At 48.0% G+C, this 69051-nt stretch overlaps 5 protein-coding genes across 14 annotated transcripts in view; 2 read left to right on the forward strand and 3 right to left on the reverse strand.

Moving 5' to 3' along the window:
* Positions 1–4522: 4522 nt before the first annotated feature.
* On the reverse strand, positions 4523–13539 carry LOC309524689 (uncharacterized protein). The gene is made up of 5 exons (XM_082209592.1): positions 13434–13539; positions 10617–10773; positions 9060–9712; positions 8081–8210; positions 4523–7012 (listed from the first exon to the last, which is right to left on the reverse strand). Exons 2-5 carry the CDS (start codon positions 10681–10683, stop codon positions 5583–5585), a joined length of 2280 nt encoding a protein of 759 aa, XP_082065718.1. The 5' UTR covers positions 10684–10773; positions 13434–13539; the 3' UTR covers positions 4523–5582.
* A 2433-nt stretch (positions 13540–15972) lies between these two features.
* On the reverse strand, positions 15973–24572 carry LOC309524708 (uncharacterized protein). The gene is made up of 4 exons (XM_082209634.1): positions 24454–24572; positions 21651–22595; positions 18919–19663; positions 15973–17395 (listed from the first exon to the last, which is right to left on the reverse strand). Exons 2-4 carry the CDS (start codon positions 22347–22349, stop codon positions 16650–16652), a joined length of 2190 nt encoding a protein of 729 aa, XP_082065760.1. The 5' UTR covers positions 22350–22595; positions 24454–24572; the 3' UTR covers positions 15973–16649.
* Positions 24573–25529: 957 nt separating this feature from the next.
* On the forward strand, positions 25530–33100 carry LOC309525204 (uncharacterized protein). 4 transcript variants are annotated; one of them, XM_082210709.1, is made up of 5 exons: positions 25530–26206; positions 28950–29028; positions 30642–30713; positions 30843–30973; positions 32108–33100. In XM_082210709.1, exons 4-5 carry the CDS (start codon positions 30971–30973, stop codon positions 32819–32821), a joined length of 717 nt encoding a protein of 238 aa, XP_082066835.1. In that variant the 5' UTR covers positions 25530–26206; positions 28950–29028; positions 30642–30713; positions 30843–30970; the 3' UTR covers positions 32822–33100. The 4 variants fall into 4 exon arrangements, with proteins under 4 accessions (XP_082066835.1, XP_082066834.1, XP_082066836.1 ...); XM_082210708.1 differs by lacking the exon at positions 30642–30713; XM_082210710.1 differs by lacking the exons at positions 25530–26206; positions 28950–29028; positions 30642–30713 and adding an exon at positions 28604–28878.
* A 5738-nt stretch (positions 33101–38838) lies between these two features.
* Positions 38839–56986, forward strand: LOC309524844 (uncharacterized protein). Of its 5 annotated transcripts, none has more exons than XM_082209958.1 (4): positions 38839–38993; positions 46358–47218; positions 53235–53373; positions 54087–56986. In XM_082209958.1, exons 2-4 carry the CDS (start codon positions 46535–46537, stop codon positions 54959–54961), a joined length of 1698 nt encoding a protein of 565 aa, XP_082066084.1. In that variant the 5' UTR covers positions 38839–38993; positions 46358–46534; the 3' UTR covers positions 54962–56986. The 5 variants fall into 5 exon arrangements, with proteins under 5 accessions (XP_082066084.1, XP_082066088.1, XP_082066087.1 ...); XM_082209962.1 differs by having other exon boundaries at positions 53235–53364; XM_082209961.1 differs by lacking the exon at positions 38839–38993 and adding an exon at positions 39414–39434.
* Positions 56987–63911: 6925 nt separating this feature from the next.
* The window catches only part of LOC309524775 (uncharacterized protein), a 9633-nt gene continuing 4493 nt past the window's right edge, over positions 63912–69051 (reverse strand). For all 3 annotated transcript variants that reach the window (XM_082209807.1, XM_082209805.1, XM_082209806.1), the window contains exons 3-4: positions 67846–67981; positions 63912–65285 (exon numbers count right to left, since the gene is read on the reverse strand). In XM_082209807.1, coding sequence (XP_082065933.1) covers positions 64327–65285; positions 67846–67981 — 1095 coding nt within the window. In that variant the 3' untranslated portion in view covers positions 63912–64326. The remainder of the gene's footprint in view (positions 65286–67845; positions 67982–69051) is intronic.

Raw genomic sequence — 69051 nt, forward strand, 5'->3', positions numbered from 1 at the left:
CTTTTCTACAAAAATGGCAATTTTTCGATTGACTAGCCAGGACAGATCCAGGACAAAGCACCACCTTTCAGAAATTGCCCCCACCCCGGACATCAATTCCATCTTTAAAATCCCAGTAATGTCCAGGGAAATCCCTATTAAATAATAATATTTAAGAACATAGAATCATAGAGTTGGAAGAGACCACAAGGGCCATCGAGTCCAACCCCCTGCCAAGCAGGAAACACCATCAGAGCACTCCTGACATATGGTTGTCAAGCCTCTGCTTAAAGACCTCCAAAGCAGGAGACTCCACCACACTCCTTGGCAGCAAACTCCACTGTCGAACAGCTCTTACTGTCAGGAAGTTCTTCCTAATGTTTAGGTGGAATCTTCTTTCTTGTGGTTTGGATCCATTGCTCCGTGTCCGCTTCTCTGGAGCAGCAGAAAACAACCTTTCTCCCTCCTCTATGTGACATCCTTTTATATATTTGAACATGGCTATCATATCACCCCTTAACCTCCTCTTCTCCAGGCTAAACATGCCCAGCTCCCTTAGCCGTTCCTCATAAGGCATCGTTTCCAGGCCTTTGACCATTTTGGTTGCCCTCCTCTGGACACGTTCCAGTTTGTCAGTGTCCTTCTTGAACTGTGGTGCCCAGAACTGGACACAGTACTCCAGGTGAGGTCTGACCAGAGCAGAATACAGTGGCACTATTACTTCCCTTGATCTAGATGCTATACTCCTATTGATGCAGCCCAGAATTGCATTGGCTTTTTTAGCTGCCGCGTCACACTGTTGGCTCATGTCAAGTTTGGGGTCAACCAAAACTCCTAGATCCTTTTCACAGGTACTGCTCTCAAGCCAGGTGTCACCCATCTTATATTTGTGCCTCTCATTTTTTTTGCCCAGTGCAATACTTTACATTTCTCCCTGTTAAAATTCATCTTGTTTGTTTTTGCTGGATCAGGGTTCAATGGCCCAACTAGTCAGGGCAAGGGTGCTAACTTGAATAAAATATATTTTGGGGGGATGATGCAGTGCACATACAACATTCAAATGGCAATGCCCATCAATTTTATTTTATTGTGGGGCCAAAGAGGAAGAAAGGCCCCTAGGTGTTGGCTCCTATGAGTCATGGAATCAGAGAATTGCAGAGCTGAGAGGGATTCTGTTCTCCGCTGGCCAACAAGATTCCTGTGGGAAACTCGAAAGCAGGACCTGAGAACGAGAACCCTCTCTCTTCTTGTGTCTAGCCATTGATAGCCCGCTCCTCCGTGAATTTGCCCCATCCCCTTTTGAAGCCAGCCATACTGTGGGAGGCAGTTCCACAGATTAACTCTGTGCCACACAAAGGACTTTCTTTTACCACTGTTGCGGCTACATTCACAACTAATCTCGCAGCCCGACCATCTGACAAAGAGGGAACAATGGAAAATCTGTTGTTTATTACTATCACATTACTTTAATAAAGGTAAAGGCGACCCTGACCATTAGGTCCAGTCGTGACCGACTCTGGGGTTGCGGCGCTCATCTCGCTTTATTGGCCGAGGGAGCCGGCACATAGCTTCCGGGTCATGTGGCCAGCATGACTAAGCCGCTTCTGGCGAACCAGAGCAGCACACGGAAACACCATTTACCTTCCCGCCGGAGCGGTACCTACTTATCTACTTGCACTTTGACGTGCTTTCAAACTGCTAGGTTTGCAGGAGCAGGGACCAAGCAACGGGAGCTCACTCCATTGCGGGGATTCGAACCGCCGACCTTCTGATTGGCAAGTCCTAGGCTCTGTGGTTTAACCCACAGCACCACCCGCGTCCCTTACTTTACTTTACTTTACTTACTTTAATAGCCCCCACCAAAAAGTATTAATTGAAATAAAACACACACCCAAAAAACCCCAACACCATGAGGTGGGTGAAACTTTTATTTCAGCATGGAAAAGAAAATATTTTTCTTCAGGAGGTTCATGTCATTGCGGAGGTGCGAAATCTTTGGCCCACCAAATGTCGCTTGAACTACAACTCCCATCAGACCCAGCAAACATGGCTGATGGCCAGGCCTGCTTCTTGGGGTTTCAAGGGAACCTCTCACAAATTTAATAATGAAAAATTCAATTTCGTTAAAGGAGTACAAAGGGACGAGCCACACAATAAGTTCATTTGTGGGTGATGCTGCACTTAGGCTGACTCCAGTGTCCTCCGGCCTTGGGTGCCCAAATGTTGTTGGACTACAACTCCCATCATCCCCTGCCATCTTAGCCAATGATGAGGGATGATGGGAGTTGTAGTCCAACAACAAGGTTGAAGAAGATTATACAGATTTGAGCAGCACACAGCTGGAAACTCTTAATTTAGTTGCTACATGTGATTTTGGGGGCAGGAGGGGATTACATTAAAAAAAATATGAAAAGTTTTATGCATTAACATGCCCAACTGAACATATAATAATAATCTGAATTTCAACTATGCCAAAAAAAATACCAAAAGCTTTGTAATGGTTATCCCCCCCCCCCAAACTAGAAATTGCTGAAAAATGGGAGTTTAGTTCAGTAACTTCTGGAGAGTGTGAGGTTTGAGAAATCTGGCTTAAGTCTGTTCTACTCTAGATCATGATTTCAAATTCCCAGTGACTATGAGATTTAGGAACATGATTTTTGTGCCACATGGCAAAGGGGGATATTGCTGCAGGGCGAAATCAGCGGGTTCAATCTGCTCTGTTGCACATACCTTGGTGAGACTTGAGAACAGATGAGAGAGGATAGCACAGGGCCCTCCAGCATAGCTGTCAACTTACAGATTTGAAAATAAGGGACCAGCGGTCTCGAAAATAAGGGATCAGCAGCCAAAATAAGGGATTTTAGTCAACCAGCAGCCAAACGAAGCCTCAAGTGGTGGTTCCCACAGCGCAGCAACCTGGCAAAGGGGCTGCAGCAAGGAAAACCACCGTCACCTCTCTGCTGGGAAGCGCTGAGCAAAGGTGAGTCCCCAGGCAACGCGGCCGATTTGAGTGGCACAAGGCATGCAAGCTCCACCCCCCAGTCGTTCTTAGACTCCTTATTGGGTGAGCAATGCAGCCAAGCAACACAGTTGGAGCCTCCCTCCTCCCTGGCCAGCAGGGAAGGAGGGAGAGGAGCTGCTTCCTTTGAAACCTGGGGAATTTAAGGGACATCATCAATAAGGGACAGCAGCGGGACATGGTGCTGGGATAAGGGACTGTCCCGCCAAATAAGGGACGCTTGACAGCTATGCCCTCCAGGTGTTGCTGAACTACAACTCCCAGAAAGCAATGGTGGGAGTTGTGGTTCAGCAACATCGGGAGGGCACCAAAGGTCCCCCTGCCACCTTCCAACCCACGACTTCCAATCGGTATCTGCAATTTATAAATCTGAACAACTACAACTCCCATCATCCGTGACCAGTCAATGGATGATGGGAGTTGTAGTCGAACGAAAGCTGGGGGGACATGAGGTTGCCAGAACACTGAACCCCAAAGGAAGGAGGGAGGGGAAACTTTGGCCCTCCCAAAGGTTTCTGAACTGCGACTCCCATTGGGCGCAGCACAAGCACATGGGAGTTGTAGTTCAGCAACACCTGCAGGGCTAAAGGTGCCCTGCACCTGTATAAAGGAAGCAAGCTCTCGCAATAAGTGGCGACTCTTACCCAAAATGGGAGCCCTCCCCTGTGAAAGTAGCATCCTGGATTTGGAGGCCAACTTTCTGTGCGACTTGCGCCGTGAGTGAAGTTGAGCATGCAGGCGGCTGCAGAGCCCCGGCGATTTCAGAGAGGCTCTGGCAAGCACAAAAATCATTCCCTGTGTGTAGACACTGCTGCTGCTCCTCTTTCTGGGCCACTTCCCATCTGGCTAAAAAACAAAAACGCGAACTCGAAGCCCCACATCGGAGTCCCCTCTCCTGTTGTGCACGGATCCTTTCCCATGTTTGGAATTCCAACCGCCCCATTTTCTCTCTCCCAGGTCCACTCAAAAAAGCACCTCGACTCAAAACTAATTTTCTCTCTCCCTTCACAATTTAGAAAATAATAAAACAGGACCTACCCAGTTGCAGAACTTTTGACCGCTTTGATATACCGTATTTTTGATATACCGTATTTTTCGCCCAAAAATGAAGGGGAAATGTGTGTGCGTCCTATGGGGCGAATGCAGGCTTTCACTGAAGCCTGGAGAGCGAGAGGGGTCGGTGCGCACCGACCCCTCTCGCTCTCCAGGCTTCAGGAGAGCCCCAGCGCCAGCCCCACAAGGTCGGGGGACAGAGGGAGGCGGAACACCGCCATCCCGCTGTCTCCCGAAGTGGTTTGGAGGCTGACGGCGGGGAGATCCCGCCGCCAGCCCCGCAAGCTCTGGGGACAGTGGGGAGGCGCAGCGCTGATCTCAAGGCGGGCGGCGGGGAGAAGAGCGCTTCTCCCCGCTGCCGGCCCCACAAGCACCTGGGGGAGAAATAATTTTTTTCTTCTTTATTTCCCCCCAAAAAAACTTGATGCGTCCTATGGGCCGGTGCGTTCTATGGGGCGAAAAATACGGTAATTGGCAAAGCCAAGCCATAAAGTATGGACAGCATTATTTTCAGCTTATGTGTAGCAGGTCAACCAAGTTGTATCCCTTGCAGGCTACATATCTACCTGCAAGGATTTTTCTTTCTTTTTTTTCGTGGCGGGGAGGTGGTGTGCACAAAATATTCCCACATCTAAAACACCTCTGTGCTGCAGCCTAGAGTGGTTCGGTATGAGAATTGGTTCCCCCACCCCGCAAAAAAGAAAAAGAAAAAAAAGTGAGATTTCAAGTGGCAGGAGGATGGAAATCAAGGCAAAAAGCAGTGGGTTCTGGCTTCAGGGAACCCAAAATCAGGTTCGCTGGTGGCTGGTAGGGCGGAACGCTAGGAGCCTAACAGTAGGTGGCGCCACAGCCAATGACGGGCAGAGACAGCGTCAAGAGCAGGCAAAGCCAACTCGTTTTGTCCCCATCTCCCTCCTCCCTGCTGGGTTCTAAAAGAGCAACATTGAGGGGAGGAAGGCGACAGGCAGCGCTACCCCTGAGGTGGCAGTTGGGGGCTATCTGGGTGCAGATTGAGGTTGGTGGGGCAGTGCTTCGTTTGCTCCTAATGGGCTGTTTCCCCCTAATCAGGTCCCTCTTTGTAGGTTTCAAAGGCTTAGCACTCTGAGCACCCCAAGCCTAGAGGGCTCCTCCCTCCTCTATCTGGAAAAGGGGTACACATTGAGAAGAGCCAAGTGGCCGGGACAGGACAGGCGTTTTGGAGAGATTTGCTTTCTCCCCACCTGCATTTTCAGGCACCTTCGTTTTATGCACTCGGAACAAACCTTCTTCCCAGAGCAAGCGATTTGCCATGACTTTTGGCCTAGGTGGGCTTGTGACACGCCTGTTCATTTTTAAAGGGGTCTATATCGATCGGTGCCCGACTCTGGCAGCGGTGGGAAAATAATGCATCGATATTCCAGCACAGCTGCCCGAAAAATGCCCCTTCTAGAGAAGACGGGGCGCTAACGAAATGCCAAAGACCCAAGTCTTATTACGAAAAGGGGAAGAGAGGAGGATTCGATTATCTACTAAGGTTCATCCAACCAATTTTTCATGAGTTTCCTTCTGCGTGGATTCTCTGATGACTAATGAGGTTTGAGCTCTGCGTGAAGCTTTTCCCACAGTCCAAACACCGGTACGGTTTCTCCCCTGTGTGTGTCCTCTCATGTGCCACGAGGCTAGAGCTGCCACGAAAGCTCTTCCCACAGACGGAGCACTGAAAGGGCTTCTCGCCGGTGTGGATTCTCTGATGTGTAATGAGGTGTGATTTGTAGCTGAAGCTTCTCTCGCACACCACGCACTGGAAAGGCTTCTCTCCCGTGTGGATCCTTCTGTGCGCGCTGAGGCGGGAGCTGACGCTGAAGCTCTTCCCGCATTCCCCGCACTGGTATGGCTTCTCGCCCGTGTGGATCCTCTCGTGGCTGACTACTTCCGAGCTGCGCAGGAAGCTCTTCCCGCAGAATGAACACCGGTAGGGCTTCTCCCCGGTGTGGGCCCTCTCGTGCGCGAGGAGATCTGAGCTTTCGCTGAAGGTTTTCCCACAGTCCAGACATATAAACGGTCTCTCGCCCGTGTGGCTTCTCTGATGCTTCCTGAGGCGAGAGCTCACGCTGAAGGTTTTCCCGCACTCGGAGCACTCGTATGGCTTTTCCCCCGTGTGGATTCTCTGGTGGCTGTTGAGGTACGAGCTCTGGCTGAAGCTTTTCCCACACTCCAAGCACTTGTACGGCTTTTCCCCCGTGTGGATCCTGTGATGCGTGATGAGGTTCGAGATGTCGCTGAAGCTTTTCTCGCACACCGAGCACTGGTAAGGTTTGTCGCCGGTGTGGATTCTCTGATGACTAACAAGGCCCGAGTTGCGCCGGAAGCTCTTGCTGCAGTACAGGCATTTGTACGGCTTCTCTCCCGTGTGGGTTCTCTCATGAGCGATCAGTCCCGACTTCACACTGAAGCTTTTCGCGCAGTGCGAGCACTTGTAGGGCTTCTCTCCCGTGTGCGTCCTGCGGTGGGCAATGAGGCTCGAGCTCACGCTGAAGCTCCTCCCGCAGTCGGAGCACGTGTACGGCTTCTCTCCCGTGTGGGTTCTCTCGTGAACGATAAGGCGCGACCGGAGGCTGAAGCATTTGCCGCACACCGAGCACTTGTGAATTTTCTCTCCGGCTTGGTCTGAGCCCTGACTGAAGTTTTCTTCGTAGACGATGATCTTCATGGGCGGCTTGCCCTCACCCGTCTCCTTCTCTGCTGCGGCTACACCGAGATCTTCGTAACCACCCGCCAATGGGATGGATTTTTGCAGCCTCTTCCTGGGTGGCTTTTTCGACGGCTTATCTGATCGCGGCGGCCTTTCGGGTAGGTCTTCCGGTTTGTCAAAGAGAGGGAAGGTCTCCTCAAGGCCTTCACCGGATGCCTCACACAGCCCCTCGTGCTCCCTGTTCTCTGGCTGGGGGCTCCCTTTGTTGTTCTCACTAGGGCACAGGTTGCCTAAAAGGAGCAGTTTTGGGGATTAGCACTGATAATCATAATCGTCTTTTTTATCTGAATGCCACTTTCTCACAGAACGGTGTCCAAAATGGCACAAATCATATCAAGTGAGCAGTAAGTGTGCTTTTATGTAAGTCGGAAGGTGCCCAGAGTGGCTGGGGCAACCGAGTCAAATGGGCAGGATACAAATAATAAAATTACAGTGGTACCTTGGTTGTCTAACTTACTCCATTCCAGGAGTCTGTTCGACTCCCAGAACCGTTCAAAAACCAAGGCGCGGCTTCCAATTGGCTACAGGTGCTTCCTGCACTCAATCGGAAGCCGTGTCAGACGTTTGGCTTCCAAAAAAGTTCACAAACCAGAACACTTATTTCTAGGTTTTCGGCGTTTGGGAGCCAAAACGTATGCGTACCAAGGTGTTCGAGAACCAAGGTATTATTATTATTATTCAGTTCCAAACATACCAGAAACAATTACAAATCATCAGTCTCAGTCACAGACCTGATAGAAATTATCACAATATCAGCAAGAACCCCAAAACAAATTTAAGAATCAAAATCAATGGCTTGGCTCTGGGACTTCAGAAGTTCAGAAACTAATATAGAGTCAGACCATGGATCTAGTGAGCATAGTATTGAACATGCCAATTGGCAAGATTTCAGGCTGACGTCTCTCCCAGCCTTAGCTGGAGATTCCTGTCTCTCCCCAACCCCCTTCTTTCTTTTCTCTCCCAGCCTTTCCCTCTCTCTCCCCTTTCTCCTCAGTCGGTATAACAGGAGACTCCTGATCTCGGGGTTGTGGGTTCAAGCCCCACATTGGACAAAAACATTCTGGCACTGAAGGGGGTTGGACTAGATGATCGCCATGGTCCCTTCCATCTCTATAATTCTTTCCCAACCTGTCTCTCTCCCTTCCCCATCTCACCAAGCATGCCTCGCCCTTCCTGTCTCCCCCTTTGTTTCTCTTCTAGCTCTCCGCTTAATGGTTTGGGTCACAGGAAGCATGTTGTGCATGCCAACATCCAAAGGAACCAATTTTAAAATTCAAATGAGCGCAGCGGCACCTTACCTCGTGAAGAACTGTCCTCCGCAGCAGTCTCCTCCTTGACCTCCAGGCCCTGCTGTCTCTGCTCAGGGTCCAAGAGAGCTCCTTCGGCCTTCAGGGACGTCTCCCTGGCATCCTCAAACAATCCCGGCACCTGAAAGACCAGGAAAGAGGCTGAAAGATGCAGCACGTGTGGCGGTGGGCAACGCCGCAGGCGAAAATGGATCCTAAGCCCACCCTGAACAACTCTCAGACCTCCCTTACCATTCCTTGTTGCCATTGGTAAGCCAGAACAGAAAAATCAGCTTCATTCCCACGACGGGTCGTTATTTATTCATGTTTTTTTTAAAAAAAATATTTATTGCCTGCCCTTTGTAGTAAGGTCCCAAGGCGGGTTGAAACAATTAGAACACAATATTAAAAAGCAATTTAATATTGGGACCAAAAAAACCCCACACACTTTGAGTGTCAAAACCAAAGGTAAAGAGGTGGGTCTTCAGCGGTCTCCAAAAGCTGTGCAATGGGGGTCGCTTGTGCAAGGGATGCACTGAGGGGCCACCCCACAGAATGCTCTCTCCTGGGCTGCCACCCCACTAACTTCTGAGGGAGGAGGAACAATCAGGTGGGTACCCTCTGCCAACCTCAGCACCCAAGAGGGTCTGTAGGGAAGGGGATGTTCTCTCAGATATTTGGGCTATATCCAATGCAAGTGCTGTTGAGAATTCTATCCATTATATTTGGTTCCTGAACGGATTTCAGGAACCAAAAAGGCGTATTGAAAAAAGTCGGCTTTCGCGCCGTTTAGCCCCACAAATGGCCACTAGGTATTTCGTTTTGGCGACTGTAACCCTGGTTTGAGGAGCCATTTGGCGCCCCATGGCCTGGGCAGAGAGAGTGTGGCCAAGGAGGGGGCCTGACAGACAGGTCTGGAGGGCCACATTTGCTTCCTAGGATGGAGGTTGCCTATACCTGGATGAAAGATTTAAGAGACCCAATATCTCACTTGTGTTTCCGGCTTTTCGGGCTCTCGCTGCCTCTGGAGGAAATCCTCGGCCAACATCACCGCCTGGGCGCAGGTCTCCGGGCAGCCATCTTTGACCCAGCTCTGGCTCTCCGGCGGCAGGATGGCCAGGAACTGCTCCAGGATCAGCAGCTCCAGGATCTGCTCCTTGGTGTGTCTCTCTGGCTTCAGCCACCGGTGGCAAAGGAACCAGAGGCGGCTGCAGGCCTCGCGGGGCCCGTCGGCCTCCTTGTATTGGAACAGGCGAAAGTGCTGCCGCTGGACTTCGGTGCTGATGGCGTCGACCCGCAAGATGGCCGCCTTCACCTTCCCATAATCTCCCACTTCCCTCTCCTCAAATCGCGGCCCTTCCTCTTTCAGGCCCGGAACGAGCTGCGACATCCACTTTCCCGGACGGGTGTCAACAGCCTTCTCAACGGACGTCAAAAATATATCGTCCCAGCGCGGCGGGTCTGGAAGCCGGCGGTCGTCCGCTTGCGAATGAGACGTCACCACCATCTCCGTGACATCCCTCGTGCAGACTTCCTCGCATGCGGCAGCCGCTTCGTTTTTCACCAGAGCAACGTGGTTGGTCACACCGGCGTCCTCAGAAACGTCTGTCTGTCTTCTAGGGCCTCCGTCGGCCATTTTCTCACCTGTTGTATATAATTTGTATTATATTTTCTGTTTTACATTTTAAAGTACTCCTTAATATATCAATGACGTCCCTTTTTCTCTTTCGATGGTTCATTTAACATATCATAAATACCTGCATATTTTACAAAAACTATACCATTTAGTATTCCATTATTACACCTAAAGGTAAAGGGACCCCTGACCATTAGATCCAGTCACGGGCAACTCTGGGGTTGCGGTGCTCATCTCGCTTTACTGGCCGAGGGAGCTGGCGTACAGCTTCCAGGTAATGTGGTTAGCCTGACTAAGCCGCTTCTGGTGAACCAGAGCAGTGTACGGAAACACCGTTTACCTTCCCACCAGAGTGGTACCTATTTATCTACTTTCACTGTGACGTGCTTTCAAACTGCTAGGTTGGCAGGAGCAGGGACCGAGCAACGGGAGCTCACCCGTCGCGGGGATTTGAACCGCCAACCTTCTGATCTGCAAGTCCTAAGCTCTGTGGTTTAACCCACAGCGCCACCCACGTATGTTCTTCTAATTCTCTTATAGTATATGTTAAGTCTGCGAGTAGTGCATATTCTGTCATTTGGGGGCTAACAAAACAAAGGCCACAGTGTTGGCATACATAAATAACCTTTTTTGACACCTGGGAATTTCAGTCTGAATTATCCCCAACAGGAAGGACTCTGTTTTTTTGGGGAAAGTACTTTTTGACATTTTTCCCCAATACATTATGGATCATTTCCCCATACACTTTCACCCTTTAACAGGTCCACCACATATGAAAGAATGTACCCTCGACCTCATTGTATCTCCAGCACTTATCTGATTCAGTCTTAGGCATCTTAGCAAGCCTGCTCTGAGTTAAACGCCATCTGTAAATCATTTTCAAGAAGTTCTTCTGCCTGCCCATTTTCTCACCTGCCCACTCCGTTGGAAAAGGTTCCTGGAGGCCCAGCGGGATGGTCCCCACCTCCTCCGAAGCCATTTTCTCTCCCCAGATTGAGGGCAGCTTTAGCCCAGCTCGGCTATCTCCACTCCAGATTCAACCCCTTCTGTGTCTTCTTACTAAACGCAGCTGGGTTGGGTGTGAGAAACGGAACTTTTATTTGTTCGGAAAGATAAAATGCCCAACAATAACAACAACAATAATGAATAGATACGACCTGTGCTTTCCCCAAACAAGCGAAGACCTTTTTTGTTCCAACAGGATTTCTAGCTGGGCAAATGGGGTCTTTACTGCAAGTGTCCTCTTAGAATCTTAGAATGATAGAATCATTGACTTGTAGAATTGGAAGGGACCCCCGGGGTCATCTAGTCCAACCCCCTGCAATGCAGGAATCTCAGCAAAAGCATCCATGACAGATGGCCACTTGACCTCTGCTTAAAAACCTCCAAGGAAGGAGAGTCCACAATCTCCCGAGGGAGACCGTTCCACTGTCCAAACAGCTCTTGCTGTCAGAAAGCTCTTCCTAATGTTTAGTCGAAATCTCCTTTCTTGGAGCTTGAAGCCATGGGTTCAAGTCCTGCCTTCCAGAGCAGAAGACAAGCATGCTCCCTCTTCCATGGGACAGCCCTTGAGATAGTGGAAGATGGCTATCCTATCTCCTCTCAGTCTCCTCTTTTCCAGGCTAAACATTCCCAGCTCCCTTAACTGTTCCTCATAAGGCTTAATCTCCAGACCCTTGATCATCTTGTTTGCCCTCCTCTGCATACATTCCAGCGTGTCGACATCCTTCTTAAATTGTGGTGCCCAGAACTGGACACATTATTCCAAGTGTCGTCTGACCAAGGCTCTTACTTCCCTTGATCTGGACACTATACTTGATGTTGATGCAACCTGGAATAGCATTAGGGGGGTTTTTTTGCTGCTTGACTCGTGTTAGGATTCTTTTGGTCTTGTTTTTTTTTAATGTTGGTTTTGTGTCTTTTAACTGTTTTTAATTATTTTGTGTGTAAATCGTCTTGAGACAGTCGTTTAGAAGGAAGTTCATAAAACAATTGTAATAAAAAATATTAATAATTACAGTTAGATTGATTATTATTATTGGGATGTAGTCAACTAATTCATTTCATCAGCGCAAGTATTTCCACTTGTGCAATGGAGCCTCCCCCACTTATTCTTCAGATATGGGAAATGTGCAGGGTGTCAGGATTCACAGAATGCTGTGTGAGATAGTAAGTCTGCAGGCTTGAGTTTGCTGGCTGATGCAATCAGCCTGCAATTCTTTCTATGGAAGTGATGGGTCAGAAAGACTCAGCAGTAAGGTGCTGTCAGTTGATTGGCTGTCATTGGTTTAAAAGGGAAATCTGTCCATCAGTAAGTGTGGTGGTGCAGAAGAGTGTGGTCAGAGAGAGAGAGAGAGAGAGAGGTCCCCTATTTGCCTTAAGGTGCAGTCAGGTACTCTGTTTGACAGTATGAACTGCACGTGTATTATAGCCTGTAGATATTTGTATATATAGCTCGCAATAAATATACTGCACTGAAGAACCTGGAATTCTGAGCATTTCTGCTAAAGCGCTGCGGAGAATTCGCGACACAGGGTGCAGACTTGGTGTGAATGGGGGACGTTCCTCTGCCCAAGTAGAAATCCTTGTGCTGATGGAACAAGTTAGTTAGATGCAGCCCATTCGTAAGAATTCTTAGTAATGAATAAAGATTAATAATCAACAATGAGCCTTTTACATAGCTCAGCTGGTTGAGCATGAGACTCTTAACCTCAGGTTCGAACCCCGTATTGGACAAAAGATGGTTGCATTGCAGGGGGTTGGTCTAGATGACCCCAGTGTGCCTTCCAGCTGACAGTTCTACGATTCATTTAATCTCGCCTGAGGCCAGGCTAGGCGGAGAGGCAACGATCTTCAGAGCTGAGCAAGTATTTAAACCTCAAACCTTCTTGGCTCGATGGCCCACACTCTTCCCCACCACACCAGACTGGCGACAGCGCAGCAACCCTGTGCACCTTTACTCAGAAGCAAGTTCCCCTACAGACTATAATCTGGAGTGGGAGGGAAGCATTGCAGGGATACGAATGCATTATATTCCAGGATAAGATCTCGTGCATCTATTGAAGCGGCCTGCAGTATCCCCGAAGCAGACACCGTCATCAAATCGTTAGCCTTCCAGGTCACACAAGACTCTTTTGTTGTCAGGGCTCCCCTCTCTGGAAATGACCGTCCTTGCTGGAATTCTTACATCATTCAGGCATGGATGGTTGGCTGAAGTCTCCTCTTTATTATTATTATTATTTGCAATTTCTGTCCTTAATCATCATCATTCTGTCTTTAACCAGCATCTCTAATAATAATAATAATAATAATAATAATAATAATAATAATAATAATAATAATTGCACATGCATCTCCCCCAACTCTCCTCCATCAGTCACTCACCTTTTGCAAAGATTGGATGGTTGGCTGAAGTCTCCTCTTTATTATTATTATTATTTGCAATTTCTGTCCTTAATCATCATCATTCTGTCTTTAACCATCATCTATAATAATAATAATAATAATAATAATAATTGCACATGCATCTCCCCCAACTCTCCTCCATCAGTCACTCACCTTTTGCAAAGATTGGATGGTTGGCTGAAGTCTCCTCTTTATTATTATTATTATTTGCAATTTCTGTCCTTAATCATCATCATTCTGTCTTTAACCATCATCAATAATAATAATAATAATAATAATAATTGCACATGCATCTCCCCCAACTCTCCTCCATCAGTCACTCACCTTTTGCAAAGATTGCAAGGTTGCAATCCTTCCTTGCAAGGTGGGCGCAAAACACAGATCCCTGGGAGCTGGAGGCACAATTCAGAAGGCGAATCTGCCCTCCCCCCCTCTCCTCGCAACTCCCCTCTTCCTCCTCCCCCTCCCGCCACAGGAAGGAACTCGCCAGCCCCCGAAAGGTCCTCCCCCAGGACCTCGCTCTCGAGTCCCGCCCCCGCCTCTCTAGCAACGGCCCACTCTGTCGCTTTAACCCCTTGCGCGCCTCGCGGCAAAGCAAACCAACCATGCGGGGTTCGCGTAAGGCGGGCGCGGGAGGCTTTTTTCAGTCTGCTGGACCCCCTCGAGAGGTGGGGGTGGGGAGTAGGTGCGGCGATGGGCGGGGCCAGAAGCAAAAGTGGGCGGGGCGGTTGGCTGCAAAGTTCCATCTTTTTGTTGCAATGTCCAGTTTTGCACAATAGGCTGGTTGCTTTTTTTCTTTCTTTCTATTTTATTACAAAGGATCATGGAATTGCAGAGTTGAAAAGGATCCCCAAGGGTCATCGAGTGTAACCACACTGCAATATAATGATGATGATGATAATGATAATAATAATAATTTATTATTTATACCCCGCCCATCTGGCTGGGTCTCCCCAGCCACTCTGGGCGGCTCCCAACAAAATATTAAACTACAGTAGTCCGTCAAACATTAAAAGCTTCCCTAAACAGGGCTGCCTTCAGATGTCTTCTAAAAGTCTGGTAGTTGTTCTTCTCTTTGACATCTGGTGGGAGGGTGTTCCACAGGGCGGGCGCCACCACAGAGAAGGCCCTCTGCCTGGTTCCCTGTAACTTGGCTTCTCGCAGCGAGGGAACCACCAGAAGGCCCTCGGCGCTGGACCCCAGTGTCCGGGCAGAACGATGGGGGTGGAGACGCTCCTTCAGATATACTGGATGATGATATATTATTATTTAAACCCGATCTATCTGGCTGGGTTTCCCCAGCCACTCTGGGCGACTCCCAATAGATTATTAAAAACATGATAAAACACGGCTGCTTTAGCTGAGATTCCTGCATTTAAGATTCTATGATTGCAATGCCGGAATCTCAACATGCATTCCACTGTCCAATTTGAAACCATACCAAACCCCGCTTAGCTTTGTAAACATGCAAGCAAGTTTTGCTGCACATAAAACGGAGAGAACAGTTATAACAACGGAACAAAATTTAAAAGATGAAAATCAAACTCGGCGCATAGATTAGGTAGAGTGGTGACTGCTTCCTAAAGCCTGGTGCCTTGCTTATCCGGCTTTGGGAAGGCAGCACGAGGGCCGAGGGGAGCATGTGATTTCGGCTTTGCTTCCACCCCCACAGTAGGTTCCCTGTAGGAGTACTCGTGAAGCCCAGTGTGGTGTAGTGGTTAAGAACGATAGACTCGTAATCTGGGGAACCGGGTTCGCTTCCCCGCTCCTCCACATGCAGCTGCTGGGTGACCTTGGGCCAGTCACACTTCTGGGAAGTCTCTCAGCCTCACTCACCTCACAGAGTGTTTGTTGTGGGGGAGGAAGGAAAAGGAGATTGTTAGCCGCTTTGAGACTCCTGAAGGGGAGTGAAAGGCGGGATATCAAATCCAAACTCTTCTTCTTCTTCTTCACTTGGTATGAAAAGTTGGGCCGCCCCGATTTAGTCACCTAGGTTGCTTTTGAAGGTTTTGCTGGTTTCACCTGCATTTTTGATCCTTCTACGGATACTGATCTTATAATTATTTTGTGGCTTTTAGCTGTGTTTTATCCTACAAATCTTATAAGATACACTAAGGTTGCGGCCCTCCCTATGTCAGTGGGCTTCATCTCCCATTAGCCTCAGTCAGTATGGCCAATGGTCAGGGATGATGGGAGCTGTACTGAGGGGGTTGGACTAGATGACCCTTGGGTTCCCTTCCAGCTCTACAATTCTAGGATTCCTGCAGCATCTGAATGGCTACAGGCTTCCCATCCCTGGTGTGCACCGATTGAAGGGCAATTCGATTCAGCAGCTTACTAATCTTTCTAAATCAATTAATGAAAACCTGGCTGGTTTTATGTCTGTATTATTAGTAAATGTGGCTGATTTTGTGTGTGTCATTAGTAAATTTTGAAAGATTACCTTTATGATGGTGCATAAAAAGTTTTCCAAATAAGAAATAAGATGGAAGCCTGCCATCTGGGGTTAAAAAAACAAAAACAGAAGCTGAAGTTCTCTAATCATGCCAGTATCACTTTCCTATGCTGATGAAAACTTTGTGCATGAAATAATAATTATTTAAAAAAAGCAGGCAGGCTGAGAATATGCTCCTATGAGAAGCAGTGATGGTCACCAACTCGGATGCTTTTAAAAGAACGTTGGACAAATTTGTGAAGGATAAGACTATCTGTGGCTACTTGCCCTGTCAAGAGGCAATATCTCTTTGAATACCAGTCACTGGGGATCAGAAATAGGGAGCGTTGGGCTGTTGCTCTCGGATTCTGCTCTGCGGGTACTGAGACATTGACAGAAGTGAGCCAGTAGTAAATCACACCAAGCAAGTTGGAGTTAACTCTTTATTAGCAAAAACAGGATATGCACAGGAGCCTAATGAGCAGAGCAACTGATCTCCTCCATGAAGCAGTTGCTGAGACGGAAGGCCTCCCCATGGCTGCCTAACTCCCCTCCTCTCCAGGGCCTTTTCCGAGCAATCGGAAACTGTGCCTGTATAAAGCTAACTGCCCCTCCGTCCTCTTCATGCCTCTCCTGGTTCTGGGAGAACAAGGGGGAAGGGAACTTGCTGCAGCAGGAAGGTGAGACATCCGTGACTCTTCACCAGCCAGAATACTCTCTCCTCCCACCCTCCTGCTTCAGCTTCTGCCTCTGATTCTGGGCTGCTCTCTGCCACACACTCTCCCCGCTCACTAAGCCCTGTTACCCCTTCAGCTTCCGACACCTCTTCTCCCAAGTCTGCTCCCTCTTCTCCCTCATTGTTGTCCCAACACCATTCCACAGGCCCTGACCCTTCTTTCCTTGCGGGTTCCCCAGCTGGCCGACCTGTATGCTGGACTGCAGAGACCCCCTTTGGCATGATCCAGCATTGTTTGCGAGGGAAGAAAGTGAAGGTGGAACAATGACAAACTCCATAGACTGCAATCAATAAGGAGAAGGAACGGAACAGGATGGCAGTGGGAACCACCTGGTCAGACGAGAAAGTGTGGGGGACTGCAAAATGTCGCTCAGTCACAGTTTTTCCTCTTCTGGCTCTGCTTTGAAGTGGCGCTGGGGTGTGTGACGGGAGCTGGCAGCGAGGTGGCTGGCGAATCTCCGGGACTCGGGTTCGTTAAGGGAGGGAAAGGCTCGAGGCTGGTGGAGGGACACAGGGGGCGTGGCGCTGGGTCGGATCCCGGAGCCAAGTCTTGTGCCCCGGCAGGAACGTGCATCCCGGGTTCGTCAGGGGTGGGGGAAGGCAAGGGCATTGTGTTGCTCGCGGAGGCGTTGGCCCGCCTCTCCCCGGAGTTGGGAGCGGCCTGCTGGGCCGACCACGGAGGGCTGAACCCCGGAAAGAGGCTGGGAGAGGAGTATTTCGGGGTCGAAAAGGCCGTCGCAATGGCCTCCATGGCGGAGGTCTGCCTGCCCATGAGGTCAGCCAGGGTCTGGTGGGAGCGTTCGATGGCCGCGATCATGCGGTGAGTGGTGGCGCGGTCCTCCTCCCGCTCCTGCTTTTCCTGGCGCCTCTCCTGCCTGTCTTCAGCACGCTCCTCCTGTCGGGTGTTTTCGAAGGCCTGCAGGTCCTGCCGGTGCAGCTGCCGCAGTGCGTCCACAAGATCAGCGTTCGCCTTGGAGGAGGACGCCATCGCCGGGGAGGATGTGGGGTCCGCCGGCCGCCGGGCAGACTCCAATCGCTGGCGCCAGTTGCGCTCCCGCCGGAAGCGCATGCGATCCACGCTGCCGGCGGTCGGCCTTCTTGGCTCCTCCGCAGCGCCTGAGGAGAGACAAAAAGAAGGAGAAGGAGTGAAGGAAATAAAACAGCCATCAGCCCTCGTCACAGAATCACGGACATTCGAGGCCTAAAGGAAAAGACGCATGCAAACACAAAACACACATCTTATCTGATGACATTTCGGTGTAGCTATTGTGGGTGAGAATCTTTAGTCAAACTAAATACTAAAATACCCAATGCAGCCCAGGACCAGGTTCCTCCACAGCAGGGCTGGGCAATTATCAGCTTTCCAACATCTTATGTCGCCCGCTAAACTTCATGATATGGCAGTTGATAATAATAATAATAATAATAATAATAATAATAATAATAATAATAATAATAGTAATAATAATAATAATAATTTTATTATTTATACCCCCTTCCATCGGACTGGGTTTCCCCAGCCACTCTGGGCAGCTCACAAAATATTATCAGAACATACCAAAACATCAAACATTTAAAACTTCCCAATACAGGGCTGCCTTCAGGTATCTTCTATATCAGGGGTCTGCCTTCAGGTATCTTCTATATCAGGGGTCAGCAACCTTTTTCAACTGTGGGCTAGTCCACCGTCCCTCAGACTTTGTGGGGGGCCGGACTATATTTTGAATAAAAAAATGAACGAATTCCTATGCCCCACAAATAACTCAGAGATGCATTTTAAATAAAAGGACACATTCTACTCATGTAAAAACACGCTGATTCCTGGACCGTCGGTGAGCGTAGTTTACCTACCCCTGTTCTATATGTTATGTAGTTCTTTATCCCTTGACATTCGAAGAGAGAGCATTTCACAGGACAGCATTCCATGACAAATGGACTATCAACCTCTTCTTAAAAACTTCCAAGGAAGGAGAGTCCATTGCCACTTGTGGGAGCTCATACCTGTTTACATTCACTTGCTTTGATATAAGCTAATGGGTCTACTTTGACCCGAGGCTTGGAACCCAGAAATGGGAGCTACTTGTAAGAGTTGGGTATTTGCCCCCTCTGCCCTCATATTGGCAAGTGAAGCAATGGGAAGTCCTGGCCAAAGTGAGGGCTCAATAAGCAATCCGTAAATGGCTGCTCTTAACTTTTCCTTTTAACTGGTAATTTCATGGTTTTATTCTTTTCACAAACTGCTTTTTAGGTTTGGTCATTTTCTTTTTCACAATATAAATTTTGCGAAATAAATAAGCGAAACACACATTCTGCCTCCGACAGAGGAGGGAGAACGTTGACATCGCACCTCACAGCCATTATACAGTGGTACCTCAGGTTAAGAACTTAATTCGTTCTGGAGGTCTGTTCTTAACCTGAAACTGTTCTTAACCTGAGGTACCACTTTAGCTACTGAGGCCTCCCGCTGCCGCCGCCGTGCAATTTCTGTTCTCATCCTGAAGCAAAGTTATTAACCCGAGGTACTATTTCTGAGTTAGCAGAGTCTGTAACCTGAAGCGTCACTAACCTGAGGTACTACTGTATGCCACAAAAAAACTGTGCCCAAGCCACAAAGCGCCACAGATAAAAGTGCCACTCACTTGACACCGGAGGTTCAGCAGGGTTCTCTGGGGAGGGCAAGGGGACACTACTGCCCCGCGGCGGCTCCTCTTTCCCCACGATCGGCACATCGCCGTCCTTGGACGGCTTTCGGGCCTGCCTGCCCAGTTCGGCGGCCGCCCCCCGGAGCTCTTTGGGAGGGGAGGCTTGCGGCAAGGGGATGACGTACTGCCGCTCGTTCGCGGCTGCCTCTGGGGCGGCGCTGGCTGCTTCCCGGGCGATCCTGGTGGCGGCCATGGGGTTGAGGGGCAGCCTCTTGCGCCGCTTGTCCAGCCGCTCCACCACGCCGGCCCCGCACACCTTCCCGCAGACGATGCCCTTGCGGAGGCAGAGGAACTGCTCCAGCAGCTTGAAGTAGGGGGCGGTCTTCGGCGCCCTCCCCGAGTGGAGGTTCCCGCACTTGATCTCCTTGTAGCCGCGCTTGAGGTCTTTGGCCCGGCTGCGGCACTGCTCGGCGTCCCGCTCAAAGCCCCGCTCCCGGAGGCGGTCGGCGATCCAGGCAAAGAGCTTCATGTTGCGGTACTGCTGGCCCAGGGCGATCTGGACGTCCTCCGCTTTCCAGATGTCGATGAAGGCGATGGTCTCCTTGCGGGACCAGGCGTCCCGCCGTCTCCTGGGCTCCGGGGAAGGGAGGTTCACATCCGGGGGGCTTGGGAGAGAATCCGCCAGGGAGAAAGGCTCTGCAGCCAGCTGAGAGCCCTCTGGGTCGGCCGTCATTTCCGCATGCTGCAAAGAAAATAAAGAGGGAATGAAACTTTGGGCAAGTGCAGCTCAGTGGTTACCGTATTTTTCGCTCTATAACACACACCCGACCATAACATGCACATAGTTTTTAGAGGAGGAAAACAAGAAAAAAAATATTCTAAATGAAACAGTGGATGTATGATTTTTGTGGCTCATGCTGTGGCCACAGACATGTGATCTGACGGTGAGTTTGGGGCAGCCCAATGCAAAAATCCTGAGGATCCGTGTGGATCTGTGCTTTGTAACCACATTTTAAGTGGGGAGGGAAGGAAAAGCACTCAAGGGACAAGGAGCACGCGAGGAGAAGGCTCCTCTCCTCTCCCGCTTTGCTCTTTTAAAGCAAGCAGGCTCTGCTTCTCTCCCAACTCCCCAGCTTAGCGAGCTGAAAAACTTTGCTGCTATTTAGCCAGCTGAGTGGGGAGGAGAGAGGGACAGAGAGCCTGCTTGCTTTAAAGGAACCAACCGGACAGGAGCCGCTTACACTCATGTAAGCGGCTCCTCTCCTCTCCCACCTTGCTCCTTTAAAGTAAGCAGGCTCTCTGTCCCTCTCTCCTCCCCACTCAGCGGCTCTTCTCCTGCTTTGCTGTTTCAAAGCGAGCCACGGAGGAGGGAAGGAAGGGGAACCATGGATCCTCTGCTCACGACTGCAGCAGATCCCCCCCGCCATCCGTAGGCATTCACTCCATAACACGCACAGACATTTCCCCTTACTTTCTAGGAGGAAAAAAGTGAGTGTTATGGAGCAAAAAATACGGTAGTTTATTTTAAAAAAACCAAACCAAACCCTTGCATCATATCATTGGCTCCAGGTACATTTCAGAGCAGAATTCAAAGTGTTGGTGCTGACCTTTAAAGCCCTAAATAGCTTTGGCCTCGCATGCCTGAAGGAACGTCTACACTTGCTTTGGTTCTGCCTGGAAGAGCTTAGATTTGATATCCCACTTTATCACTACCCTAAGGAGTCTCAAAGCGGCTAACAATCTCCTTTCCCTTCCTCCCCCACAACAAACACTCTGCGAGGTGAGTGGGGCTGAGAGACTTCAAAGAAGTGTGACTAGCCCAAGGTCACCCAGCAGCTGCATGTGGAGGAGCGGAGACGCGAACCCGGTTCACCAGGTTATGAGTCCACCGCTCTGAACCACTAAACCAAACTGGCTCTCCAGCTGACCTCCACACTGAGGTCCAGCTCCGAGGGCCTTCTGGCGGTTCCCTCAATGCAAGAGGCGAAGGTAACACGGAACCAGGCAGAGGGCCTTCTCAGTAGTGGCGCCCGCCCTGTGGAATGCCCTCCCATCAGATGTCGAAGAAATAAACAACTACCTGACTTTTAGGAGACATCTGAAGGCACCACAGTATAGGGAAGTTTTTAATGGTTGATGTCTTACTGTGTTTTAATTTATTGTAACCCAGTCAGAGGGGCATCATATAAAATGAAATGAAATGAAATAATAAAATAAAAATAATAAGCATCAGCATCAGCACAGCTGTTTACAGCAACAGAAATAAAAAACTATACACTATTGACAGGAGCGAGCCAGCAGTAAATCACACCTAGCAGGCTGGAATTAGCTCTTTATCAGCAAAAAGGATCAACACAGGAGCGTCAGACCTAATGAGCAAAGCAACTCATCTCTGACAGGTCTCGCATCCATGAAGCAGCTCCCGAGGCTGAAATCTCTCCATTTCTCCAGGGTTTTCCCCAAGCAATCTGAGATGATGCCTATTATCCCCTCTGCTCTTTTCATGCCTCTCCTGGTTCTGGGAGACCTGATCTTAGGAAAACAGAAAGATGCTTTCTGCTAAGTCATGCAGTTTGGTTCCGTCTTCACTGACTCTAGGATTTCAGACCGGGTTCTCTCCCAGTCTGACCGGGAGATGCCTGCCTCACTGCCCTTCTCAGCCAGCCTCTCTCTCCACCTGGCTATCATCCGCCAAGCTTCTGGCGCCTTCCACGCGAGCCACCTCTCACCTTTTGCTCCTGCCTCTCAGCCTCTTGCTTCATCTGCAGGAAATCCTCCGCCAGGCCCACCGCTTGGGCACATGTTTCCGGGCTGCTCCCCGTCACCCAGCTCTGGAGTTCGGTGGGCAGGATGGTCAGGAACTGCTCCAGGATCACCTGCTCCAGGATCTGCTCCTTGGAGAAGCGCTCCGGCTTCAGCCAGTGGTGGCAAAGGTACCAGAGATGTCCGCAGGCTTCCCGGGGACCTTCGGCCTCCTGGTAGCGGAATTCCCGGAAGCGCTGGCGGAGGGTGTCCCTGCTCGGAGCATCTCTGCCCAGGACCTCCTCCTTCACTGCCCCGAAGGCCCTTCTTCCAGTGTCCGGGACGAGCCTAGGGGCTGCTTCCTCGCGAGCCCACCGGCATCCTTCCACAGCTCCCTTGAAAGATGCCAGAAGCTCCTTCGTGTCATCCCAGGGGGTGGGTTCCGGCGGCTGCACGTTGTTGCCCCGTCCGGACGGAGGGGACCGCGCCGCCTCGGGGAATTCTTCCAGCTGGGTCTCCCAGCAGTCGGAAAGGCCCTCGTCCGGCTCCTGCTTGACCTGTTGTGACAGTGTCCAGCCAAAAAAGGCCCTTGTGGTCCTGGATGGAGCCGGGTGGGAGCCCCTGACTTTCCCTTCCAGCCCCGCCAACGGTTTGAGCCCTTCCGACTCCCGGCCCTCCATTTTCATTCCTGTCCGAAGACACCGTATGCAATGGGTGATGTGAGGAGGCCACACTTGCCCAGTCGTCACTCCCAAACCTTTTTCCTCAGGAGCTCGTGTCTCCAAAAACAATTCCCAGCCATGGGTCACTCTCTTCACGTTTGCATGGGCGTCTCTTAGCAAAAGCTGAGGACATTGGGATACTTAAACCAGGAGGAATCTTACACGGCAGTGGACAATGTTCAAGGCCTGAAGGGATAGCTTTTTCTCCTCCTGAAGTAGAAAAGATAAAAATTAATCATTGTGACTACAACAGAGGACCCATCATTTTGTGATTTTTAAGTGAATGATTTCTGCTTTGTTTCTTTCGTATCTTGTATTTTTCTGTATTGCAAAGAATTCTTGATTATGTGTTTTGCATTTTTATATTGTGATTTTTACCTTGTGAACCGCCATGAGACCTGCGGGTGTAGGGGGGTATACAAACTTAATAAATGATAATAATACAGTGGTACCTCAGGTTACATACGCTTCAGGTTACAGACTCTGCTAACCCAGAAATAGTGCTTCAGGTTAAGAACTTTGCTTCAGGATGAGAACAGAAATCGTGTTCCAGCGGCGCGGCAGCAGCAGGAGGCCCCATTAGCTAAAGTGGTGCTTCAGGTTAAGAACAGTTTCAGGTTAAGAATGGACCTCCGGAACGAATTAAGTACTTAACCAGAGGTACCACCGTAATTGTTATTATTTCCAAAGATTTTAGATTGTGTTTTTCACAGAAACACCATGGACCACTTGAATGAAGCTTGAGGGGCACAGTTATCTGAATACGTTAGCTTTTTTAGTCAACAGCAGCAGCAACAACAAATAAATATATGTAAATAAATAATAATAAGAGTAATACATTGCTTATCAACAGTACTTTCTTTGTCATGGTTCTCACTAGTACAGAGCCCCATCACTTTCTGTTGCTGTTGTTGCCTATGGCACCATTTGGTGCTGTCACCCACGGCACTTTGATCAAAATATTACCACCGTCACGTCATTATTTTTCTTTTTATCAAAAAAACATTGCTGCTGCTTCTTCTCATCATCGACTCAACTTCTTACCAGCCTTTTTACCATCATAAAATCCCTGGGCTGGTTACAGCCATTTTAAAAAACCACAACATTAAAGCCAGTTTGAAGCAAATCACATTCAGCTAGGAGTGTTTTGTTGCTGCTTACTTTCACAAAGAAATGAAAAAATATTAACAACCCAGGATTGTTGGGTTGTCTTTGTTTTTATTATGTATTTTGTGGGCCATATGTATATATATATAGAGAGAGAGAGAGAGAGAGAGAGAGAGATTATTGTGGTGAACCGCCCAGAGATATATGGGCAATATACAAATTAATTAATTATTAGAGTGATCAATCAATCAATCAATCAATATTGGGGGACCCCCACCACCATTAACTAACTAATTTTGATACATAACTTTTATTAAATTTTCTAATTTACATTTCAAAATATTCATTTAAACAATCTTAAATCAATGACTTCCCTTCTTCCCTTCCCGTAGTTCATCCTGCATAGCACTAATTATTAATTAATATTGGGGGGGACACCCCCCCTTCCCACCGCAAAGGAGCAGGGGAAGAAACTTCCTAGAATTGAGGGCGCCCGCTAAGGGCACGCGTCGGCTTCACTCACCCCTCCTGAGCATGCTCCGAAAAGGGAACCCCCCCCTGCGCGCATGCCCGGAGGGGGCGAGCCAGCGCCGGGCTTCCCCCAGCCGGCAGGCGAGCGTCACGGGACGGGGACCCCACCTTCCTCGCCCCCCCCCCCCCGCCCAGCGGCGCCCGCCTGCTCTCCTCTGCGCGGGTGGAGCTCGCGGCGTCTGCGCGCGCGCGGATCTTTGCGCGGCTAGGCATGCCACGCGCGGATCTTTGCGCGGCGCCGCTTTTCTTTTGCAAACAAACAACAACAACAACAGTGTATTGGGAGGGGAAATGGTGGGGAGGGAGGAATAAAAGGAGAGGATCGGGGCGAAGAAGGGAGGAAAGGGAGGAGGGGAGGAAAATAAGCTGGTCTCACTCCCACCCCCCCAAAAAAAATATAAGATCCCCCCCCCGGCCCTGTCTCACTCACCCCTCCTGCAACCCAGCCCAGATGCCAAACTTCACTCCTGCGGCTCCTGGGAAATCCGGACTCCAGATTCCCACGCACGAGGGGAAGGAGGGAGGGAGGGAGCAAAGCAGGAAGGGGACGGATTAGCCCCTGACATCAGAAGGCTTGGCCTCGCATGCCACCCACACTGGCCTGTCTAGGAATCCGGAGTGAGGCCTCGTTTAAACGCTGGCCGATTTGGAGCAGATCTCCCCATCCATCCATCTATTGCAGTGTTTCCCAACCTTTTTTGGGCAAAGGCACACTTGTTTCATGAAAAAAAATCTCGAGGCACACCACCATGCCAGATGGGGAAAGGTCACTTTTTACTTATGTAAAAAAATAATAAAAAAATAGTAACAGCATAGAAGGTAATGGTTAGGCTAGCATCCCTCTTCCAAATATGCTAGGTTTTTATTTGCAGGGACTGTTCTACTGTACATGGGAAAGCATTCAGCACTGTCATTCTCCCATCTGCCATCTGAATTGGTACTATTCTGGGTCAACTTACTCTGCTGCATGTGTAGAACAGGTTTCAGATACAGGATATTAAGCATACACGTACTTCAGATTGAACTGGTTGCTTGCTTTGCAAGTTTTCATTTCCCAAATGACTGCCTTGGCAAGCGCAATACCTACCAGGCTCAACGCCGGTCTCGCGCTGCCGCTTCCCGCGCTCTCAAGGACCCGGGAGGAGGAAGGCGTGAAGGGAATCCCGAAGGCGCGAAAACCTCGCGCATGCGCAGGCCTTCCGCCTGCGACAGCCCAGTAGGCCGGCCGAAGCGAGCGGCGATGGGATGTGGGAGCTCGCTCGCTCGCCGCCCCGCGTGTGCCTATGTGGGGCACGTTACAGCCCCGTGACGTCAGCGCCACGCAGGCAGCCAGGAAGGCAGACGGCAAGAGCCCCACGCTGGGCGGCCTCTCCTCGCCGCCGCCGCCCCGCCTCTCGCCGCCCGACTCGCCCGCTTCCCTCCCACGGCACACCAGGCAACGTCTCGCGGCACACTAGTGTGCCGCGGAACACTGGTTGGGAAACACTGATCTATTGCAAGGGGGGCGGGGGTAGTGGAAACTTTCTCTCTCTCTCTCTCTCTCTCTCTCTCTCTCTGCCTTCCTTATATCTCAGGTCCCTTTCTGCCCATCATTACACCTCCATGCTGGGAAAGGAAGCTTGAGCTGCACCGGGTGGATTTCTGCCTGCCAGTTTAGTTCAATCAAAGGCGCATCAAGAGGCCTGCCCGCTTTTAAAAGAGCACTGCATTACATCCCGCCCAGTGGCCTCTCCAGGAATCTGGAGTAAACCTTCATTTAACTGCAGGCAGTTTTGAACCGGGGTTTTTTTCTGTTTTTTTTTGAGGGGGTGTCACACTCCCCCTTCTCTGCCCTTCTTCTGCCTTTAATAGGTAGTGGCTGTTTCTTCCCATCTTGGCACCTCCGTGCAAGGGAAGGGGCCGTGAGCTGCATCGGTTGGATTTCTGCCTGCCATTCAGTTAAATTAAGGGTCCAGCAAGATGCATGCCCGTCTTTAAAAGAGGGGAGATCTTTGCTCTGTTTTACATCCCACTGACTGGTTTCTCTAGGAAAACAGAGGAAGCCCTTTTTCTGTAGCTCATCTAAACGCAAAGAAGTCCGGATCTGGGATCTGGTTTCCGCTGCCTCGTTCTCTCTCCCTGCCAGGCGGAAAGATCCAGCAGTGGACGTTTCTCCCTATCACTTCACTTCCTTGCTGCACCTGGTGGGTTTCTGCCTGCTACAAGCTGGTAAAGTTGTAGCGGAGTTCAGCCATTTTTATTTAGGAAATGGTAATACTATTTCTTTATTATCTGAGATTGTAAATGACAGGGCTGCCGCCTCTTTAATAGGTGCGTGACAGTAGGAAACTCCACAGGTGAAGCTTTGCTCCAGATGGATTTCTGCCTGCGACATAGCCGTTAAAGGCGTGAGAAATACTTTGCCTTTATTGCTATTTATTTACAGTGGTACCTCGCAAGACGAACACCTCGCAAGACGGAAAACCCGCTAGACGAAAGGGTTTTCCGTTTTGGAGGCGCTTCGCAAGACGAAATTCCCTATGGGCTTGCTTCGCAAGACGACAGCCCATAGGGAAATATCCGGGACAGCGGGGAAGCGCAGCGCGTCTTCCCCACTGTCCTCGAACCTCCTCCGAAGCCGGGCGGCGGGGCAGGAACACCTTCTGAAGGCGGGAGGGGGGCGAAAGTCTTTGTCCCCCCTGCCTGCCTTCCCAGGGGCTTTTAAATCGCCCCGGACAGCGGAGAAGTCCTCCGCTGTCCCGGGGCGATTTTAAAATGCCGCCCGCCAGCATTTTAAGATCGCCCGGACAGCGGAGAAGTCCTCCGCTGTCCCGGGGTTTTTTAAAATGCTGGGGGTGGGAAGAAAAGCCCTTGTCCCCCCCCCCCCAGCCTTCAGAAGAGGTCCGGGGACAGACTGAAGGCGGTTTCCCTAGGAACGCATTAATTGATTTTCAATGCATTCCTATGGGAAACCGTGCATCGCAAGACGAAAAACTCGCAAGACGAAGAGACTTGCGGAACGAATTAATTTCGTCTTGCGAGGCACCACTGTATTTTCTGGCAGGGTGGCTACACTTTTAATACTACCAGTACAGGAGGAAATCCAGCAGGTGAAGCTTTACTGTTATTTCATACAGAGAAAATTTGACACAGAGAAAAAATGTTTTCTCATAATACTGTCAGAACATAAGAAGAGCCCTGATGGATTATGCTGCCCCAAATGTAGGGCACCGTCTGAGATGGGCTTTGAAAGAGGATTTGACAATATTTTGGAGCAGAGATGTCTCAGAGATGTGCTAGGGCAGGCCTAGGCAATTGGTTCTGTGAAACAAGGAAGACTCGTGCAAATTTCCTTTTTTAGTTATTTTTAATATGGTATGAGCCACTCCAAACGTTTTTTTACAATGGAAGGGTGGGATATATATGTTGTTGTTGTTTAGGCATTTAGTCGTGTCCGACTTTTCGTGACCTCTTAAATATATAAAGCAAAGTTCTTAAAACAATGTGGCTTACTGTGGTAAGAGATCACTTACAGTAGAATAATAATAATAATACTAATAATAATAATTATTTGTACTCCGCCCATCTGGCTGGGTTTCCCCAGCCACTGGGCGGCTTCCAACAAAGATTAAAAATACATCAAAATGCAGGTGTCTCTCGTTTTTATGAACTTGTACGCACTGATGAAGTGTTCTGTGAAACGCTGAAAGCTGGCATACTCCAAAACTCGTTTAAAAATCTGGGAGAGAGAGGAGATCCCAGCAAAATTTAGGCATGCCAAAATTATCAATCTCTTTTTAAAGTAAAAATTAAAATGACAGAATGGATTGTGGAAACTGTTGGGGCTTCCTTTATTAGCTGTGGGCGGCAAAATTCTTGCAAGGATCTCAGCCTGGCTTAATCAACAGACTGAGGACTTTGGGTTGGTGAAAAAGGAACCTGTCAGTTTGATGGAGGGCAACCAGGATTGCCTAAAGCTGTCTCAGAGTGAGAAATTCCACGCAAGGACAAAGTGCATCGGGGTGAAGAAGTACCACTTTGTGCAAGAGGGACTTGTGTAACGGTCTTATTGCCATACCGAGGAGATGACTGCAGTTCCAGTGTCAAGCTTGGTCTCTAGGTGTGAAATATACTCAGTCGAGAGTGGATTTCATGCTCTTTATTCAGCTCATAGTAGTGAGAAATGGAATGTAGCCATTCTGCTTTATATACATTATTTACTGTCTGCTTTATATACATTATTTACAATGGGCCCCACGTGATTGGCTAATTCCAGGATTCTCCTGTAGGCCAATCAGGTTGCGGATTCACTTTCACCTGGAGTTGGATTGGGTGGCTCCTGCGGACCAATCAGACTGCTGCATTCTGGACCCTATTGTTCTAGGACCAATCAGACTGCTGCATTCTGGACCCTATTGTTCTAGGACCAATCAGACTGCTGCATTTTGAATCCTATTGTTCTAGGACCAATCAGACAGCTGCATTCTGGACCCTATTGCTCTAGGACCAATCAGACTGCTGCATTCTGGACCCTATTGTTCTAGGACCAATCAGACTGCTGCATTCTGGACCCTATTGCTCTAGGACCAATCAGACTGCTGCATTCTGAATCCTATTGTTCTAGGACCAATCAGACTGCTGCAATTTGGATCCTATTCAACTCTGTACATAACAGGGTGGTTGAATAAAAATTGTGTATATAAGTGTATGTTGTATTGCCTGAGAAAGGGGCATGTGGGATGTATCATCACTGAAGCAGTCAAGTACAACAATTTCCTGTTGCCTAGAGTGGACCCCCCAGGGGAATGTGGCTCCAGAAAAGGGAGGACTTCCTGCCATACCTGTTCTGGAGCCCCCTCCTCTTGTGTGTGGCCAGGTAGGTGGGCGTGGCCCTAGCAGACCCTTTAAAAGGGCTGAGCACATGGCCATCTCCCCTTTCTCCTTTAGGACTTCTCTCTTGGAAGTCCTCTTCTGGCTCTTATCCAGCAGCACATGGTTTATCCTTACAGAGGATAGAAGCCACAAGGTAAGTAAGCTTTACTCTTAAAGAAGACTCCTGTGTTGTTGTTATTATTATTTTAAGAGGGAAATACTAAGGGGAAACTTACCAGGAACAAGGAAGGCTGGATTGCTTAATTTAAAGGATTGTAACGAATCACCAACTTGCAAGGGAATGTGTTCTGATGGCTTTCTCACTGGCGTGAGTGAGGAGGGATAATATTTAATCAATACATCTTCTCCTCCCTTCCTCAACATCCCCACAGATTCTGGGTTCTCTGTGCCCAGTAATTGGTCTTTCTAGAGCTATCCAATTTAGCCACTGTGGAAAACAGAATGCCCATGGTCAAGCTAACATATTATCAGGGTCAAAAATATTTTTTTTAAGGAAGCCACAAAAGTTGATGTTACTATGTTAACAATATGTGAAACTGAGCCACAATTTTTTGAAAAACGAAACAAGAAAGCTATTAAATCCAAGTGCGAGAGGGAAAAAGAGGATCTTTCTCTCTCTGCTGTTTAATTTCTCTTTTCAGATCAATCTTCCTCCCTGGCACAGTTTGTTTTTCTGTGAACTCCAATTCCTATCAGCCTTTACACTTCCCACATAAACACCTGGCCCCCTTTAGCTGAGCAAACACCCAAGTGGGACAAGGGAAGGGGCTTGAGATGAAGAAGGAAAGTCTGTGAATTCACCACTGTCTGAAGGGGTGGGCTGGAGCCTATTATTATTATTATTATTATTATTTTATTTATTAATATACATATACCGCTATTATAAGAAAAAACCTGCTCCTTTTCCCTTTGGGGGTATCCAAGAGCCCATATAGAGTCCTTTATTAAACTGTTGCAACAGGGTTTCCACTCCCCACACGCAGGAGGGAGGAGGAACCCAGAATAATGGTGCCCTTATATAGAAGTTTGAAATTGCCCACCCTGTAGCCCAAGACATCTCCCCAAAAGACATCATACATACATCAAAGAAGGAGGCAGAAATCCTGCCTGCTAAGATATTCAATGGTCACTGATTGCATTAGGTGGGCAGCCTGGCCATTCTTTTGTAATGGTAAATACTTTAATTCCTAAATCCAGGTCACAGGCTCACCCTATTCATACACAAATATGCCCTTAAGACTGGATTTGCAAGCAAAGAGACAATGGGAAGGCTTTCCCATTTCCTTTCTCCTTGCAGAGAAATATTTGTGGTCAATTTAGGTGAGTCAGAATGGTTTGGGAGAGTCAAAATGGCTTCAGGATTACTCTCCTGTACTATTTCAGACACGTGGTTTATATACTTATAGAAGTGTTTGCCCTGTACATTTATGAATGTTTATTTTATATTTGGCACCTTAGAATTCTTATAACACCACCCTATACTTGGAGGTCTCAGGGCAGTTCACAGTACAAAATCAAAATATAAAACCACAAAACATATAATCAAAATAAAAACAGCAACCCAATAACCCCCCCAAAGCACATTTTAAAAGGGCATAGGATGAAGTAGGACTTACTCATGAGTAAACAAGCAAAGGCTTCTGCTCTTCCACACTGAGAACAGTGTTTAACTCTGCTTTTAGTGTTTATTGCTGCTGTCTACAATGCAGTAAATATTTGTATATTTTATTTAACCTGTTTTATTAGTTGTTATCGGCCTTTGCCAGTCAGCCCTAAAAGATCAATTCTACCAAATGAAGACATAATTAATCCCACCAGGTAATAAAATGTGTTGAACCAACGAAACACATGACATTTGTGGATTTTCTAATATTAACAATTCAGCCCGGTATTGGCGCTGCAACTGCTTTGCACTCTTTAGACATCTCTTGTTATTTTTTCACACAGGTAGTTTCTTGCCCTTCATAGTGAAGGCGGGGCTTCCAGAGTGACAGCAGGACCTTGGCCAATCAGCCTCTTTGGAGTTTGTGACGCTGCGTCCGAAAGTTCCCTTCTCTAGGCTGGCAGATCTGGAAATGGTAACATTGGCCGGTTTCCTTTGTATTTTTTTTAGTTGGTGGTTAAGATAGAGAGGGTGAGAATCACTCAGCAAACCGTGGGCGCAGATCTGAGCTTTCCATTTGTGCACGTCCTGAGTCCATTTTAATGGTTCCGATTCTCTCCCCTGGATTTATAGCTAATCCAGAAAGCTTGCAGGCTGGAATCGGGACAGGAACGGCAGGGAAGCCCAGATTTACAAGCCGCTGCCTGATTATTGCTCTGGGCCTTTTAAGAAACAAACAAATTGGGGGGGGGGGGCGACATAGGAGCACGGCTGTTATGAGCAACCTTATCCAACGGGGGAGGGCGAAAGATTTAAAATACATGCAAACATGTATATAAGACCAGTTATCTCCTGCTTGGACTACTGCAATGCGCTCTGCGTGGGGCTACCTTTGAAAGTGACCCGGAAACTACTGTATTTTTCACTCTATAAGACACACTTTTCCCCTCCTAAAAAGTAAGGGGAAATGTGTGTGCGTCTTATGGGGCGAATGCAGGCTGCACAGCTATTGCTAAAGCCAGAAGAGCAAGAGGGATCCCTATTGCTCTCCTGGCTTCAGGGATAGCCATGCAAAGCCTCTTGAGCGCAGCCGGAGCACTCCTGCCTCTTCGCTCAAGAGGCTTTGCGTTGCTTTCTTGTTTTCTTCCTCTAAAAACGAGGTGTGTCTTATGGTCGGGTGTGCCTTATAAAGCAAAAAATACGGTACCACTAATCCAAAATGCAGCAGATGGACTGGTGACTGGGAGTGGCCGCCGAGACCTCATAACTCTTGAAAGACCTACATTGGCTCCCTGTACGTTTCCAAGCACAATTCAAAGTGTTGGTGCTTTAAAGCCCTAAGTGGCCTCGGCCCTGCATTGCAGAAGGTTGCAGGTTCAATCCAGACAGTACTAAACTAAGTGGCCAAGATTCCTATTCCCTTGTGTAGGTGAGGATCATGAAGGAAATATTATATTGTGAGCTATTTTCATAAAACAACAACGCTGGGAGTGTATGAAATGCAGGGTACGTATGTGGCACTCAAAAGTACCCTCTGAAAGAGGAGCTGCTTATCTGTATTTCCTGTTCTCAAGATTCTTCACTTCAATCAATCTACTTTCCTAAACAGGCAAAGAGAAACTGGCAGCCAGGAGATGAAGCAAAAGATGCCTGTGCCAACGCGAAAATTTGCAAGAAGACCACCTGGGCCTCAGCCAGGATGACGATGCCTGATACTTGCAAGGAGCAAGACCTGTGCATTGTCTATGGGGAACCCATCCGGCAAAAGCCCCTCATCCACAAGAGAACGGGGGGTCAGCAAAAAGCCCACCCAGTTGAGGAGGAGGATGAACCCCTTCCTCATGGAGGAAGTTGCAGATCCCCCTATGAAATCCCAGTGTGGAAAATTCCTGGTGCTGCTAAGGAGCAGGATGTGTGCATTGTGGGTGAGGAAAACATCTGGCAGTTAACCAAAACCGGCGAGAGAAAGGCATGTTTGCAGGAAATCAGCTCAGGGGAGGGTCCAGTTTACAGCAAAGAAGATTCCAGTGTCCCAAGTAAAACTCCAGCTCAGACCGTTGTTGCTGCCAGAGCCAGGATGATGATGCTTGATACTTGCAAGGAGCCAGACCTGTGCATTGTCTATGGGGAACCCATCCGGCAAAAGCCCCTCATCCACAAGAGAACGGGGGGTCAGCAAAAAGCCTACCCCGTCGAGGAGGAGGATGAACCCCTTCCTCATGGAGGAAGTTGCAGATCCCCCTGGGATATCCCAGTGCAGGCAATTCCTGGTGCTGTTAAGGAGCAGGATGTGTGCATTGTAGGTGAGGAAAACATCTGGTAGAATCCCAACATCTGCGAGAGAAAGGCGTGTTTGCAGGAAACCCACTCAGTGGAGAGTCCCATTCACAGCAAACTAGACTCCAGTGTCCCCAGTGAACCTCCAGACCAGACTGTTGTTGATGCTGCTAAGGGACAAGACATCTGCTGTGAGCCCCTCCACTGTAAGCTCAGGTTTCATGTATGTGCAAATAAACCATGTATCTTAAAAGACGCCACAGTCTGTCCCTCATTCCAAAGGAAAGTGAAGCCTAGATAAGCACCAGGAACCCCTGGAATCTTTTTTTTTAAAAAAAAATTAGTCATTTTTCTTTTTCATTCATTACACATCTCATATTCATAACATTTACTGTGCATTCCTTCCTCCCTCCCCTCCTAGGCTTCCCCCAACTTCCGCTTCTGGTTTGTTTCTCCTTTCACCAACTTTGCTGCCTCCTAAAAGAAAAAACTACTAATAACATATTTATACAATAACATCAAAGCTAAAAACATAAAAATAATGAATACTCCATATTATTTCTCTCAGTGGCGTAGCGTGGGTTGTCAGCACTCTGGGCAAGGCAAGTAATTTGTTCCCCCTAACCCGTGGATTTGCGCCCCCTAACCCCCAGATGTTGCGCCCGGTGCGGCCAGCCCCCCCTGCGCCCCCCATGCTACGCCACTGATTTCTCTATCTTCTACACATTTTCTAATGCTAACGATGTGAATGTTTATTTAAAACCTGCCATCGAGTCTATAGACTTTTGTTTGTATGTTGAACCCAGACCCATGGGTTCATAAATGGTTCCCATTCTTTTTCAAAGTCACTGTTGTATTTTTCTCTTAGTCTGTCTGTCATTTTTTGCCAGTTCTGCATCGTTCATCGACTTCTCTTGCCATTGTTCTTTAGTTGGTATTTCTCCAGTCTTCCAATTTTGTGCAATCAACATTCTCGCTGCTGTAGTGGCATATATAAATAAAGTCCTCTTTTCTTTCGGTATGTCTTGGCCTAAGGAACCCCTGGAATCTTGCACTGCTCAGAGATGGGGGGCGTGCCTGCGACAATACTGCCTTCAGAGAGGTGTTCCTCTTTCTCTCTCACACACACATTAACACCCTAGAACAGGCATGTTCTCCTCTCACACATGCACATCTTAAAAGAGGCAGTCCCCCTCTCCCTCGTATGCACTTCCAGAGAAGGGCATCCCCTCTCTTTTTCTCTCACACATGAGAGAGAGAGAGAGAGAGAGAGAGGAGGGAATGCCTCTTTCACAAAGAAGGGAATGCCTCACAACCTCACATACAACAATCTTTATTGTCATTGTCCCATACAGCACAACGAAATTGAAAAAAATCTACATCAGACATTCAAAAACCAACAAGCCTGGTTAACCCCCTAAAAACTTTGATACCCCATAATTAAATACAATATACTCCCACAGAGACTACCTTACACTGCGTTTAAAACCAAAATCGCATTTGGATAAAAACTGTTTCTCAGGCGGCTAGTCCTAGTCTTTATAACCCTGTACCTTCTTCCAGAAAGGGATGCGGGTGGTGCTGTGGGTTAAACCACAGAGCCTAGGACTTGCCGATCAGAAAGTCGGCGGTTCGAATCCCCGTGACGGGGTGAGTTCCTGTTGCTCGGTCCCTGCTCCTGCCCACCTGGCAGTTCGAAAGCATGTCAAAATGCAAGTAGATAAATAGGTACTGCTCGGGCGGGAAGGTAAACGGCGTTTCCGTGCACTGCTCTGGTTCACCAGAAGCGGCTTAGTCATGCTGTCTACATGACCCGGAAGCTGTACGCCGGCTCCCTCGGCCTATAGAGCGAGATGAGCGCCGCAACCCCAGAGTCGGCCACGACTGGACCTAATAGTCAGGGGTCACTTTACCTTCTTCCAGAAGGCAGAAGCTGAAAGAGATCATTTCCGGGGTGCGCACTATCCTGCACTATCTCTGCCGCTTTCTTATGGCACCTGGGAGCATAGATTTGATCCAAGGTGGGAAGAGTGCACCCAATTATTCTCCCCGCAGTCTTTACAACCCCGGACAGCATTGTTTTTTCCCTGACCATGCAGCTCCCAAACCAACACACACAGACCATAAGTTAATACACTCTCAACAGTACAATGGTAAAATGCCATCAACAGGTCCTCTGAGATATTATTTTTCCGGAGGATTCTCAGAAAATATAACCTCTGCATGGAAAGAAGGCAGCCCTGTTTAGGGAAGTTTTTAATGTTTGATGTTTTATTCTAATTTTAATCTGTTGGGAGCCGCCCAGAGTTGTTATTGCTACTACTATTATTATTACTTCTCGTCTTACCAATGAAACCCTGGTCCCTCCAGCATCACCCAGGCAGTGCCTTCTCACCTGCTCCTCAGCCTGGGATGCCGAGACAGGCATTCTCATTTCAGTGTCAATTAAAATAAAAAAAATCCTTCCAGTAGCACCTTAAAGACCAACTAAGTTAGTTCTTGGTATGAGCTTTCGTGTGCATGCACACTTCTTCAGATACTGAAGAATCTGAAGAAGTGTGCATGCACACGAAAGCTCATACCAAGAACTAACTTAGTTGGTCTTTAAGGTGCTACTGGAAGGATTTTTTTTATTTTGACTATGGCAGACCAACACGGCTACCTATCTGTAACTAGTGTCAATTAAGTAAGGGTTGCCATATTTCAAAAAGTCTTTTTGGGGGGGCAGAGTTGTTGAGCTTTAAAAAAGGGGGGTGTTTTTGAGTTATTTTTTAATGAAATTTGCCCAAATCTACACTGCCCACGTGGGCTGCCATAAGTCCAGATTTTCCCGGACTTTCCAGCGATTTCTGCCCAGATGCTACTTACGAGGGCTAAATACCGGCTATGTCCCGGAAATTTAGGCTTTATAACGGGGGAAACGTCCATTTTTAAAAAGCCATTTGGGACACAGAAAGCTATCTTCCTGGCACGCTAGATTCCCGTTTTGGATTTCAGTAGTTCTTCCAGGGTTTCCGACACGATCTTTCTGTGAGGAAATGAATCCAAAAGGAGGAGGACAAGGTGGGGTGGAATAAAAGGCCTCTCCTTAGACACATCTGATTTCCTGTCCCTGAGAAAACCCTCTGAAGGGTTGCTAGGCAGCAGGATTAAGTGAATTGCATTTCGGTTCAGATAAAGCCCCCTCAGGGGTTAGTGCTGCCAGCTGAGTGCAGGGCGACACGCCAGCAGTGCTAAAATGAATATTATTTTTTTGCGGGAAGAAAGGCAAAACTAGAACCGTTCAGGAGAATAGCAAACACTAGCAGCAAACTGGGCAAGGGAGATTATTCTCTGTTGAGCAGGGTCTCCATTTGGGATTAGGCTGGAGATAATCCAGCCTAACGTCACACTTCCAAATTCCATACATTTCATTTGTTATTGCATTGTTTTGCCACCTTTCCTTCCAAGGGCCCTCAGGTGGCATGCATAATTCTCATGCTTCCCATTTTATCCTCACAGCAACCCTGATAGCGAAGGTGGAACATGGCCGCTGAAGCTAGGAGCCATTGACAGCCTTTCCCTTCTCTTTTAAAGCCATCCAAGTTGGTGGTTGGGCTGCCTCCTGTGGCAGGGAGTTCCATAGTTTAAGCGCTTGGTGAAGAAGTTAAGTCCCCAAGGAACATTCACCCACCCAGCTCAGGGAGTGTCCCGTTCAGGGCTTTTTAATGAGGGCGAAAGCTCATTAAGTAGCAATGCCTGCATCAAATCTCCCTAAAAACAACTCGGGATGAGAGCCTAATGCACAAATACACATTTATTGAGAGCAATCTGATAGTGATTTAGATCCCTTGGCCATATATTATCTGCGTTTGCCTAACAATGAGATGCTTGCCTGCTCTGTTTACCTAACAATGAATATACCCGACTGGACCCTTCGAACCTGTTTGCTCACATCTGGCCTTCAACAGCACACATAACGTGTGTTTAATGCAAATCTTGCAAGCTTCTGGACCGGGATCGGAGAAAGGTTGGCAAACTAGGGAGTAATATGGTGTCCTGAAAGTTATCTTGCTCCCAGATTTTGCTTCAGCCACCAGCAATGGAGGACAGCCTTGAACTCTGATCATGTTTCTTGGTCATCTGTGCCAGAACAGGGTCTTGAAATAGATGGGCCAGCAGACCCTTCTCATGTTCATAATAATGGCTCCCCCCCCCCCGGCGTGAACCACGGTTCCCAGAAGCCCTTGCAAGACCCAAAGGAGGTTACAGACCAACTTTTTTGTTAGTGCAAAGCCAGTGCTATATAATACAACGTGCATTTAAATCACACAGTTTCTCATAAGGGATCCTGGGAACTAGTTTATTAAGAGCACTGCGAAGTGTAGCTCTGTGGGTGAGAAACTACATTTCCCATGATTATTTGGGGGAAGACATGTGCTTTAAAAGGGTGGGTTTTTTGGTGTAGTTTACTTCTGAGTAAAGGGACGCGGGTGGCACTGTGGGTAAACCTCAGTGCCTAGGACTTGCTGATCGCAAGGTCGGCAGTTCGAATCCCCACGGCGGGGTGAGCTCCCGTCGTTCGGTCCCAGCTCCTGCACACCTAGCAGTTTGAAAGCACCCCTAAGTGCAAGTAGATAAATAGGGACCGCTTTATAGTGGGAAGGTAAACGGCGTTTCCGTGTGCGTCGTTGGTGCTGGCTCGCAAGAGCAGCTTTGTCACACTGGCCACGTGACCTGGAAGTGTCTCCGGACAGCGCTGGCTCCCGGCCTCTTGAGCGAGATGAGCGCGCAACCCTAGAGTCGGACACTACTGGCCCGTACGGGCAGGGGTACCTTTACCTTTAGACATGTATTGGATTACACGTTAACCCATCCAGGTTCACAATACAGTGGTGCCTCGCAAGACGAAATCAATGCGTTCCTATGGAGACCGTCCGGGGACAGAGGGGAAGTGCCGCGTGCCTTCCCCTCTGTCCCCGGACCCGTTTTAAAGCAAGGGAAGGGGCAGCGGGGAGAATCGCTTCTCCTGGTTGCCGCCCCTTGGTTCAAAAGGGGTCTGGGGGACAGAGGGGAAGGCGCGCGCGCGCCTTCCCCTTTGTCCGCGGTGATTGCGGGGCTGGCAATGGGGAGAAGCGATCTTCTCCCCGCTGCCCCTTGCTTCAAAAGAGGTCCGGGGTGCGGGGGCAAGCTTCGTTTTGCGAAGCAAGCCCATAGGGAAATTCGTCTTGCGAAGCAACTCGAAAACGAAAAAACCTTTCGTCTTGCGAGTTTTTCGTCTCGCGAGGCGTTCGTCTCGCGGGGCACCACTGTACTCTTCTTTCTTCCACAAACTTGCACCACCTGCTTTCTCTAGGACAGGCATAGGCAAACTCGGCCCTCCAGATGTTTTGGGACTACAACTCCCATCATCCCTAGCTAACAGGACCAGCTAACAAAACATCTGGAGGGCCGAGTTTGCCTATGCCTGCTCTAGGAAAACATCAGGTTTATTGTTGTTGTTGTTGTTGTTGTGAACTACAATTCCCAGAAGCCCTTACGAGCCCCAAAGCAGATACAGTGGCACCTCGGGTTACATACGCTTCAGGTTACAGACTCCGCTAACCCAGAAATAGTGCTTCAGGTTAAGAACTTTGCTTCAGGATGAGAACAGAAATCATGCTCTGGCGGCGCGGCGGCAGCAGGGAGGCCCCATTAGCTAAAGTGGTGCTTCAGGTTAAGAACAGTTTCAGGTTAAGAACGGACCTCCAGAACGAATTAAGTACTTAACCCGAGGTACCACTGTACTAGCCACTTTCCCTTTGTGGGGAAACCAGCCAATTTTAATACAAACAAACCAAAGCCCCCAGTGCAGAAGCAGGATGGAACCCAGAATAAGGACAGGGGTTGGGAAGAAAGAAAGAAACTCCCGATGCATTGCAAAGAAAATACAGGACAGTGATAAAAAGGAAGAAAACCCATTGCAATACTAATACTAATGTGATAATAATATCCAGGCTTGCATCCACCCTTTGCTTTGCCAAAGAGGAGGGGGAGAGAGAGCGAGCAGATTCCTAGAAAGGAGCCCCAGAGAAGTTAGTCTGGCCTCTTCCTGCCGTATCTCCTCCCCCTGCAAACGGAGTCTTGTGAAGCCACTTTCCCCCCCGTCGCCTTCCTTCGCCTCCGGGAGTGGCTGCAGATCTGGGGGGGTCTCCGGAGTGGGGGGAGGGGAGCAGGTCTCTTCCCGGAGGGGAATCTGGGTAAGTTGCACCCAAAGAGGAGGCGGAGAAAGGGCACGATCCTGAGTGGGGGGGGGAGCAAGAGAGGGAGATCTGGCGGGGGATCGAGTCGCTCTCTTCGCTCCGGAGGGGGGAGAGAGAGAGAGAGAGAGTTCGCTCCCTTCCACCTCTAGCCATAAGACATAAGGAAGAGGAGCAAGATCCTGGGTTCAAATCCTCCAGAGCCAGAGGCTCTTTGCAAAAAGGGGAGGAGGAGTTGAATTGCATCTGTGCATGTCGAGCTCGTTTAGGGTGCACTCAGTTTGGGAGAGGCAACCCCTTTGAAGCCAGGAGGGCTTACTTCCGAGGAGACCCGACCAGGATAGCCGCTTCATAGCCTGCTTTGTTTTCTAAGGAGCTCAGGATCGGTGGGTGTGTGGTTATTTCACCACCATTGCCTGATCCTCACTACAACCCTTAGAGGTAGGTCGGGGTGGGAGAGGATTGAGTTGCTGAGACACAGCCAGAGGGTTTGAAATCGAATTGAAGCCTGCCCTGGTCTGACGCTTTTAGAATCATGGAGTTGGAAGGGACCACAAGGGCCATCGAGTCCAACCCCCTGCCAAGCAGGAAACACCATCAGAGCACTCCTGACATATGGTTGTCAAGCCTCTGCTTAAAGACCTCCAAAGGAGGAGACTCCACCACACTCCTTGGCAGCAAATTCCACTGTCAAACAGCTCTTACTGTCAGGAAGTTCTTCCTAATGTTTAGGTGGAATCTTCTTTCTTGTAGTTTGGATCCATTGCTCCGTGTCCGCTTCTCTGGAGCAGCAGAAAACAACCTTTCTCCCTCCTCTATGTGACATCCTTTTATATATTTGAACATGGCTATCATATCACCCCTTAACCTCCTCTTCTCCAGGCTAAACATGCCCAGCTCCCTTAGCCGTTCCTCATAAGGCATTGTTTCCAGGCCTTTGACCATTTTGGTTGCCTCCTCTGGACACGTTCCAGTTTGTCAGTGTCCTTCTTGAACTGTGGTGCCCAGAACTGGACACAGTACTCCAGGTGAGGTCTGACCAGAGCAGAATACAGTGGCACTATTACTTCCCTTGATCTAGAGGCTATACTCTTATTGATGCAGCCCAGAATTGCATTGGCTTTTTTAGCTGCCGCGTCACACTGTTGGCTCATGTCAAGTTTGTGGTCAACCAACTGGGCTTTTAACTGGGCTGCTGTTAAAAAGAACTATCTAAAAAAAGTATGTATCTATACACACATGTGCACATACACAAACACACACAGAAAAGTGGAATGGTCTTCCTCTGGAGGTGGTGGACTCTCCTATCTTGGAGGTTTTGAAGCAGAGGTTGGATGGCCACCAGTCATGGATGCTTCAGCCCAGATTCAGCATTGTGGGGGGTTGGACTAGATCACCCCGAGGGTCCCTTTCCAACTCTACCATTGTTCTATGATTGTGTGTCTCTTAACGTGCCTTTGGGCTCCCAAGAAAGACTGCAGCCTTTAACCTTCCCCGTTCCTCGTTGATTGCTTATACAGTAATAAAAAAAATAATTAACAATTCCTCCCCCCCCCTATAAAAAGTTAATTTTTAAAAAGCAAAGCCTACGTGTATAAGCTAAAAGTGGCACACAGTGTCTTGGAAGAGGCGTTTCTCTAGCTCCCCTTCGCTTTTACAAAACACGTATTTCATTTAGAGATTGTGTGCGAGTGTATGTAAATACATTTAATATATGTATGTAAATTAATGCAAGGCACTTTGCAAAAAGGCATGGTAAAGTTGTGATTTATTACTGGGGTCCCCAATGTGACGCCACGGTGCCCTCAGGCCCCTCCTCTGACTCCCCCCAATGTTTCTTGCCCCTCCCAATTTGTTACTGAGGGTTTTTGGGGAAGCTGGGTGGGTTATCTTTCTTTTTGGATCAAAATAAAAAAAATTCCTTCCAGTAGCACCTTAGAGACCAACTAAGTTTGTTATTGGTATGAGCTTTTGTGTGCATGCACACTTGTGTTACCTGCTTCTTTCGTCTCGGTTTTATTTGTTCTTTGCTTTGATGTTGCTTTGCGCGTGAGAATACTGACTACTGCAGTTTTTCCCATCTGTGAAATGGGCATTTGGCGCACTCAACGTAGTTCCTGAATTGCCTGACGCACACAAGTTTATACATGTACCCCACACATTCTCAAAACAAGGAAAACACATTTTTGTTTTATTTAAAGAAGAAAACACAGTTTCTTGAAGAGAAGGAGAACAGTGTCTCTTCTACAGATAAGATCTCTGGGTGATCAGCTGTAGATTGGCAGCGGTACTGATTGCCCAAATGTCTAAAAGGAATTGTCTTAAACCGGGGTCAGCAAACTTTTCCAGCAGGGGGCCGGTCCACTGTCCCTCAGTCCTTGTGCAGGGCCGGACTGTATTTTGAAAAAAAATATGAACGATTTCCTATGCCCCACAAATACCCCAGAGATACATTTTAAACAAAAGCACACATTCTACTCATGTAAAAACACACTGATTCCCGGACCGTCCACGGGCCAGATTTACAAGGCGATTGGGCTGGATCCGGCCCCCGGGCCTTAGTTTGCCTACCCATGGCCTTAAAGGCTGCCAAAATGAAGAAGGCTAAACCATTAGTGGACATTTCTTAAGTGTGTGTGAAAAGACTATGAGTTCAGCGCTGTTCTAGTACTGACAGGAAAGAAAAAGAAAATTTCTGGGTTCAGAATATTCTCAGGGGCACCCTGCTCTAACTGAGCGTCTTTCGCACCTGGTTCTGGTTGGTGGGGGGCCTGAGAAACTTCCAAGTCTGCCCCACCCTTGGCTTCAGCCCTATGCAAACATGTATGATTCATATCACTGAATTGTGTCGAGTGACGTCCTGACAAAAGGAGCTTTTGGGGAGGCAAAACCTGTTTGCCACAAAATGCAAACGAAAAACTGTTTGAGAAATTAATCCGGCTACCCAAGTGCGGGGTACGAGAAACGCGAACAGCAGAAGGGCAGTGAAATAATTAAATAAATTTGTGTTTAAAAATTGGGCACGGCATGGCAGTTGAATAGATCTGGGATGGATGGATGGATGGACACTTAGAATTCAAAATTCCCACTCTGGCCATAGAGCTTGCTGGTCTCTATGGGCCAGTCACTGTTTTTCTGCCTAATCTAACTTTCAGGGTTGCTGTTGAGGTCAGGGGAAAGCAAGGACTGTGAATGCTAAATTCTAAGACCACTATTCTCCTTGGCTGTTTTTAGGGTCCCCCACGCTGTGGGTTAAACCACAGAGCCTAGGACTTGCCGATCAGAAGGTCGGTGGTTCGAATCCCCGCAACAGGGTGAGCTCCCGTTGCTCGGTCCCTGCTCCTGCCAACCTAGCAGTTCAAAAGCACGTCAAAGTGCAAGTAGATAAATAGGTACCGCTCTGGCGGGAAGGTAAACGGCGTTTCCATGTGCTGCTCTGGTTCGCCAGAAGCAGCTTTTGTCATGCTGGCCACATGACCCGGAAGCTGTACGCCGGCTCCCTCGGCCAGTAAAGCGAGATGAGCACGGCAACCCGAGAGTCGTTCACAACTGGACCTAATGGTCATGGGTCCCTTTATCTTTACTTACCAGCCTTTTATTCACTAAACCTTTTTTGTTTTTAAAGGGTTTGCAAACCTCTGGTCCCCCACCCCACCCCAAACCTGGGGTCTCCACCTCCCCACCCACGCCCCTGGATGTTTGTCCATAAAGTAGGAGTACTGTACGTCCAGAATTTCCCAGATGTAGCTGGGAGTCACCCGCTGGAAATAGCGTCTGGGAGGAATTTCCAAAAATCGGCAAAAACGTCCGGGAAAAGCAGGGGGGTATGGCAACCCATGTCTGGGAGTGTAGGTTTTGTGTCCTGATTTTCACTTTTTGAAATACGGCAACCCTACCATAAAGACCCCCTACTTGGAAATCACTGTTTGCTCTGAGGGTAGAGAAAGCCGTGCACAATGGCTTATGTGGCATTTGCGTAGTTATGTGTTATTTTTTTGCAGGGTGAGGGGTGTAAGATTGCTTGTAAGATCATGGCATCTGGGGGAAGTTTCTCCTTGCCAGGGGGAGCGGCTTGAGGTTGCCACAATGGCTACCAAAACTCCTTAAGGAAGAAAATGAGATGGGCTGCTTTCATTACAGTGCAAGGGGATGTGGTCTGAGCTCACATCTGAGGCTGAGTTTTCCGAGGGATTTTCTTTTTCCGGAGAGATAATATGTGTTCTCTCCTAACCACTTCCTCCTCTGCTTTTAAAAACGCTCTGTTCTTTTTCTGTCGTTCTTGGTGTGCAGACGTGGCTGAGGATCTTGGGATTCCTGGTCCAAATTAAGATGCCATCACCCCACCCCTCTTTTTATAACATTTTTTATTGGTTTTATGAAATTTTATACATTTTAACCATTTCAAACATGAAAACAAAAGGTTCTGTTGAACCTTCGAACCTCCTTCCCTCCCTCAATGGGTTCCATATTCAAGATAAAATTCTCTGCATTTTTTTCCTTTATCCATCTGTTCAATATCCCTGACTATGATTTTAACTGTTTACAATGGTCTTTTAAGGAAACTAAAAATTTACTCCAGTCTTTTAAGAATACTTGATCTTCCTGGTTTCTGATTTTCCCCGTCAGTTTCCTTCCTTCCATCTCTGGGCTAGAAGCATTCTCGCTGCCGTCGCTGCATACATAAAAAGTATTTTTTTTAATCCTTTAGGCCAAATTCATACCATACATTTAAAGCACCTTGATACCACTTTAAACAATCATGGCTTCCCCCCATTTTCTTTTTTTTTGGGGGGGGAACTGTAGTTCGTAAAGCGGACAGTCCCCACCCACCCCAAGCTACAATTCCCACGGTGGATTCACCATGAATCTCTCTTTTGGGAGTTGTAGCTCTGCGAGGGGAATAGGGGGGGTCTCCTTTTTTATAATTTATTTAATCATTTTTTCAATACAAACAACAACCACCAAAAAACACATACAACAAAAACCACAGTAACACTAATAACACAATTTAACAATTCAGATTTGAGTACTGATATACCTATAACTACACCTTTTTAACAATATTTCCCCACCTCTCCTCCCCCCACCTCCCCACACTGTCCGCCTTATCGCTTAAATATTCCTTCCAGATTTCTTCATATTTATCCATTTTTAATTTGCGTCGACATGCAATTCGTTCGCATGTAGCTAGTCTGTCCATATTGTCAATCCATGTGCTCAATGGAATCTTTTTTGCGGCTCTTCCAATTCATCAAAACAAGTTATTTGCTTCTAATATGTACATCCATTTTTTTAGACCCCTTGTAATCTCCCACGTTTCCGGTATATAATTTAGAATTAAATTCAGTTCAGGAATAGGGGGTCTCCTAAAAGCTCTTAGCAGCCTGAACAAACCGCAGCACCCAGTTTGTTGAGGGTGGTGGGACTGTGGCTAGCCAAAACTACAGTTCCCATGATTATTTGGTGACAGTTAAAGTGGTATAGGAGCGATTTAAATTTATGGTGTAAATGTGACCCTAGAAGTGGGCTGGGTAGTCTTAAAGTTTTGGGGGAATCTGCTTTATTTTTGTTTTTACCAGAAACCGGTTCTAGTAAAGCCAGATACAAAATGGCGGCTCAAGGGGTTGGAGTCAATGGCAGCTGCAGGCCACACAACCCGAGGCTGCATCTTGCACTCTGCTTTTGAAGCAGTACGGTGTCACTAGAAACCGCCATGGCTTCCTCCAAGGAATCCTGGGAACTGTAGCTCGCTGAGGATTCTCAGTTGCTAGGAGACTCCCATTCCCCATTCACAGAGCCACGATTCCCAGAGTGCTTTAACAATCAGCCCCTATTCCCAAGGAAATTTGAGATTTGTAGCTCTCTGGGGTGAATAGAGGTCTTAAATAGACGAAATTTCCATTCTGTTACATCTAGGCCTCTGTTAGAAATTAGCCAGGCGCCAGGCGCGTTTTGCGCCTGACGCGGGTCCAGTTGCGACCACGTGCAGATGTCTAGATGCCAAGTTTGCTACTGACATCTCCATCTGGCTGGCCTCTCCAGCTTTCTTAAGCGGGTCAGCAGAAGAGCTTATTTATTGCATTTATATCCCACCTTTTTCTCCAAAGAGTACATGGTTCACCCCCCCTCCTCAGTTAATCCCTACAATGACACTGTGCGGTAGGTTAAGAGGCTGTGATGGATTCCAAGATAATAATAATAATAATAATAAATTTTATTTATAACCCGCCCTCCCCAGCTGAAGCCGGGCTCAGGGCGGCTAACAACAATAAAACAGTACAAAAGTACAACATAAACAACATTCTAAAATCATTCATTATAAAAATTAATTAATTCAAGCCACTAGCAACCATTGGGCCAGAGCTCTGCGAAGATTGCCGAGGGAGGGGGTCAGGCTGTGCCCTGGCCAAAGGCCTGGTGGAACAGCTCTGTCTTGCAGGCCCTGTGGATAGATGTCAAGTCCCGCAGGGCCCTGGTCTCTTGGGACAGAGCGTTCCACCAGATCGGAGCCACAGCCGAAAAAGCCCTGGCTCTAGTTGAGGCCAGCCTAACTTCTCTGTGGCCTGGGACCTTCAAGATGTTTTTATTTGAAGACCGTAGGTTTCTCTGTGGGGCATACCAGGAGAGGCGGTCCCGTAGGTACGAGGGTCCTAGGCCGTATAGGGCTTTAAAGGTTAAAACCAGCACCTTAAACCTGATCCTGTACTCCACCGGGAGCCAGTGCAGCTGGTATAGCACCGGGTGAATGTGATCTCGCAGCGAAGACCTCGTAAGGAGTCTCGCTGCAGCATTCTGCACCCGCTGGAGCTTCATGCCCGAGTGGGGATTTGAACCCTAATCTCCCAAATCCTGGTCCAACACTTGCTGCCGTCATTGCGTATGAAAACAACTTACACTCCTATCTATTAATATCTCCTAAAATGTTAAGTAGAAATGCTTCTGGTGGGAATGTAAAAAAGTGAAAAACTTCTGGGAAATGATATCCAGTGGTACCTTGGGTTGCGAACGGGATCCGTTCTGGAGCCCCGTTCACATCCTGAAGCGAATGTAACACACAACAGCGCGTCTGCGCAGGTCGCGTTTTGCCGCTTCCACGCATGCGCATAACGTCATTTTGACCGTCTGCGCAAGTGGCGAAACCTGGAAGTAACATTATTTCCGGGTCGCCGGGTTGCGCGATCCGAAAATACTTATCCTGAAGCGTATTTATCCCGAGGTATGACTGTATAATGAGATGAAAAAGATATTGAAATATACATATATATCTGGGTTTCTAAAACCGATCTAGGTGCAGGCTGGACATGTCTGCAGGGCCTCTGGGATTGCTTCCCACTTTCTCAAAATCTGCTCTCTGTCTCCCTCAGGAAAAGCGCCACGTTTTGCAGAGGACCACTGCTCCCTTTGTGCCGACGTGGAACGACGGACGCTGCGCACCCCGGATAATCTGAGTCCGGGAACGTCGGGGTGAGGAAAGGAAGAGCCGGGCGAACACCTAGGTGCATTCAGGAGATTTGCCACCTTCGGGAGCGAGTGCGAGGGAAATGTCCGCCGAGCAGGCCCCGCGGATCCTCCAGGAAAAGAGCATCCGGGAATTCCTCCAGAGGAAACCGGGGGAAGAGATCAAGCAGGAGTCTCGCGACGGCCTCCTTCAGCAGTGGGAAGCCCAGTGGCAGGAGTTCCTGAAGACGGTGGAGGCCTCTCAGCCGGGGCCCCCGCAGCCGCCCGAGGAGCCCACCCCCTGGGACGACGCCAAGGCCTTCCTGGCCTCCTTCGAGCAAGTGGCCGAAGCCTGCCGGTGGCCGCGCGAGGAGTGGGTGATCCGGCTGCTGCCGGCCCTCAGCGGGGAAGCCAAGCACGCCTTTGGCAGGCTGGAGGGCCGGGACAGGAAGGATTATGGGAAGGTGAAGGCGGCCATCTTGCAAGGGGACGCCATCAGCCGGGAGAAGAACCGCCAGTACTTCCGGCACTTCCGGTACCAGGAGGCTGAGGGGCCGCGAGGGGTGTACAACCGGCTGCAGGAGCTCTGCCGGCGGTGGCTGAAGGTGGAGAGGCACTCCAAGGAGCAGATCCTGGAGCTGCTGATCCTGGAGCAGTTCCTGACCGTCTTGCCGCCGGAGATCCAGAACTGGGTCAGGGAACGGGGGCCCGCGTCCTGCACCCAGGCAGTGGCCCTGGCCGAGGATTTCCTCTGGATGCAACGGGAATCTTTGAGATGGGAGCAACAGGTGAGAGACCCCGCATCCTCTCCCCTCCTGCCCCTTCCTGGGCAACAAATGCGGCCCTCCGGACCTCTCTGCCTGGCCCTCGCCAGCTCTGCTTGGCACTGCCTGACTGGGGCGCGTGCTTGAATTCCGATCAGATCCCTTGCCCGTGTGGCTAAAGGATAGAAAGGGATCTGTGTAGAAGCTTTTTGTTTGCCTCTGGCTACAAATCCTTTTTTTAAAAAAAAAATATTATTCATTTTATAACACAAATAAACAACACAAACAGAAAAACAAACAACACAAACAGATTCTTGTCTTATCCTTATTTTTTCTAAACATTGTTAGGTGAGCTTTCCCAAGTCCTCCCTATCTGATATTCATTTTACCTCATCTTTAGCAGTTTACATGTATCATAATTTTAAACCATTTTTTTAATCACACTTACTTTTACCATGAAAATCTTCACATTTTATCACTTACAAATAATACTATTTTAAAATACACTATCTTCTACTTCTAACCCTACAGCCTGTATCCACTTCCAAAGCTATTCTAATGATTTAAATTTTAACACATTTTTTCAAATATTCTTTAAACGTCTTCCAATCTTCTTCCACCGTCTCTTCTCTCTGGTCTCGGAGTCTCCCAGTCAGTTCGACAAGTTCTATATAATCCATCATTTTCATTCTTCGATAGTTGGTAAATCTTGTTTTTTCCAATTCTTCACTAGTAATATTCTTGCAGCTGTTGTGGCATACAGAAAAAGTAACATCCTTTTTGGGGATTTCACCCCCCCCCCCACTATACCAAGTAAAAAGGCTTCTGGTTTCTTAATAAATGTGTTTTTCGACACTTTTTTCAGTTCATTATAAATCCTTTCCCAGAAGTCTTTTACCTTGGAGCACGTCCAACACATGTGGTAAAAGTTCTGGCTACAAATCCAGCAATATCCGGAGATCCCAGCCAGATGGACAGGGTATTATTATTATTATTATTATTATTATTATTATTATTATTAACAGGGAATAATCATCACCATCATCATAGAATCATAGAATCATAGAATCATAGAGTTGGAAGAGACCACAAGGGCCATCGAGTCCAACCCCCTGCCAAGCAGGAAACACCATCAGAGCACTCCTGACATATGGGTGTCAAGCCTCTGCTTAAAGACCTCCAAAGCAGGACACTCCACCACACTCCTTGGCAGCAAATTCCACTGTCGAACAGCTCTTACTGTCAGGAAGTTCTTCCTAATGTTTAGGTGGAATCTTCTTTCTTGTAGTTTGGTTCCATTGCTCCGTGTCCGCTTCTCTGGAGCAGCAGAAAACAACCTTTCTCCCTCCTCTATGTGACATCCTTTTATATATTTGAACATGGCTATCATATCACCCCTTAATCTCCTCTTCTCCAGGCTAAACATGCCCAGCTCCCTTAGCCGTTCCTCATAAGGCATTGTTTCCAGGCCTTTGACCATTTTGGTTGCCCTCCTCTGGACACGTTCCAGTTTGTCAGTGTCCTTCTTGAACTGTGGTGCCCAGAACTGGACACAGTACTCCAGGTGTGGTCTGACCAGAGCAGAATACAGTGGCACTATTACTTCCCTTGATCTAGATGCTATACTCCTATTGATGCAGCCCAGAATTGCATTGGCTTTTTTAGCTGCCGCGTCACACTGTTGGCTCATGTCAAGTTTGTGGTCGACCAAGACTCCTAGATCCTTTTCACATGTACTGCTCTCAAGCCAGGTGTCACCCATCTTGTATTTGTGCCTCTCATTTTTTTTGCCCAAGTGCAATACTTTACATTTCTCCCTGTTAAAGTTCCTCTTGTTTGTTTTGGCCCAGTTCTCTAATTTGTCAAGGTCGTTTTGAAGTGTGATCCTGTCCTCTGGGGTGTTAGCCACCCCTCCCAGTTTGGTGTCATCTGCAAATTTGATCAGGATGCCCTTGAGTCCATCATCCAAGTCGTTGATAAAGATGTTGAATAAGACCGGGCCCAAGACAGAACCCTGTGGCACCCCACTAGTCACTCTTCTCCAGGATGAAGAGGAACCATTGATGAGCACCCTTTGGGTTCGGTCAGTCAGCCAGTTACAAATCCACTGAGTGGTAGCATAGTCAAGACCGCATTTTACCAGCTTCTTTACAAGAATATCATGGGGCACCTTGTCAAATGCCTTGCTGAAATCAAGGTAGGCTACATCCACTGCGTTCCCTTCATCTACCAGGCTTGTAATTCTGTCAAAAAACGAGATCAGGTTAGTCTGACATGACTTATTTTTCAGAAATCCATGCTGACTATTGGTGATCACAGCATTCCTTTCTAGGTGCTCACAGACTGTTTGCTTAATGATCTGCTCCAGAATCTTCCCTGCTATTGATGTCAGACTGACTGGGCGGTAATTATTTGGTTCCTCTCTTTTCCCCTTTTTGAAAATAGGGACAACATTTGCCCTCCTCCAGTCTGCCGGGACTTCGCCTGTTCTCCAGGAATTCTCAAAGATGACTGCCAGTGGTTCTGAGATCACATCTGCCAGTTCTTTTAATACTCTTGGATGCAGTTCATCTGGCCCTGGAGACTTGAATACATCTAAACTAGCCAAGTATTCTTGCACTATCTCCTTAGTTATTCTGGGCTGTGTTTCCTTTCCTGAATCATTTGCTTCAAATTCTTCAGGTCGGGCATTGTCTTCTTTATCGGAGAAGACTGAGGCAAAGAAGGCATTGAGGAGTTCAGCCCTTTCTGTGTCCCCTGTTTGCATTTCACCATCTTCTCCTCTGAGTGACCCCACTGTTTCTTTGTTCTTCCTTTTGCTACGAACATACCCATAAAAGCCTTTTTTGTTGCTTTTAACCTCTCTAGCAAGCCTGGGTTCATTCTGTGCTTTAGCTTTTCTGACTTTGTGTCTACACGTGCTGGCTATTTGTTTGAATTCCTCTTTGGTGGCTTCCCCCCTTTTCCATTTTTTGTACACATCCTTTTTTAATCTTAATTCAGTTAAAAGTTCTTTAGATAGCCACCCTGGCTTCTTTAGGCACCTTCCATGTTTCTGTCTCATTGGTATTGCCTGACGTTGTGCTTTATTTGGGTCCTCTCTTTCCCCCTTTTTGAAAATAGGGACAACATCTACTGGTTTCCCCATTCCTGTTCTAAGCAGAGCCTCACTCAAATGGAAGATAGAATCCAGCAGACCTGCTCAATGCACCTTTTTCACTTTCGAATTTATTATAATTACACGTTTATCCCACATTTTCCTCCAGTGACCTCAAGGTGGCATACAAAACATCATTCTCCCCTCCCCATTTCATCCTCACAGCAGCCTTGTGAGGTAGATTAGGCTGACAGATGTATGGTGTCTGGCCGAAGGTCAGCCAGTGAGCTGCATGGCTGAGTGGGGATTCGAACCCTGCTCCCCCAGGTCCTAGTCGGACACACTAACCACTACACCACTCTGGCCTTTTGTCTTTGTCCAACACTCACACATTACACCACACTGCTCTTTACCTGCGAAGCTAAAAGCCTGCCAGTATTAGAAAGGAAAAGGTATTCAACAGGAAAGGGGGCCAGCAACCGAGAAGGCCCTGTCCCTTCTCTCCTCAAAGTGTTGTTTTCGCAATAGGAAGGGCCTGGTGGGGAAGGTGCATGCTCTGGTTATCTCCCGCTTGGACTACTGCAATGCGCTCTACGTGGGGCTACCTTTGAAGGTGACCCGGAAACTACAACTAATCCAGAATGCGGCCGCTAGACTGGTGACTGGGGGCGGCCGCCGAGACCACATAACACCGGTCCTGAAAGACCTACATTGGCTCCCAGTACGTTTCAGAGCACAATTCAAAGTGCTGGTGTTGACCTTTAAAGCCCTAAACGGCCTCGGTCCAGTATACCTGAAGGAGCGTCTCCACCCCCATCGTTCAGCCTGGACACTGAGGTCCAGCGCCGAGGGCCTTCTGGCGGTTTCCTCACTGCGAGAAGCCAAGTTACAGGGAACCAGGCAGAGGGCCTTCTCGGTAGTGGCGCCCGCCCTGTGGAACGCCCTCCCATCAGATGTCAAAGCGATAAATAACTACCTGACATTCAGAAGACATCTTCCCTGTTCAGGGAAGTTTTTAATCTGTGATATTTTACTGTATTTTTGGTTTCTATGGAAGCCGCCCAGAGTGGCTGGGGAGGCCCAGCCAGATGGGCGGGGTACAAATAATAAATTATTATTATTATTATTATTATATAAGGTTCAGTTTCCGACAAATTTAAAGCAGCTGGAGGATGTACTGCAAGAGCCTTTGTGTGTGTGTGTCTGTATGGTCCCTCTGCTTTATTATTGCAGGGTGTAGATTGGGGAGCAATGATGTTAACGCTTCATTCTTTCATCTTTCAGATGTCAAGGAAATAAGCAGCTATCCTATTTTTAAAAGGCAGCCCTGTTCAGGGAAGTTTTTAATATTGAATGCTGTATTGTTTTTAACACTCGATTAGGAGCCGCCCAGAGTGGCTGGGGAAACTCAGCCAGATGGGCGGGGTATAAATAATAAATAAATAAACAAATAATTTATTATTATTATTATTATTATTATTATTATTATTATTATTATTATATCTATTCAGGTGTCCCCCCCATTTGGCAAGTCTTAGCTTTAAGCAAATGCCTATTTGCAAAGCAAAATACTGTTTTGTTGTTTCATGCTGGATGTTACATTATGTGTGATTTTTTGCTGTTTTGTTCTGTTTGTATGTAAAATTCCCCCCTTTGGGTAATAATAATAATAATAATAATAATAATAATAATATTTTATTATTTATACCCCGCCCTTCAAGCTGGATTTCCCCAGCCACTCTGGGTGGCTTCCAACAGAACACCAAATAACAATAACCTATTAAACATTAAAAGCTTCCCTAAACAGGGCTGCCTTCAGATGTCTTCTAAAAGTCAGATAAGCATTTCCTCTATATCTGATGGGTGTTCCACAGGGCGGGTGCCACCACCGAGAAGGCCCTCTGCCTGGTTCCCTGTAACTTCGCTTCTCACAGTGAGGGAACTGCCAGAAGGCCCTCGGCGCTGGACCTCAATGTCCCGGCTGAACGATGGGTTGTGATTTACAAATTTCAATAAAAACACTCTCTCTCTCTCTCTCTCTCTCTCTCTCTCTCTCTCTGTGTATACACACACACACACACACACACACTGTGTATATACATATATATGGTGTGCAGGTTTTGGTGTCTTCGGGTGTCTTCCCGTGTAAGAGTCGGGGTGTCTGTGCGACGTTTCGACGAGGTCTCACTCGTCATCTTCAGGCTGGTGCTTTCGGCTTCTTGTTACTGGAACAGAGCAGAGTCTGGTGTTTGAGTTCCTATAAATACTGTTGAGGGGTGTGGTGTATAGCCTCCAACGTTCTGGGCAGAGAGGAAGTTCTACACTTAATGACCCACCCAGTGGTATTCAGAATATCACTCATGAAATCACCCAAGATATCCCTCAAGTAATTAAGGAACAAAAGAAGAAAAGGCACACTAATCTAGGAACTTCCTCTCTGCCCAGAACGTTGGAGGCTATACACCACACCCCTCAACAGTATTTATAGGAACTCAAACACCAGACTCTGCTCTGTTCCAGTAACAAGAAGCCGAAAGCACCAGCCTGAAGATGACGAGTGAGACCTCGTCGAAACGTTGCACAGACACCCCGACTCTTACACGGGAAGACACCCGAAGACACCAAAACCTGCATTCCTGTACCCGTGAAAATCTACGAAAGCAAATATATATGGTGTGTATATATATATATATATACACATATACATGGTGTGTATACACACACACACCAAAAAGGTGAGGCAGAGAGATGGTGATTGGTCGAAGGTCACCCAGTGAGCTTTGAAGGGGAGCTTTCTCCCAGATCCCAATGGAGAGCTCTAACCACTACACCATACTGTCGTTTGGGGCTGAGTTGGTGCCAGGCTCTTCCCTCCTTTGTTGTTGTCCTGCCGCTCCCGCTCCTTGGTGCTGCTTCATGTTCTGGTCCTTCCTACTGTTTCAGGTGACAACGGCAGGGGTTCCTTTGGCGGCGGTGGCCGTTCCACTGGCCGAGGCGGAGCCAGTGGCGCTTGATTCTGGAAAGAGGCAGCTGTGCATGGTGGTGAAGCAGGAGATGGATGCCGTCAACATCAGTGCCCACGGTGAATGCTGGCCTATGGGAAAGAAGTACTGAATTCAGGCAAATCTAATACGCCATCGAATTGAATGTGCACCTCAGTTTTCAAAACCGAAAAAGTATTTGCTATGTCAGCGGTGTTTTTTAAGCTTGCCGTCGAATCTAATGCGCCGTCAAGTCTGAGGCGCAACCTAATCTTTGCGATGTAACTATTGGAGCAGACCACATACATGGGCAGAAAACAGTAGACCTGGCTGAAAGATGTGCACTGATCATTGCAATGCAGTCCTAATTATTATTGCAGTGGTACCTCGGGTTACAGACGCTTCAGGTTACAGACGCTTCAGGTTACAGACTCCACTAACCCACAAATAGTATCTCAGGTTAAGAACTTTGCTTCAGGATGAGAACAGAAATCACGTAGCGGCAGCTAAAGTGGTGCTTCAGGTTAAGAACAATTTCAGGTTAAGAACGGACCTCCGGAACGAATTAAGTCCTTAACCCGAGGTACCACTTGTCAGGATTCAACCTCATCTGTTAACCGCCTCCAGACACTCACATAGGACCTTCACTGGTTCTGATTTGAAAGAGAGGTAGAGCTTCAGGTATTTGTAGATGGATATCGTGGTTGGGGAGACCCAGCCAGATGGGCGAGATACAAATAATAAATTATTATTATATTATTATTATTATCACCTTTCAGTCTCCTCTTCAACAGGCCTTTCTCTCTTCCGGCAGGTGACATCCGGCAGGGCGAGAACAGTGGGGAAATCCTTGGGCTCCAGTTGCAAAGAGTTGAGCAGCAGAAGCTGGAGGAAAACTTTGGGAACCAAGGCGGGCCGAGGCGGAGAACGAGAAACCACCAGGCTGAGAAGTGGAAGAAACCCCCCATTCCTTGCCCCGGTGGCGGGTTCCACAACGCCTCCATCTCGGAGGAGAAGCCCATTGAGAAGAGGAAGTACAAGTGCAACGTCTGCGGGAAGTTCTTCAGCTACAAGTCGAGCCTTAAAATACACCTGAGAATCCACACGGGGGAGAAGCCCTACAAATGCCAGGAGTGTGGGAAGAGCTTTATCCGGAGCGACCTCCTGGCATCGCACCAGAGAATCCACACTGGAGAGAAGCCCTACAGCTGCTCCTACTGCGGGAAGAGCTTCTGCGACCTGTCCACCCTTATCAAACATCGGAGAATCCACACCGGGGAGAAGCCCTACGTGTGCCTGGAGTGCGGCAAGAGCTTCAGCCAAAAGGCGATCCTGAATTCGCACCAGCGGATCCACACTGGGGAGAAGCCGCACAAATGCCTGGAGTGCGGGAACAGCTTCAGCAGGAGCACTTACCTTACTTCTCATCAGAGAATCCACATGGGTGAGAGAACGTACAAAAACATCGGCTTCTCTGAGCAGTCGGGCCTTATTCACCCTCAGAGAATCCACATCGAGGAGAAACCCCACAAATGCCCGGAATACAGCCAAAACTTCAGCCAGCCGTCGTCGTGCGCAACACATCAGAAAATCTACGCGCTGAGCGACACGATCAACGTTTTCGAGTGCGGGGAGAAACTTCAGCTGGAGGCGGCATCTTATGAGACTTCTGAGCGTCCTAGCAATTAGCCTCATGTCTGGTCGCCTGCGGTGATTTGAGCTTGCCTCCTGGCGACCAGGTGTGTCCCCCCTTCCAGCAGGGATTAAAAGCCACATTCTTTATAAACGGCAGCACTGTAAATGCTCCTTCAGTGGAGATGCAGACAGGGCAGGGGGCGCGATTTTATATCCTTTCGCATTCTGTTTTGCAACTAGCCGTAGGGCGGCTGCCAGGTTTGAGAGCAGAGGGAGGGATGCTGAGTTCTCATCGTTTTCCAGCTGCCCTTCCCGTCCCCTGCGCTGGCATTCCAAGTTACCAAGCAGAGGGAAAAGCCATCCCAGCCTTTGCCCTTCGGTCGGCTTGCGTGTTTGATCTGTCTCAATCAGTTCAGCCAACTGACCTGTAAAATATTAGTCATGTATCGTCAGATAATGATCAAGTACAGTGATACCTTGGGTTACATATGCTTCAGGTTACATATGCTTCAGGTTACATACGCTTCAGGTTACAGACTCCACTAACCCACAGATAGTACCTCAGGTTAAGAACTTTGCTTCAGGATGAGAACAGAAAATCGTGCTCCGGTGGCGCGGCGGCAGCAGGAGGCCCCATTAGCTAAAGTGGTGCTTCAGGTTAAGAACAGTTTCAGGTTAAGAACGGACCTCCGGAACGAATTAAGTACTTAACCCGAGGTACCACTGTATTTGAAAAGGCTACCTTTTCATTAGAGTCCCCCCCCCTTTTTAATGACTTTCCCCAACTCTCCAAAGTTACAGCTGTTGAGGACTGCATTCCCTTGCAGATAAACTTTTTAAATCTTTTTTTCGAGGGGCGCGTGCTGGTATTGGATGGGGGCAAAGAGCCAAAAGTGGGCAGTTTGAAGGGTTGCTTTGCATTCTCTCTGCCACCTCATTTCTCTCTCTCTCTCTCTCTCTCTCTCTCTCTCTCTCTCTCCCTCTCTCTCCTTCCCTCCCTCCCTCTTGTCCCCAGCGTCTGGTGTCCAGAGGTAGACTGCTGCAGCATATGGAGGCTCCATTGGGTCACCCACATCCCATAGAAATTTTGCAGGCTTTCCCCGTCTTTTTGGTCCACAGTCATACTGCATGTTACATCCGCTTCATGTTACGTTCTTTCAGGTTGCGTCCTGTGGCGACCCGGAAGTACCAGAAAGGGTTACTTCCGGGTTTCGCTGCTCGTGCATGCGCAGATGCACAAAATGACGTCATGCGCAGAAGCGGTGAATCGCAACCCATGCGTGTGCAGACGTGCCGCTGCGGGTTGTGTTCTTTTCATGTTGTGAATGGGCCTCTGGAACGGATCCTGTTTGCAACCAGAGGTACCATTGTACTTACTGGGAAAGCTTCTCTCTCTTTTTCTCTCTCATACACCTACACATAGTGCAGAAGAGGAAATAATCACAGGAAGGTTAGACTAGAGAGCAAAGACTAGAGTGGGTACACAGAGGGCCAGATGAAATGAAGTTGGGGTGGCGCAGCCTTCCCACCGTTAATTTAAAGTCTCACTTGCAACTGTACCCAGTGAGCATCACTGTAGCCTGTTCCTTCTACTCGCCACCCCCCCCCCCGAGACCCAGTCCTCTGCAAGAGTTTTACGAAGCTGCCAGCAGGATCTCATTCTGGGGCGGGGGAACTTCCTGCAGCAAGAAAGTTAGGGAGTCCTGGACAGACCTTTGACTCTGATTCCTCCCCAAGATTCTTTTCCTCTTGGGAGATTGCCTGCAGTCCTAACAGGTGGCCAGTAGGAGGCGTGTTGCTGGGTTAATAGTTTGCCCCCCCTTTCCCAAATTTTATAGGTATTTGGGGGGGGGGCAAGTGGCCTGTCCTTGCTAACAACTGACACCCTGGAATACTTAACAATATTTGGTAAGATGATGATTATTTCTTTGATCATGAAAGTGAAGAGCTTGTAAGAAGGTTCAAGAAGACGCTCGCCTGTCCCTGAAAAACCTGGGTTCTCGCGTGATGCTGGTGAATCCTGACAGTTTCTGTGTGGCTCTTCTGGAGCCTTTTGAGCCTCTTCGGGTTGGAAAAGCTCTTGTAAGGTTTGCACCCAAGAAAAAGCCGTTTCCAAAGTGCAAGCTTTTATTCAGCTTCTCTCCTCCTCTGTGGACAATCCTGGTTTCCTTCTGCGCTTTTCTTTCCCCTCTGCTTGCAAATGCATAATGGCCCCTCTCATATTCGGGAGAAAGTAAAAACGAGGGATGTGCTCAGGAAGATGAATGGGCTGGATCTGAATTGCCCCATCAGAGACACCAGCCATTCGGTACTGTGCCTCTTCACCATTTGAATTGCCCCGTCCTGATCCTTGGTCACACCTGCGTGCGACGGAGCGGTCGGCTTTTTAAACATAGATAGGTGATTGGCAGCTTTGCTTTGCTTGTGAAGAGGCACCCCTCATGCGTTTTTTTGAGGTCTCTCACAGTGGCCTCCTTGAAAAAGAGGGCAGTGGTCCCTGTTGCCCATTGGTAGGGTGGGAGGCAGGGAGCCCAACAGCAGGTGGCGCCAGAGCCAACGCAGGCAGATCCTAATCTAATTCTGCTATTCTCCCTGCTGAGTCCTACAAGGGGCAACGCTGAGACTGGTTGCCAGGTGCGTTGGGAGGAATTGGGACGGAGGTTGGTGGGGCAAGACGGTGTAGGATTTTCATAACGACAAGGCCCACGAGGCTTCTCCGCATTGCGAGTTTGCCTTTTTGAGAGGCTGAATTCTTAACCTCCCTTTTCTCTTAAGCTTCTATAACTTCTTCGGTGGTGTGGAGGCGGCAGAGGGAGAGGGAGAAACTCTTCCGCAGTTCAGATCTTCCTGAATTGTAGACATCCCCCTCCATGATGCCATCGCAAACACCAATTCTCCTGAACCGAACCCCTAGCACAGGTATGGCGACCCATCTTCGTATTCCCTTCTGAGAACCTCTTGAGGGGGCCATGTTCCAGTGGTGGGTGGGGCCAGGGGCAAAAGGGGTGGAGCAACAAATACATTTTTTGGGGTGGTATATGTTTGTACAGTAGGCCCGTTTCCAAGCCCCTCTTCTCTTCCCCCGGCCTGCAAGAAGCATAACCAGAGTGCAGGAACTCATCCCAGCCAGGCAAAACCTCTCCAGGAGACTACGAAGTGGGGGTCAGCGACAGGGTGGCGTAGGGAGAGGTCCGGGGGGTGTTGGAGGGCTGTGTTTGACTTCCAAACCCTCGCCGGCACCTTAGGGATTCCTGATTGCGACACCGAAGAACGGCACAGAATTTCTCTGCCTTAAAAAGATCATCTCCCTGAGTATGGTAGCTGCGGAGGAGCTTTCTTGAGCCGTAAAATGTGTCCCCAACCAAGAACGCTCGCCCATAGTTTTCAGAGACACGTCTTGATTTCAGACCTTGGCATCAACATGAGGACAGATGGGTCCAGCCTTGTGTTTAACATAATGTGCCTGGTCGCCATAGGTGAGCGCGAGCTCTGCGCAGGCGAGCAAGCAGGTTGGCGGAGGAGGAACGGCTTGTCCCTGCCGTCTGTTCGCCTGCTTGGTTTCCGTCCTAGTTGCAGAGGGACAAAACACCTTTCTCCACACCAGTATGGAAATGCAAAAGGGGGGGGGGGCGACTATGGCATTCTCTGCCTCTCCTCCAGCAGCCCTCTTGCTTACAAATCACATTTTATTTTTTGCTAGCCTAAGATGCTCATAGGCGGTGTTTGCATCTTCACTGTGGAGGAAATCGAGAGCAGGCTTGGGGTTTTTGTGTGTGTGTTTTGCTTTTTCCCAGGCTAACGATTGTAGTGGGGCTTATTCGGATCCTGACATAATTATTTTAAGTTCACTATTCGATTGTCAAATCATGTTTATCTTGGCAACTGCAGTAGATGTTCTTTTGAGGGAGCTGTTTCTAATCAAGCTTGCAATCTGCCGAATGGCAAAGAATTTGATCTCCGACAACTGGTTTGCCCCAAGTGGGGTTACCTGGACTTCGACCTTTTGAGTTCAGGAGCAGTTCTTTGCAAACCTCATTTTGGAAAAACTCGGCACCCATAAAGTCAACCTGTTCAGACTTTCTGGAGATTTAAATTTTATTAAAAGGCAACTTTTGCTTTTGCTTTTGTTGTTGAAATGCTTTCCTATTGTCAAAACTTTTGATTGTGCTTTTCAAATAGTTTTTTAAAATGTACTTTTTTCAAAAAACAAAAAGGCCTGTTTTTTAAAGGGTTTTATTAAGTTTGTAACGTAAACTGCTTTCTGCGTGAGAATTGAGATGTGTATGATATTTTAAACATGGTAAATAAAATACCCTGGGTCTCTAGAGATTTGTGTGATTATGGTGGAGGTGTTTTATATATTAAAGATAATGCTGAAAAATCTTTTCCTTTCTGTTTGACGTAACATGCAGTTATATGCAGAACAGTCATAGCTTCCTATGTTCCTAATTTCAAGGCAAACGTCATTTTCAGCGATTGGGTAACAGCAGCATGTTCAGTGTTATTGGGGTGGCTCATATTTGGACAGGTTGGGTGAGGCGTGCCCCCTCTCACTACTGGCTATTTTTGCTTTGTTTTTTAAAAAAAAGGGAATTCTGGTACTTTGAGACTTAGGATAGATCAAAAGCAAAAAGGGGTTTTATTGTACAACACAATGGGTAAAACAAAAGATGATAGAATAATTTCAAGGAGCAGTAAACTTCTATAAATAGATATTAAATGCAGTGCTCAGAAATGTACTGGGAGCCAATGTAGGTCTATCAGGACTGGTGTTATATGGTCTTGGCGCCCGCTCCCAGTCACCAGTCTGGCTGCCGCATTCTGGATTAGTTGTCGTTTCCAGGTCACCTTCAAAGATAGCCCCACTTAGAGCTCAGGGCCTCTGCCTATAATCTATCATCATTATTGAAGAAGAGATGAGATCCCTGCAGATTGGAGGCAGGCAAGATGCCCCCATCTTCCGACTGGTCAGCTTGTGTGGATACCAGGAAAGATCAAAGAACAGATAATTGAACAGTAGGTCTGTGAGCACTTAGAATAGGGCTACCAGATGTCCCCAGTTCCCGGGGACAGTCCCCGGATTTGCAAATCTGTCCCCGGGAAATGTGGCAGACGCAGCCTCAGCAGCCTGGTAGTGCAGTTGGCTCTGGCTGGCTTCAGGAGCGGTTTGCTGCTGTGGTGCAGGAAATATGGCGGACGCCACAGCAGTGAGTAGCTCCTGAAGCCCGCCAGAGGCAACTGCACTACCAGGCTGGCCCCTCCTGGGCAGCGGCTGCCTGCCCGTGACTCCCGAACCTCCCCTGATCTGTCAAAATGAAGGGGGAAGGAGATTGGGGAAGGCTCGGGACTCACGGGTGGGCGGCACGCCGTTGCCCAGTTTTTTAAAAAAACTCTGCATTTGTTTCACAGGGTGCGAACGAAGGGCTTTGCACCTTTATAAAATATGCATGTGTGCTTGGGCCCAGGGTCTTTTGCCTCACCATCCCCACTACTGACTCCCTGTTGCTACTCGGCTTCCCAAAAAAAAAGGGGGGGGAAGTGTCCCCGGATTCATTGAAAAAAGTCTGGTAACCATAACTTAGAAACGGACACTAAGAGTCCCTTGCCAGCATGACCAGTGCTCAGGGATAGCGGGTGCAAGAGTCCAGCAACTACCCGGTTCCTAGTCTAGACTGACTGCCAGCAGCTCTCCAGGATTTCAGACCAATTTGTTTCCAAGCCTTCCGCATGACAAACAAGCGGTCCTCCCCACTGGCTATGCCCTGTCCTCCTTTCTCTCAGATTCCTCCTTTCCACAATGCCCATAGACCCCCGTTTTGGGGGCACAGCCTACTTTCTTTAGCTTATCCTGGCCCCCTGATCAACGACCTTGACAGATTAGAGAACTGGGCAAAAACAAACAAGATGAATTTTAACAGGGAGAAATGTAAAGTATTGCACTTGGGCAAAAAAAATGAGAGGCACAAATACAAGATGGGTGACACCTGGCTTGAGAGCAGTACATGTGAAAAGGATCTAGGAGTCTTGGTTGACCACAAACTTGACATGAGCCAACAGTGTGACGCGGCAGCTAAAAAAGCCAATGCAATTCTGGGCTGCATCAATAGGAGTATAGCATCTAGATCAAGGGAAGTAATAGTGCCACTGTATTCTGCTCTGGTCAGACCTCACCTGGAGTACTGTGTCCAGTTCTGGGCACCACAGTTCAAGAAGGACACTGACAAACTGGAACGTGTCCAGAGGAGGGCAACCAAAATGGTCAAAGGCCTGGAAACGATGCCTTATGAGGAACGGCTAAGGGAGCTGGGCATGTTTAGCCTGGAGAAGAGGAGGTTAAGGGGTGATATGATAGCCATGTTCAAATATATAAAAGGATGTCACATAGAGGAGGGAGAAAGGTTGTTTTCTGCTGCTCCAGAGAAGCGGACACGGAGCAATGGATCCAAACTACAAGAAAGAAGATTCCACCTAAACATTAGGAAGAACTTCCTGACAGTAAGAGCTGTTTGACAGTTGAATTTGCTGCCAAGGAGTGTGGTGGAGTCTCCTACTTTGGAGGTCTTTAAGCAGAGGCTTGACAACCATATGTCAGGAGTGCTCTGATGGTGTTTCCTGCTTGGCAGGGGGTTGGACTCGATGGCCCTTGTGGTCTCTTCCAACTCTATGAGTCTATGATCAGTTTCATGAGAACCACCACTTCATTTCTCCTTCCACCATATAGAGTCCCTCCAAACCCAAGAGCTTTGTGGCTTCTTCAGCGTCTCCTCTCTAATAGGGCCTTTCTGTTCTTGCTTTTAAATGATACTAATTTTATTATTTATACCCCGCCCATCAGGCCGGGCCTCCCCAGCCTGTGCCCCTCTGATCTTTCCCTCAAGTCCTCCTTCTGGTTCCTGATTCTCAATCTGTTTCCTAATCTGGAGCCTCCCCTCAGCTAAACAGCCTGTGCTCCCTTGCTCCTTAATTTTTTTACACAGCGAGAACCGCTTCCCCCTCTTTCGGCGCTCGTATGAGATTCTTTTTTTAAAAAATCCCAGCCAAACTGATAGCTTGCCCTTCCCTCACAGGGTCTGGACAGACAGCAAATCTTGAGACAACTTCATTCCCTTAGTAGTCAGAACTCAGAATGCTCCTGAACCAGCTCAGCCAATCAGTGCCAGAGGCTGCCCTGATGTAAGAGCAATGCAGTATGAACAGCCCTATTATTGTGGCCCCTCTGCAGAGTTCTCTTTTTGTATAGTGAAGAGGATGTTTTCCCAATCCAATGGGAATGAGCAACTTGGCTGCAAAGCAGCTGCCTCATGGCCGAGTGTGAGTGGAAATCCTTGTGCTCTTGGGATAATAATAATAATAATAATAATAATAATAATAATAATAATAATATATTATTTATACCCCGCCCATCTGGCTGGGCTTCCCCAGCCACTCTGGGCGGCTTCCAAAAAATAAATTAAAATACGATCTGAATATAGTGGGATTTGAAAAGCAAAGAAAGCTACTTTGTTCAACAAATGGTTTCCTTTTGAGAATTAACACTGCTTTGTATACAGCTGCAATTTAATTTCTAAGCTGTGTCTCTATTGCTCTTTACAACTGGAAACCTAATAAAAATATAACAAGGAAAGAACAGTACATGTATTTGGAAACAAAGACTAACACAAAATGCTAATGGCAAAGTCACACAACCTCACCTTCATACTATGCACGGTCTAATCGTGGGCATGTTTACTCTGAAGGAGGACACTCAAATATGTCCAATGGGGTTTTGGAAGAGAGAAGAAATTAGTTCAAACCACACTTTTAAAGTGATCTGACCTAATTCATCACTCCTGGACTTAAATGCATACCAGAGCACAGCTATGGATGCCTCTGATTTTTAAAAATGAAGTTTTTGTTTGTTTGTTTGTTTGTTTGTTTGTTTTGAAGGGTACAAAATGCATATTTTAGGGGGAACAGATATTGGAAAGCATACCAGGAAAAAATAAGGTTTTTAGAGGGAGTCGGTGCCTAAAATGCATACAGTTTAAAATGTGAATTTTTTCATGCTTTAAAAAGAAATCCACAAAAGACAAGAGCTATTAATGAGTGTGTTCGAAACTTGACATGGATCCATCCGTCCATTACTCTCCAGTAAATGTGGATAAGATGCCCACGTTGGAGGCCCTTTGAAATCCATTGGCTTACAGACACACACACACACAACGCTTGTATTGGACGGGGCATTGTTGGGCTGTGTGTGCGCATAACACAAAGTCTCTTGCTACCACATGCAAGAGAGAAAAGAGACAACAGGACCTCCCTCAATTAATGGGGGGGGGGGACGCACCTACATCAGCCGTTCACAGTGCTTGCTCACAGAGAGAGAGAAATTCTTTGCACCTGTTCAGAGCAGGAAGGATGGCAAGTGTTTGTCCTAGCATCCAATGAAATATGGACATGTCTGAAGTGGGCATGTTCAATGTGGGAGAGGCTGAGACAGTACAAACAGCAACTGAGCAGGAAGAACAAATAGTCTCTCCTACATTGCGGATTTTTGAGGGGATATGTGGTGGGACCTTTCACAGGCGCCACAGAGTTAAAAGGTAAAGGACCCCTGGGTGGTTAAGTCCAGTCAAAGGTGACTGTGAGGTTGCGGCGCTCATCTTGCTTTCAGGCTGAGGAGCTGGCGTTAGTCCACAGGCAGCTTTCTGGGTCATGTGGCCAGCAGGACTAAACCACTTCTGGTGCAAAGGGACACCGTGACGGAAACCAGAGTGCACGGAAACACCACTTACCTTCCCGCTACAGCAGTACCTATTTATCTACTTGCACTGGTGTTCTTTTCGAACTCGATTGGCAGGAGCTGGGACAGAGCAACGGGAGCTCACTCCATTGCAGGGATTCGAACTGACAACCTTCTGATCGGCAAGCCCAAGAGGCTCAGTGGTTCTGGTGGACACACGGGCACCCATGAACACCATGTTGGCAAACCTTGCCCTAGGCAGTTGACATGAATTAATAATAATAATAACAATAATAATTTTATTATTTATACCCCACACAACTGGCTGGGTTTCCCCAGCCACTCTGGGCAGCTTACAGCATATCTAAAAACATAATAAAAACATTGATCCATTAAAAACCTCCCAATACAGGGTTGCCTTCAGATGTCTTCTAAAAGTTGTGTAATTTTTTTATCTCCTTGACATCTGAAGGGAGGGTGCTGCTACCAAGAAGGCCCTCTACACAACTATCTAGGCCATTACAAACTAATTAATGGAAACATGCAGTTAAAAACCATCCAACTGAGTAATTATAAAACCACAAATGAGTCACCAGCATTAAAGAGGTAGTCCCGCAAAGGAGCAACCACGGAAGAGACCCAGCTGTTCAGCTCTTCAAAACCAAAAGATGGTAGGAGCAGAACCTCATCTGCTACTCTAAGAGTATGGGGAAGTTAATAGGGAGGCTTCACCTCCTGTGTGAATTCTCTGATGTCGAATAAGATTTGTGCTCTGGCTGAAGCTCTTCCCACACGCTAAGCATTTATACGGTTTCTGCCCCGTGTGAATCCTTTGATGTTTAACAAGGCCTGATTGGTCACAAAAGGTCTTGCTGCAGTCCGAGCATTTATATGGTCTCTCTCCTGTGTGGATTCTCTGATGTGACGTAAGGTGCGTACTCTGACTGAAACTTTTCCCGCACTCCAAGCATTTATACGGCCTCTCCCCTGTGTGAATTGTCTTGTGGTTAATAAGGCCGGACTGATTACAAAACCCCTTTCCACAGTCGGAACACTTGTACGGTTTCTCCCCGGTATGGATTCTCTGATGTGATGTAAGGCTCGTACTATGGCGGAAGCTCTTTTCACACTCGGCGCATTTGTACGGTTTCTCGCCTGTGTGAATTCTCTGGTGTTGAATAAGGCTAGTGCTCTGGTTAAAGCTCTTGCTGCAGTGCGAGCAACTATATGGCCTCTCCCCTGTGTGGATTCGTTGATGTGACGTGAGGTGCGTGCTCTGACTGAAGCTCTTTCCACATTCCAAGCATTTATACGGCTTCACCCTCGAGTGGAGCATCTGATATTCTGTGACGCTTCTGTGCTGGCTGAAGCTCTTCCCAAACTTTAAGCTTTTGTTGGTTTTCTCCCCTGTGTGGATTCTCCAATGTGCACTGAGGCACTTGCTCTTCCTCTTCTCTGCTTCTTGAACTACAATTTCATGGAAGTCTCCATCCTGGCAAGGAATGGCTTTATCTCTGCCCTTCTCCACGTGGATTACCTCTGGCCCCTTTGATCCATCTTGATTCCAGAAGTTCTCTTTCAATGCCTCCTGCTGGCCTGCTTCTGAGGAGGTCCTGCAAGGTTCACCTTCATCTTCGCTCTCCCATACACCACCATCTGAAATGAAGAAAGAAACCTGATAAAAGCCATGAATGAATCATTCAAAACCAGGAATCAATCAATCAATCAGTCAGTCAGTCAGTCAATCAATCAATCAATCAATCAATCAAATCAATCAATCAATCACAGACCTCCTTAATAATATTCATAGAACAGGAACATTCTTTCTTTTTTATTTTTTATTTTTTTAAATTTTTTTCTAGGGCCAAGCTAATCTTCTCTGTATCATTCCAATTTTTGTATATGTGCTGCCGAAGCGAGCACAGAACAGGAACGTTCTTTCATATGGGGTGGACTCGTAAAAGGTTAAAAGAATATTGGGAAATGATACATAATGAATTGGGAAAAAAAATGTTTAAAAGTACTTTCTCCCAAAACCCCAGAGTCCTTTCTATTCAGGATAATTCAGATGGAAATTCCCAGGTGTCAAAAAGTGGTATATTTATGTATGCCAACACTGCGGTCTGTGTTTTGTTAGCCCCAAAATGGAAAACCAGCGAGGTCCCAACCAAAGAAGATTGGCAACTTAAGTTGACCGAATACGCACAACTTGCAGACTTAACATATAGAAGAAGAGAATAAGTTTTGATGGATGCAATAATGGAATACTGAATGGCATAGTTTTTGCAAAATATCTTAAGGATGTAAAAATGAGTACTTTAAATCGTAAAACAGAAATTTAATATTATATATTGGAAGGGATCCCAAGGGTCATCTAGTCCAACCCCCTGCAATGAAGGAATCTCAACTAAAGAATCCAGTTTGAATGTGGCCTAGGTTCTATTCAGAGTGGACACATTGAAACGAATGAGTTCATTTGGGCCGCAGAGCAGTGGAGGATCGCATCCCACAACATCTCCACCAGGATGCCACTTTAAACAGCCACAGCTTCCCCCAAAGGATTCTGGGAGCTGTAGTCAGTTAAGGGTGCTGAGAATTGTGAGGCAACCCTCTTTTCCCCTCAGAGAGTTACAATTCCCAGAGTTCCTTTCTTGTGTGTGTATATAATTTATTAAGTTTTCTGTTTTACAATTAAAAATACTCATTTTACATCCTTAAGATTTCCCTTCTTCTCTTTCCATGGTTCATTTTACATATCATAAATCCCTGCATATTTTACAAAAACTATACCATTCAGTATTCCATTATTGCCGCCATCAAAACTACACTGTTGAATTTATCTTAGCCCTGCCAGCGTTTTCAGCTGTACAGTTATTTCCCATATATTCAATCAACGTTTTCCAATCTTCTCTAAACATATGTTCTTCTTGTTCTCTTATTCTATATGTTAAGTCTGCGAGTTGTGCATATTCTGTTGACTTAAGCCGCCATTTTTCTTTAGTTGGGACCTCACTCGTTTTTCATTTCTGGGCTAACCAAGCACGGGCCGCAGTTGTTGCGTACATAAATAACCTTTCTTGACACCCGGGAATTTCAATCTGAAAATTCCCAGAGTTCCTTGTGAAAAGGTAATAATAATAATAATAATAATAATAATTTAATATTTATACCCCACCCATCTGGCTGGGCCTCCCCAGCCACTCTGGGCGGCTTCCAAAAGAATATTAAAATACTGTGATACATCAAACATTAAAAGCTTCCCGAAACAGGGCTGCCTTCAGATGTCTTCTAAAAGCCTGGTAGTTGTTGTTCTCTTTGACATCTGGTGGGAGGGAGTTCCACAGGGCGGGTGCCACTACCGAGAAGGCCCTCTGCCTGGTTCCCTGTAACTTGGCTTCTCGCAGTGAGGGAACCGCCAGAAGGCCCTCGGCGCTGGACCTCAGTGTCCAGGCTAAATGATGGGGGTGGAGACGCTCCTTCAGATATACTGGACCAAGGCCGTTTAGGGCTTTAAAGGTCAACACCAGCACTTTGAATTGTGCTCGGAAACGTACTGGGAGCCAATGTAGGTCTTTCAAGACCGGTGTTATGTGGTCTCGGCGGCCGCTCCCAGTCACCAGTCTAGCTGCCATGTTCTGGATTAGTCGTAGTTTCCGGGTCACCTTCAAAGGTCGCCCCACGTAGAGCGCATTGCAGTAGTCCAAGTGAGAGATAACCAGAGCATGCACCACTCTGGCGAGGCAGTCTGCGGGCAGGTAGGGTCTCATCCTGCGTATCAGATGGAGTTGGTAAACAGCTGCCCTGGATACAGATTTGACCTGTGCCTCCATGGACAGCTGTGAGTCCAAAATGACTCCCAGGCTGCGACCTGGTCCTTCAGGGACACAGTTACCCCATTCAGGACCAGGGAGTCCCCCACACCAGCCCGCCCCCTGTCCCCCAAAAACAGTACTTCTGTCTTGTCAGGATTCAACCTCAAACCACTCTGTGAATTGGAAGAGAGGCTTTCTAACAACTGTCTCTTAGCAAACTGCAGCTCCAATGATGTATGGGGGGAAATCATGAATTTAAAATGAAAGGCTACTGCTTTAAATGTATAATGCAGATGGGGCCATAGGCTCTAAAGATATAGAAGCGGAGAGTAGCTTCTGGAGGTCAGCCCAGCAGGGAATGTCAAACTATCCAAGGCACACATGGAAAACCCTCCTCTCCTTACCCAGCAGGTCCTCCTCGTCCTCTTCCTTCTTGGCTGCTGCATTTGGCTGCTTCTCCCTGGCCTCAGGTGGCCTCTGGCCAGACATGGAGGAACCTGCAGCCGCCGCCACCACCTCCTCCTTCTCCTCAAAGACCACCTGCAACAAGCAGAGCATCTCTCTTGCATTAGTATACCTGAAGGAGCGTCTCCACCCCCATCGTTCTGCCCGGATACTGAGGTCCAGCGCTGAGGGCCTTCTGGCAGTTCCCTCCCTGCGAGAAGTGAGGTTCCAGGGAACCAGGCAGAGAGGGCCTTCTCGGTAGTGGCACCCGCCCTGTGGAACGCCCTCCCATCAGATGTCAAAGAGAAAGCAACTACCAGACTTTTAGAAGACATCTTAAGGCAGCCCTGTTTAGGGAAGCTTTTAATGTTTAATAGATTATCAAATTTTAATATTTTGTTGGAAGCCACCCAGAGTGGCTGGGGAAACCCAGCCAGATGGGCGGGGTATAAATAAATTTATTATTATTATTATTATTAAAGTAGCAGAAGCAAAACGTTTGCTTGCGTCCTCCATCCTGCCCTTAGCGACCTCATTGCCATGAAAAGGGGAGGAATCGGGACTCAGTTTCATTAAGGCATGTTTAGGCGCAAGACAGACCGGGCAACAAAATGTCGCCGCTCAGGAGCGCTCTTGTTCAGCCATATTTTCCAGCCATACCATTCCATCCCATCCCCACGTTCTCTGCCCTACTGCCAGTCAGCATTCTGCGCCCACTGAGCACGCTCAGTCTTCTTGGGACTGGTTTTCCCCACTTCTGTACTACTGCAAAACTAGAGGTTCCTCTGCGGCCCATCGTAGAATCATAGAATGTCAGAGCTGGAAGGGACACCAAGGGCCATCTAGTCCAACCCCTTGCAATACAGGAATCCTGCCCGCAGCCATCCTTGGGTGGGCTCAAACCACCAACCTTCTGTTCAATAGTCAGATACACTGACCAAACCTTATGAGGAACGGTTGAAGGAGAAGGGTATGCTTAGCTTGGAAGAGAGGAGACATGAGAGCCATCTTCAAATACTGTCATACCTCAGGTTACAGACGCTTCAGGTTGCACGTTTCCGGGTTACGGACGCGCCGAAACCCAGAAGTACCGGAACGGGTTACTTCCGGGTTTCGGCGCTCGCACATGTGCAGAAGCGCTAAATCACGCTTTGTGCATGCGCAGA

This window comes from Podarcis vaucheri (genome assembly GCF_965113315.1).
Source record: "Podarcis vaucheri genome assembly, chromosome: 2".
NCBI lineage: Eukaryota > Metazoa > Chordata > Lepidosauria > Squamata > Lacertidae > Podarcis > Podarcis vaucheri.

Excerpts from the sequence above, each read along its gene's own strand:
- LOC309524689 (XM_082209592.1), bottom strand. The coding sequence starts at position 10,683 with ATGGCTTCGGAGGAGGTGGGGACCATCCCGCTGGGCCTCCAGGAACCT. Across the intron at positions 9,713-10,616 it reads TTTTCCAACGGAGTGGGCAG|GTGAGAAAATGGCCGACGGA; the intron begins GTGAGAAAATGG and ends TATATACAACAG. Across the intron at positions 7,013-8,080 it reads GGAGGACAGTTCTTCACGAG|GCAACCTGTGCCCTAGTGAG; the intron begins GTAAGGTGCCGC and ends TGCTCCTTTTAG.
- LOC309524708 (XM_082209634.1), bottom strand. The coding sequence starts at position 22,349 with ATGAAAATGGAGGGCCGGGAGTCGGAAGGGCTCAAACCGTTGGCGGGG. Across the intron at positions 19,664-21,650 it reads CTGAGAGGCAGGAGCAAAAG|CATGCGGAAATGACGGCCGA; the intron begins GTGAGAGGTGGC and ends TTTTCTTTGCAG. Across the intron at positions 17,396-18,918 it reads TGCTGAACCTCCGGTGTCAA|GCGCTGCGGAGGAGCCAAGA; the intron begins GTGAGTGGCACT and ends GTCTCTCCTCAG.
- LOC309524844 (XM_082209958.1), top strand. The coding sequence starts at position 46,535 with ATGTCCGCCGAGCAGGCCCCGCGGATCCTCCAGGAAAAGAGCATCCGG. Across the intron at positions 47,219-53,234 it reads CTTTGAGATGGGAGCAACAG|GTGACAACGGCAGGGGTTCC; the intron begins GTGAGAGACCCC and ends CTACTGTTTCAG. Across the intron at positions 53,374-54,086 it reads CGTCAACATCAGTGCCCACG|GTGACATCCGGCAGGGCGAG; the intron begins GTGAATGCTGGC and ends CTCTTCCGGCAG.